The following is a 72,089-nucleotide window of genomic DNA, read 5'->3' as shown; positions in this document are numbered from 1 at the left end:
TCAGGATCCTGGGTGGGGAAGGCAGTCTCTCCGGCACCCTCCGTGCTGCCCGGGGCACCTCTGACCAGCACCCAGGTCTTATTCTGTAGATACCATTGAAAAAAACAGGAACACAAGTAACTTTAAATCCACCCATGAAAATAATCACGAGCACCCAGTACTCACCCCCTGCCCCCAGAGCAGCCCGCCTCTGTGCAGAAGTCCCTAAGAATCCAGGATGCACCAGGACAGCACTTCAGTCACAGACGAGAGGCCAGAAGGCCGCCGAGCCCCAAAGCTCACGCCCGCAACGCAGCTGGGGTGCAAGAGGGAGAGCTGCCTGCCCGCTGGACGGTGTCCTGTGACTGAAGAGTCTGAGGAGGCACGTGCACGTGAGCCCGGCTGGCAGGGACACGTGGGGGACTTGAGGGGGGAGGATTGTCCTAAGGCTGCTGTCCCAGAGGAAGTTAGACCAGCCCTTTAACTACAACGCCTTAAAGGGGAGGGGTCCCTGTGAAAATGCCGCGAATGAAAACACCAAAGAGAAAATGAGTGAGAAGAAGGCGGGGCTGCCATGGAGATCAGCTCAGGGGCTGGTGGGGACGCGGGGCTGGCTCTGAGGGCCACGTCGGCAAGGTGCTTCCTCCTGCTCCACTTCTCCTTCTTCTGTCCCTCCCTGTCTCCTTCTCTCTCCCCTCTATACTTCTTTTGCCTTCTGTCCTCCTTTCTTTGAAACAGGATCTCACTAAGTTGCTGGGGCTGGCCTTGAACTTGTGATCCTCCTGCCTCAGCCTCCCTCGCGGCTGGGATGACAGGCGTGCACCACCATGCCTGGTCCTCCTTTCTTTCTGTCTTTGCTCCCTCTCCCTCTTCCTCCCCTTGCTGGGGTCTTCCATGTGCTGCTTCCTGGGAGGCAGAGATAACCAGGACCTTGCCCCCTCCCTGGGAGCCCTCACCTCCCGCTGCTCTCTGACCGGCTCCCAGCCTCACTCCTTGACACCAGCTGGACTGTCCTGGGTGACGGCTTTCCTGATCCGCTGACTCCCCAGCAGCACTTTGCTTCATGTTTTCTGACATTGATGGAATTCCTCGCCTCCTCTGCCGACAGTGGGGATGCCGCCCAGCCCCTGGGACCGCTCTTCCCTGGGGATCCTGGCCCCAGACCCTCACCAGGTCCCTCCCACTGACCTGCTCTGGAACCCAGCTTCCTCTCCACCTTGGGCCACAACGATGCACCCTGGTAATCCCCACACCCCACTCTCCCTGTCTCAGCCCCACAAGACACTCTCCAGTCCCCCGAGATAGGGGACGTTGCTTTCTATGATGCAAAACCACCCAGACAGCAGGGATGGTGTCTTGTTGTGTATATACCCTTGACGCTTATGGCTGACACGACAGTTCACTTACTATTACTCTAAAACACGGCACGACTTTAAATTTAGCTTCTCTGGCCTCTTCTGCAGCATGTCGTGAGAGCAGCCTCTGCACGTTCATCACCTAGGAGTGACTAATGGTGTGGGCACACGTCCCTCGGTGCCCATCCGGGTCCGGCCCACGGATCGGCCTCTGTGGGGTGGCAGCACTTCCCCCGCAAGCAGGCGGGCCGCTGGATGACCCTCGCCTGCCTGTGGGGCCAGGGGCGCGCTGGGCGTTGCCGGGAGCCTCAGTGTTCCCGCCCCCCGGGGTCACTGCGTCCTTTCTAGTAGCCCGTCCTGCAGACCCGCCGCAGGCACGGGGTCCACGCCCATTTCCCGCCTCCGTGATGGCGCGCCCACCTCGCGCCCTGCGGGCGCAGCCCTTAGAGAGGCTGCCTGAGGTCGGCACGGTTTTCCTGCAAACGGGACACCCTGCCCCGTGCTACCTGTGTGCTTGCACCGTGGCAGGGACAGGGCAGGACGCTGATCTTCCCGCAGCGTGGACCCGAGCGCTTGGGCGAGCGGGCAGGATTTCCTGGCTCTCTGCGTCACGAGACGCAGGCTGGGCCTGCCCGGTGCCCGGCCCTGGTTTTGTTCCGCCGGCGCCCACTGACCTGTGGGTGATGTCCCACGCAGGCCAGGGCTCCCAGCACTGCCCAGGTGGGGCCCTGCTGGAGGAGCGGGGCTCCTGGGGTCCCCGGATCACCCTGGCTTGGAGATGGGGCCCAGCGCCCCGGGGCGCTCAGGCTGGCAGCTCGGCTGCCGTTTCCCATCTGTGTTTCTATTTCCCAGCGAGAGTCACTTTATTGATCTCATTAATTCCCTTCCCGTCTTTGGCTGGAGAAGGTGATATGATCCACGCTTTAATGCGTCCTGTGCTTTGCGAGGTACAGGATTTTAATGGAGGGATGTTTTCTGTTTCCTCCAATTCACCGCAGAAGCCGCGAAATGGAGGGATGTTTTCTGTTTCCTCCAACTCACCGCAGAAGCCGCGAACTGTCCTTTATTTAAATGGCCGGGGGTTATCTGTCCTGGGGGGTCCGTTCACCAGGGCCTGAGGTCCACAAACGGTCGGAGAATTTCCTCTCTGCTGAGAGAATTTCAGGTGAAACGGAGCCAGGCGTCCTCCACCTGGACGCTGATTTTTGAGTTCCTGAAGGCAGTTATGGGTTTCCTAATGAGGGGATTTTTATTTGACGCAATTATATTTGACGATTTTTTCTCCTCTTGTTTGAAAACAAGTTTGAGGAGGTCTTAAAGGGAACCATCTGAGGGATTCTGCAGTTCAGACAGGGTGTTGTAAAAACGAAATCTCTCGCTCCGTTGTCAAGACGAAGGAAAGTCTCCGATGCAGGTTCTTTTAGTTCGATAACTAATTAAAATCACAGCTACCACTAACAGGGAAGTTTCTCCTGATCTTATCTGCCACTTTGAACTTAGAGAGAGAGAGAGAGAGAGAGAGAATTAGCAGGTTTTCCACAGACGGCCACTCCTGGAGCACGGTCTCCCTGTCATTACAGGTCACCCCAGACCCTAATACAGCGTGTCTGGAGCAGGCGCCCAGTGAATGTTGACTGTGCAGCAAAATGAGCAAGCTTTTATTTTTTCCCTTAAGATTTGTTATCAAAGTATAAAAGTGTACAAAGGCGCACACGTTTTAAGTTCAGACAGATGATTTTCGAAACTCTGGAATCACTTGCAAAAGCAGAGGCCCCGCTGAGACACAGAGCCATGTGGTGACCCCAGAAACCCTCCTCGCGCCCTTTCTGGTGGGTCCTCATCCCCAGCGTCACCTCCATGCCTGGACCAGGTCTGCTCTGGGGCTCTGGAGCGTGTCTGTCTTTGTGTCTCTCCTTCGGTTCAGCCTGAGGAGGCCAGAATCCACGCTGGGGGTGCACGCAGTTCCAGTCCGTTGGTTCTGCCTGCTGTGCTGGTTCTATGGGGGTGTTTCCCCCGAGTGCGTGTGTTGGAGCCCGAATCCCCGATGGGCTGGTGTCTGGAGGTGGGACCTTGGGGAAGAGCTTAGGGTCTGAGGCAGTCCCGAGGGTAGCTTCTGATGGCATGGTGGCCCAATACCTCCCTGAAAAGAGGGCCCTCTCTCCCTCCTCCTTCTACTGTAAGCACCAAGGAAAATCCATTTGGATTTAATGGGAAGATGGCCATCTGCAAACCAGGAAGTGAGCCCTCACCAGATCCAGATCTGCTGGCACCTTGATTTTGGACCTCTGGAACCGTGAGCAAGAGTTGTCACTGAGCCACTGGCCTGTGGTATTTTGTGACAGCAGCCCAGGCTCCCAAGACGAGGGGTGTGGCAAGGCACCATGACTGATTTATTCTCCCGCCAGTGGGCAGTTGGCAGTTTCGGGTTTGGAGTTCATATAAGATGCAGTGCTAGAGGTGACCTCATGCACGGCTTGTGGTGGTGTGTGTTCTTCTGTTGGATTAAAACCCTGGGAGTGGAAACGCTGGATCATTAGGTGTGTGTATGTTCAGCCTCGGCAGAAACTATAACTACCGAACATCTTTCCAAAGTGTTTGTACCCATGAACATGCCAGCAATGCTGGAGAGTCCTGCTAGCTCCATGTCCTTGTCGACACTTGATGTTGTCAGACTTTTAAATTTTAGCCCTTCTGGTAGGTGTGCAGTGAGATCTTGTGTGTGAGGGCATGTGTGTTATTTCCACCTTGTATGCACACCACAACCACTCTTTGTCCTGCTTCCTAATGCCTGCTAACCTCTAAACTATCCCCTGTTAGTACAAAAAGACCGGGCAGGATGCAAACCTCACGCATCCTTGCTCTTTATGCAGGGGAACGAAATGGTGGAAAATGAGCCACTGGACGAAGAAAGGGACTGTGTTCACATAGGTCATTTTGAGGGTGGTCTAGTGAACATCTGTCAGTTTTGCTTAGACAGTCAGGAATGTGGGCCCTCTTGGTGAAGGTCAGTGGACAGTGCCGGAAACGAATTTTGCATCTGGAGAACATTTGTCTTGGGAGATGGAAGCCGTCGATGCACGATGCTCATTCTTACTCCCTTTTCTTGTCCCCAGTCTCACTATTTTGGGAATTTTTATTCTCCGTATCCATTATCCCTTATCTCTGTCATTTTGCTGTTTCAAGAATGTGCTGTAATGGAATGGTCCAGTATTCCACCTTTTGAGATTGTCTTGTTTTTCCACTGAGCATGATTCTCTTGAGACCTACCCACCTCGTTGCTTGGATCTGAATTGCTCCTCTTAATGGCTGAGATGCATTCCGTGGGTGAACTTTAAAAAAAACCTAAGAGGGGCATGCCTGTCATCCCAGCAGCTCGGGAGGCTGAGGCAGGAGGATCGAGAGTTCAAAGCCAGCCTCAGCAACTTGGTGAGGCCCTAAGCAACTCAGTGAGACCCTGTCTCTAAATAAAATATAAAAAGGGCTGGGGATGTGGCCAAGGGGTTAAGTGCCCCTGAGTTCAATCCCAGGTTAAAAAAATAAAGACTAAAAAGAGCATAGGCACTATTTCTATCCAGTCGTCGGCAGGGGTTTCTTTCTTTCTTACTAAAGGGATGAAACATTTTTTCACATGCTTTTCCATTTGTTCACTAATTCAACAAACATTTGCTGAGTACCAACTGCATGCCAAGCACCGTGCCAGATGTTTGGGAATCCAAGGGACTCGCGGGGCTCGGTTTTATGGGGAGTTTCTCAGACTTGATTTGGGTAACAGATTTATACACGTAAGAAGACACGAACGGTGTGAATCTACATCGTGCACAACCACAGGAACGAAAAGATGGACCCCGTTTGTGTACAATGAATCAGAATGTGGTCTGTAAAAATTAAAAAAAATAATAATTACACTAAAAAAAAAGAAGACAATACAGCATTGCAGACGGCAGGGTGAGGATGGGGTGGCCGGCGCCCAGGAGGGGCCTGGCGGGGGCTGGACGCACACGCTGCGTCTCGGGAGAGGAACGTCTGCCCGGCGGCGGTGCCTGAGGGAGGCAGGGGGAGGGAAGGACTTTCAGAGCGCAAAGGCAGGTGGGGCCCGGACGCTGGGGTGGGAGACCGTCTCCTGGATGCAGAACTCGGCCATGGCCACCTCCACCTGGAAAGCAGACAGGCTGCGGGAGAGCCGGGGAGCCAGGGAGCAGCCACCCAGGGCCACACACTCTCACAGCAGAGACCCCCAGGCTGCAGCCCCCATGCCGTCAGCACGTCCTAGGAGGACACTCTCGTCCTCTGGCCTCCAGTCACGCTGACCTTGAAGTTCCCCGGAGACCCGTGTGTTCCCGCCGGCCAAGGGCGTGGGAGCCCGCCAAGCGCGATCACCCAGTGTTGGGGGCTGTGCCATGTTGGTGGCGCCAGGATGGCGCCTGATCACATCGGCAGCGAGGAGGTTAATTGACATAAGCACACTCAGGTGATTTTCTCGTCCATGCACCCAACGTATGCGCATGTGTTCTCGAGCACTAATTGCCTGCTGGAGCCTCTAGCCTAATCTTTGCGTAAGAGGCGTGGCCCTGCTCTCTGCCTCCTGGAGGTGATATAAGCGCAGGCGGAGCGAGACAGAGAGATAGCAGCCATTAGAAGCAGCCAGAGGAAAGAACACGGACAGCAGCCATGACCAGAAAAGCAGTAGCAGAAGACACGCGGTGCGGCAGTAGCCGAGAAGACATGCCACAGCAGCCATTAGCAAAAAAGCAGGAGAAGAAAGAACACAGCAGCAAGCAAAGTTTTCTCTCTTGAGCAAAGTTTCTTTCTCTCTGATAAGCCGGGTCTCTCTCTCTCTCCTCTCAAAGCAAGCAAACCTCATTTCCTCTATCCTCTATGAACAAGCAAGAAAGCAGTGCACCAAAGAGAAAGATAGAAGTGCCTCAGTTTCCACTCCACCACCCATAAGACCCATGCAAGTTGTTGCTGCAGGCGGTGACAAATATCCATGGATTTTGGAACCGCAAAGAGCCAGCGACGACCCAGTCTGAGCCTTTCACACGTCCACGTTTCTTCCACTCTTCTACACTTTGAGCGTGTACCCCAAAGATTCACCTGCTGGAGGCTGGCTCCTAGGTGTGGTGGTGTCGAGCTGCTGGTCTTTGAAGAAGTGGGGCCTCGTTCCACCCTCGGGGATCATGAGGCCACTGTCCTCGAATAAATTCGAGTGAATGCAGCTCTCTCAAGAGTGGGTTGTCACAGAGAGGCCACCTCCTGTCCTTGGCCCTTCTGCACCCGGTCAGCTCCCTTCTGTTCTCTGCCATGTTGTGATATAGTGGGGGACCTCGCTAGGATGCTGGCACCATGTGATTTGGACCCTCCAGCCTCCACAGCCATAAGTAAAATAAACCTCTCTACTTTATAAAGTACCCAGCCTCAGGTATTTTGTTTAAGCAACACAAAACAGATGAGTGCAATTTCTGCCTCAGTTGTGCCTGATAACACGGAACACGCACACACCTACGCATGCACTTGGATGCCAGCCTTCCTTTCTCGTCCCTCAGCCTGAAATGGGAACGAGAGGGGTTCCCTACATGGTTGTGAGCGTTTGTGTCACTCCTGCTGTGGGACGGACCTTCACCCCTCCCCTGACGGTGGTAGCCCTGCACCCTAAGGTAGGCACCGCAGCCGCAGCCCCCGTAGACAGGAGACTGGCGTGCAGGGAGGTTCAGTGGCCCGTGCCAGGTCCCACCAGCGGCAGGCCAAGTCTCAAGCGTCCACGCCCTGGGGGTTGGAACTCTCGTGGCACAGAAAGGCACGGGGACTCTTCCTGGGAACGGAGAGGTCTTAAGGACACTGGGTTCAGCCGCGGTGAGGGCAGCCCCCAAGTCAGGAGGCGTTTGTGGACAGTAAATCCAGGGATCCCGTCCCTACAGCAGCCAGGGGCTCACTGCAAGCTCAGTCCCCTTCAGAGGCTAGTGGGCCCAGGCGCGGCCCCTCTGGCCTCACACCAGGTGCTCCCACCTGGCCCTCGGCTCTCACTTCTGTTCTGGGTCCACGGGGTTTCCTTTCTGAGTCCTGTAAAGGGTTCCCGGCCACCGGTCGGCAGGAGGGGCCGACACCAACCCCAGGCCCTGCTCTCTGACTGCAGCGTTTTCTCCCACTTCTGGACGCCGGCAGGTGCTGATTCCCTGCTGTGGGTCCTTCTGCCTTTCCCTCGTCTCCTGCCCTCGTCTGTCCGTGCCCGACCCCTCCCACACCTGCCTCCATTCCCCTGGTGGGTTCAAGGCTCCTTGCCACACGCCTCGGGGACACTGCCCATCTTCCCGAGTTCTCAATGCAAGTTGCAGTTGTGTGTCTGTGTGTGTGTGTGTGTGTGTGTGTCCATCTTCTTGATGAGCATCTCCTCTACTACAACTGAAGAGAGAGAGAACGGAGACGGTGTCTGTTTTCACGTAGCCTTTTCGTACCTCTGGTTACAGTCCCTGAACAGAGTAGGTGCTCAATAAATGCTCACAGAGTGGACGAGCCTATGGGTAAAAGATTTAATGCATTCATGAGTCCCCCAAGTGTCACCAGACCCTTCCATAAGTGCATCCGCTGAGATCTCGGCCACCTCTGGTGTCACCAATTTCTGGAACACCAGGGCACAATCCTGCAGACGGACTCATGGGGTTCCCTGGCCTTCCCGAGGCCAGGCCAGCTGCCTGCAAGTCCGTGTGTAAGTTTCTCTCTTTGACGTCCTTCATCATCCCTGCAAGCCGGGGCTGATGACTCTCTTTAACCAAGCCTGACGGACGGCTTCCTGAGTGTTTGTCCCCCGAGCTCAGCATTTCATCTGCACGGCCCACATGTCACTCAGAAATGGGGAGGTTCATTCAGAGCATGGCCAGTGGCTTCCTCTTTGGTGGCTGCTTTGCATCTGTTTAATGAATGCATAAAAAACGTGCCTATTCATCACCAACTTTTGAGTGGGAATAGTCGCTGGGTCTGCGTCTTTGCTTGGAATAAGGTGCTCAGCATGCGGAGTGCCTTCTGCCTGGGTCACCGTGACGTCTCCCCGCCACCGGGCCAGGGCCGTCATCTCGGCCTGAACTTTGAGGGTGGCAATGGCTCTCCTGGTCCTCCAGGGCCTTGTTCCATGCACTGAGAATGCTCATTTGTGGAAGGAGGTCCTGGGGATCCTTGGAAGTAAATGAGGCTGTCCATTACTCCTCGGGTGCACCCTGGGGGCGCCTGGGCATCACAGCGTGATTACTACCCAGAGAGCCCAAATTCCTATATGCATAGCCAGAGAGCATCGCACGGGCAAGAGATGGTCCAGTTTCACCCTGTGACCACGTGCCTACCTTAGGCCCGGGAAGCCTACGGGGCTGTCATGGCAGCTCTCCTCGGTCAAGGAGGCAACCGACCCTGGAGGTGCCACCTGTCACCTCGAAGTCCTTAGCCAACATTGACTCTGGACGGGAATTAAAGATTGCCGGGACCCTCTCTGCCCCAGACCTGGACAACCTGCCAGCTGTGGGTCAGCAGAGCGCCCCGGGGACAGTCCTCCTGTTTCTGGCCGCAAAGCAAACGGACATGGGTCTCTCTCTTTCTGTTCGTAGTTATAAATAACACCACTTCTGAAAGACTGGGGGATACTGCCGTGTTTTTTTTTTTTTTTTTTTTATTTAATGGTCAGGAGAATAATTTTTGTTTTTTAAAGCCGGCTTTCAACACCGGCCGTGAGAGAAATTGGCATCCCCCTGTGAAAAGCTATTTGAGACAGAACACTCTGTCCTGCTACCTAAAAACACCCCTCACCTGTCAGGCTGAGCTCCCATGGACAGCACCTGGAATGGCTTGAGTGGCCCGCGCGTCCCGGGGACGTCCCTCCTGGAAGCCCGGTGAGATGGGCTCCTGGCTCCTCAACGTTCTCTTCCCGCTTTCGCTGCCGACTTCTTTGGGATTTTCCGTCTGTAAAGGGAGATCTGGGCCGGGCCCTGCCTGGGCTCTATCACATCAGTCGGTATGAAGAGAAGTTCGGCCACTGGGCCAGTTCAGAACCTCGGGCGTCAGAGAGAGGTACTCGGATGAGCCGGGCCAGGTGAGCAACGGCATGGGGGAGGTCAGGCCCCACCAGGAGGACAGCTGCTGTCCAGCTGCAGCTGGGCCACCTGGAAAAGCCAGCCTGGAGTTACCTGACCAGCTGACTTGTACAGAGAGGCCAGCAACCCATGATTTTATGTAAAATATCCTAATGGCTTAAATGTTGGCCTCTCAGTCACTTAAGCCAACAAAGCCAGAGTCGGCAGGACAGAGCGCCTGCATCCTGTGGGTTTGGCCGCCCCTGAAGCTGCCCTGGAGGGCGGGAATGAAGGCTGATGGGCTACCCCGCCTCCCTCGTCCACCTCCCTCCCTGCGTCACGCGTGATGGCTCCTGAGGTCAAACTTGGGGAAAGATGAAGCAAAAGCTCCGGATGCTACAGCAAGCCGCAGACCGGAATGGCCCTGTCGCCCGGATGCCCCGCTGTTTGCCCCTGGAGCCCCTCGATGCCTGTTTAGAAACTGCTGGAGTTGGACGAGAGCCCATTGGTCCTCTGCGAGCAGATCTCCCCCTCCTCACAGAGGGTCTCCGCAGCTCCTTCTCAGGGACCAGCTTCTGTTGACTCTCCTCTCTCCCAAGCACACGTCTTCCACTCCAGCAGCCTCTCCACGTCAGCAAGAGCCGCGGGCGGCCCCAGCGCTCCCTGATCAACTCTATTTACATAATTACCTGGGTTGCCTGCTTCCCGGGGGGAGATGGACGCAGATTTACGTGAGAAGTGAGAGTGTTTGTGGCCACTTCAGGTGTTGATCAAACACGGGGGGACCCGGATGCTCCGCCTCTGAGGAGAGCCCTCTGTGGGATCCTCTTGGTCTCCACTTCCCCAAAGAGATGGGCAGGGACAGAGTGAAGAAGAGAGATGAAGGAGAGAAGGAAGGAGGGGGAAGCAGGGAGGGGAAGGGGGGAGGAGAAGAGAAAGGGAAGAAGACAAAGGAAAGTGGCCCAGCCAGCTATCCAGTGTGGTCGGCGAACAGCCCAGGTCTCGGGCCCTCGGCTAAGCTCTCCGGCAGGCGTCTGCAGGCTGAGATGCGACCAGAAGCAAGACTTCCCGGTTTTTGCCTGTATTGTTCCTGGGTAAGGTCAGGAGGCACCGGGAGCTCATTTGTGCCTGAGCTTTGAGCTGTCAATGCACATTCTGAATGGCAGGCAGGAACTGAGTGTGTGGCCAGCCTCCTCGGGGACACCGTGTCCTTCCCCTGGGCTGGCCGGTGTGTGGTGCACGCAGGATGTGATTGTGGGACTCTCCGAGCCGAGGCTGGCTGGAGGGCAGGGTCTCCCAGGGCTGGACCACCTCGTGTGTATGCGGGAGGGTGGGCGGAGGACCCCGTGTCTGGCCTCACAGCCTCCTTTCCTGAGTTCTCTCTGGGCTCCACCTGTTTTCTTGAGGAAGAGGGTGGTTGATGTGGCAAGCACTGCTCCAGTCAGGCGTGGTGGCTCATGCCCACGATCCCAGCTGCTCAGGAGGCAAGGTGGGCAGACCAGGAGTTTGGGGCCAACCTGGGAAACATCTCACACAACCACCGAGACCTCATGAAGAAAGCGTTGCTCCAAGGAGACACAGGGCAGGGTCATGCCACACCTGTGACCAAGGACGGGCGAGGGTGGGGATCAGGAGGCCCGTCCTTCTGAACTCAGAGCCCACTGGGTCCTCTCCACCCACGGGAAGGCTGGGCGTTACTTCATCAGCAGAACTGGACTACTGGCTTCCCCCAGAGGATAAGAGATTCCTACACCTCTCGGGTGCAGAGATCAGCTCCCCGTGGATCCGACAGGTGCATGTCCAGAGGAAGCAGGGAGAATCTGAGAGGAGGTAGAGACCTTGCTAAGCCAGCCCGAAGGCCCGGAGCTCTCAACAAAGGAGGGACAAGCCAGTCACTCACACAGTCTGTTCAACCAAGGACCATGTGAAGGCAAAAGCCACCAAGAGCCTGGCTTAGAACGTTCGCGAGCCGGTTGCTCAGCCCAGGGCTAATGTTCCCGCGCTCTGTTAGGGAAGAAGATTAGCGACCTGGTTTAAAAATGGGCAAAATACATGACAATTGAGGAACAAGAAGACATTAAACATCACAAACGTTTGCTCGGCCCCACTGATAAGGGAAAATGTAAACGAGGACACATTTGTGCGGCTGTTTGTTCCCAACGAGTGTATCATTGGTCAATCCATAACCCCGGCGCTGTCGCGCTCACAGAGAAACGGCCATCCCGGGCGCGGCTGGTCGGAACTGCGTGTGCCTTTCATGATATGAGTTTTGTGACATGTATTAGCCTCCAAAATAGTCTTACCATTACGACTAGCAACCCCCCTTGTTGAAATGCATGCTGCAGAACATAATTCTGGCTTTACAGAGGATGACTTGGCCAAGGACCTGTAAGTCTATCCCTAGCCTTGTCCCCGCGTCCCTCTGGGAAGGAAAGGAGAAGCCAGAGGGAGCCAGAGGCAGATATACCAAGGCAGGGAGCAGAAAGCGGGGAGGTGGGAAGAGGGAGGCTGGGAGCTGCCCGATGATGTTCAGAAAGAGACAAGGAGCCCGCGGAGGAGGAGGGCCAGCCCGCAGGTCGCCCCAGGTGCCGCAGGACCCTGTGCTCAGGCAGAGGGGGAGCAATGACCGGGCAGTAGGTGGGACGGAGGGAGCAGCGCTGCACAGCCCCAAGGCGACACGGAGAGAGGGGGTAGGAGACTCGACCCTGCGGGGGACCAGGCTCCGAGCTGGCTGCCTCCAGCTGTCCCCTGAGCAGACCGTGAGGAGGCTGGCCGAGTGGATCATGGGAAGTGCCCGGAGCTGAGCCTCGGCACGTGAGCCTCGTGGTTCACCACCATGGTCGCCCTGGCTCGTGACAGAACCCGAAGGAAAGAAAAGAACAAACCAGCAGACGAGAACCCCGACACGGAAGACCCATGGGCGCGGGGACCCCTCGTGCTTGCCTGAGAAAATAAGGGGACTTTGCTGGACCCAGAGGTGGGATGCGGTGGAGGAGGGGCCGAGTGGCCTCCCTGTTCCGTTGTCCTTCCGAAGCAGGACAACCAGGATGGCAGGAATTCAGCAGCCGGGAGAACCTTGGCTCTGGCAGGCGCCGGAACAGTGATGTGTCTTCCTACCGACGGGTGGAGAGGGCACCCCGCTGTCCCCACCACCCGGGGCCCTTCCCTGGGGTCACCTCCCTCCAGGCTTCTCCGGCCCCAGCAGGGGAAGGGCCCACGCCTTGGCCACCAGGGCTGTGCAGGAAGACCCCAGCCCCAGCCGGCACCCCTGCCCCGCGGCCGAGCATGCTGCCCCTCCCCACAGCAGCCGCACGAGACCCTCAGTGACTTAGAATCAACAGGCCGCCACCCGGGCCCCAGGCGAGCCTGCTTTCTGCCTCGTGGTGCTGGTGGCCAGAGTCGAGGTGGCTCCTGTGAGCTGCAAGCTGCCGTCTCCCCTCCACCTTCCCTTCTGAACCGGGAGTCTAGCTCCTCTCCGCGCGAAGCTGGCATGGTAGATAACTGACCCTCTGAAAGAATATTAAAGACTTAAAAAAAAGGCCTTGAACATCAGCTTCACGGGCTCTTCCTGCAACGCACAGGTCTCCTCCTCAAGCTCGCTGCTGGCGACCCCGGGCCCTGGAAGTCTCGGAATAATACCAGCCACGAACACCCACCTGGCAAGGCGTTGTGATCTCTGGGCCTGGCCGTCGACGGAAGCCAAGCCCTGATTTGAGAAGGCGAACCCGGCTCTTCTGAGCTGGAACGCCACGGAACTCGGGTAGGAAAGCAGAGACAGGGCGTGGAGGCACCGCTTCAGGCCCGGAAGTGGGTTTTCAGGCCCGAGGCTCGGAGGGACCCACTTCACCCCGGAGGATGCCGAGTGGCAGGCGAGTCGGTTTTCTGTCCAGCGACCTCAGAAGCATTCAGGTTGGCAAGCAGGGGGCAGGAGCAGGCCCCACGTGTCCGTGACGGCAGACGTTTCTGTCCCCGGCAGACACCTGGATGCAGAAGTGACGTGCAGGCTTGGGTCTCTGACCTGTCTTAGAACTGGATTCCTCTCCGGTCCTCCCGAGGTACAGGAGGGCCCGTTTCCAGCTCATGTCACGACTTGGTGAGTCCCGGACAGGCTGACTGGCTGGTGGATTGGCAAGGCTTGGTCTCTCTCCCTGAATACCCCTGCCTTCCTCTCATGCCTTGGCCTGGCTTGGCCACTGTCCGTGCGCGAGAGTTAGAGGTGGCTCTGCTGAGAGGGCCTGGTGCTTCGCCCCTGTGCGACTGACGGCCGAGGAGCCGGAGGTGCAGGACGGGGAGGGAGGACCCTGGGACGGCCGTGCTGTGGGGGAGGGGGCCAGGGTGATCTGCATGCGGGGCAGTGGGTCCCCACCTCCTGCCAGGCCAGATGATGGCTCACGTCACTTTCTGCTTTGATTTTCTGGGAGGGGCTTTTCTGGGACAGCTTCCCTCAAACTCTCGAAGGATCTGCCATCCAGATGACAATCCACTGTGCTGGGGTCTCTGAATCAAACCCGTCACCACATCCATCTCTGTTCTGCCCTTCCACCCGACCCACGTGCACTGAGAGTCCCCTGTGGGTGGTGGTGGCTGGGGACTGTGACGAGGACCAGACCCAGGTTCCTTCCTTCCCGGAGCTGGATTTCAGTTGGAGGCACAGACGCTGAGTAAGTCAGGAGATCCATTGATACGTGGCGTGCAGAGCTTCGAAGCCGGGACACGTTTCCTGGTCCAGGTTAGGGGACGGCTCTGGGGCTGGTCTTGAAGCCGAGCCGGGCAGCGTGAGCCGTTAGCTGGGAGGAGAGGGGAGGGCAGAGGAAGGGGCCTTCCCGTCCTGGCCTGCAGGATTCAGCCAGGATTCCCGTGGCCTACATGGCCTACAGACCCCTCGGCAGGCCCGGGCAGCAGCGCCCCACAGCTGGGAGCTTGCTGGTCCCCCTCCCTGGTAAGGAAGAGACTCTGAAGTCTCAACAAGACCCTCGTGGGGGATTTGCATTTGAAGAGAGACTGGGGAGGGTCACTGGGGAGGGAGGAATCAGCACTTGAGGAGCCAGGTGGTGGGGAGGGAGGAGATGAGGCTGGGAGAGAGGCAGGGAGGCCTGTCAGGTTCTGTGGCCCTGTTAAGAATAAAAGGAGTGTCAGGGCTAATAAATGATTGCGCTCTGGGCCGGAACTTTTAAACTCCTAACTTGCCAGTCTGAGCTTCAGGGAGACATGCATACAGCAAGTGCAGAAAAGTGGTTTGGGATACCCGCTCCCTGCTCCAGCCCAGATCACCCATCACCATCTGCCCATCTGTGAAGCGGGGACCCACATCCTCCGCAGGATCCCGGATCATCGTCTGCAGTGCTCGTGTGTCGAGGTTGGAAACGTGGGGGGCAGAGCTGCCCGCTTCTCGTCGTGTCCACCGCGTCTTCTTTTCATCTTTCATTCTCACCCCTCAGACGGGAGAGTTGGCGACGTCACACTGAACAGGATGAGACCTGCAGCCAGGTTCGCTCTGGGGACACTGGGACTCGGGTGAGCTTGAAAGATTGATAAGCAGGATAACAGGGAAGCGCAGGGGCCGGAGGGGCGTGCTCAGGGGGACGGCCCCAGGGAGCTGAGCGACCTTCCCGGACCCAGGGGTGTCCAGGGCGACAGTGAGGAATAAGCTGGTGTCAGCCCACAAAGGAGAGGGGGGCTGGCAGCCTCTGACGGCCTGGGAGAGGCCTACCACCCCCGAATCGACAGCGGCGAGTGTCCAGAGAAGGCAGAGGTGGGGCTCAAGGAGCACAACAGCGCGTTCAGAGGACGGCACCAAACCCTGCGGACAGGCGACTTGGGTACGGAGAAGCCTGAATGGCCCATGATGTCGAGGAGATGCTCCGGAGAGAAATGCTGATTAACAAGGATGTGGGGGAAAAGGACACCTTCACTCACGGCTGGCGGGGCTGTGAATTGATGCATCCGCTCTGGAAAGCAGTATGGAGATTCCTCAGGAAACTTGGAATGGAACCACCATTTGACCCAGTCATCCCATTTTAAGTACCCATAGGACTTAAAATCAGCACACTATAGTGACGCAGCCACATCAATGTTTATAGCAGCTCAATTCACAATAGCTAAACTATGGAACCAACCTAGGTGCCCTTCAACAGATGAATGGATAAAGAAAATGTGGTATCAACAACAATGAAATATTACTCAGACAGGAACAAGAACGACTATGATTTTTGCCACTAGATGTATGGATCTGGAGACTACCATGCTAAGTGAAATACGCCCATTCCACAAAAATAAAGGTCAAATGTTCCCTCTGATATGTGGATGCTGACACACAAAAAGGGTGGGGAGGAGAATAGGAAAGACAGTGGAATGAACTGGACAGAACTTTCCTGTGTTCGTATATGAATACATGACCAGTGAAACTCCACACCATGTACAACCCCAAGATGGAATCCTAATAAGTTATACTCCATGTATGAATATATGTCAAAATATGCTCTACCATCATTTGTATCTAAAAGGAACAAATAAAAAAATAAAAATGCTGATCAAGACAGTAGGACACTTTCTGATACTCAGCAGGACAAAACACAAGAAAGAGGGTAAAGCTGGAAACCTTCCTTCTCGCCAGAGCACAAGTTGGCCACACCATCCAGAAAAGCTTCCTGGCGGACTCTGTTCAATTCAGGTAATCCTGTGCCCTAGGACCTGTTCATCTCCCTCCTCAGTTTACATTCCAGGGAATTTTTCACATGTTCGAAAAGGGATGAATTTGTAGCATCAAGTTCGTTTGGAGTATTAAGAAGGTGGTAGTAACTCAGGTGTCCATCATGAGGGGATCGGATAAACCAAAACTCAGAGGTGCACGTTATAGGAAATCATGAGGCACTTGTGAGCTGAATTTGCAGAGAGCGCCTTGGAGAGATCATGAAACAATGTTAGATATGAAATAATTGAGACTTATCCCAAGGGCAACAGGGAGCCATCAGAGGAGTGCCAGTTACCTAATTGTGTTTTTAGTCTCCCTCTAAACTCCAGTGAGAAAGTCAGCCATCAGCTGGCTCAGGGGCTCGGGACACTCATCCGTAGTCCTGCGTATTATGCATATGTATAGAGTGTTAAGTAAACAGGCTTTGGACATCCTAGCTTCCAAATCATGGACCCCATTTTTCCCCCTCTTGTAAAGCAGCTTTGAGGCAAACATTGACAGTTTTACCAGCAGCAACACCTGAGGGCATGTTCGGGACCACACTTCCTCTTCGACTTCAAGCAAAGTCACTTAAGCCCCAACCACGAGTCCCCTTGGTTTCTTAATCAGTAACAGCACGAGTACTTCCTGCACCCAGTCGCTGATGGGATCCAGTAAGAATGAGTTCCAAGGCTGCGCCATGACCTTATGAGATCAATGCTGCTTGTACTTTATACGAAGATAAAAGCAAAATGGAGACAGAGCGGTTTCATAACGTGCCCGGGATGGTCAGTGGTCAGTGGTCAGTAGGGGCGTGAGCCGAGGCGGAAGCAGGCGGTTCTGCCCGCAGTGTGTTGGGCTGTCTCTCTATGAACCACCTCACCGGGCTGCCCCATATCGCTCCCTGCCCTGGGTAGCCTTGGACGAGATGCGTCTAGCGCACTGGAACCCCCTGAAGCCTCAGATGAATGGCTTCTGGGCTCTCCTGGAATCGTACACAGGTTTTATTTGACCTGAATATATTTTTTAAGATTTTGTATGAATAGCTTCTCTTTTGAAAAAATTCTGCACATTTTACAGAAAAGTTCCGAATGTTGGCTTCTTAGGAGAAGCTAGAAAATTTAGCAAGAACTGTCTCTCATTTCCTTCTGGATAAAGGAGTGGCAGTTGGGTAGCAGCGACCCATTTGAACAGGGCACACACTCCCATTTTCCAGTCTCCACCAGTCCTTGATACACCACGCTCACTTCTCTCATTCCCGTTCATTGCCTGGCCCTGACGGATCTGAATGTCACGACCCTGCTCTTGGCAATGAGTGATCCAATCACTGGGACCAGCCAAGGTTCAAATCCAGAGCTTGGTCTATCTCAAAATGTGAATCAAAATTAAAATCTTTCTGGAGATTTATCTTCCTGGTCTCCAATCTCATCAGCCATTTCCCCTTTGCCCTTAATTTCCTCTTTTATGATACTGCCAAGTGACACAGCAGCAAATATCATCCACCCAGGAGAAGCAGGGTTGTTCCTTCGGCAGCTGAACACAAGGCCGGGCTCTTCCAATAACTCTATTCGTTTAAATCTAATTACCAAATGATTTTTAATCATTGTAAAATAAATTCACTCTTCATGTTTGGAAATGTTAAAGCCCTAATTTAACAGCAGCAACCAAAAAAAAAAGGCTTCTAATGGATTTGCACTAAGAAATAGAACATGGCCTCTGTTGTCAGATGTTCAATAATTTAACTGCAAATGAAGTGTGCAAAATATGACATTTGTGTCAGAAACCACCAGGTTTGTCACATAATGGAGTTTTGAAGAGTCACGTTTCTCGACTTGGAGCCACGTTGTGTTGGAATCGAGCAGTGGCCACACTGAAGCTCGCAGGCTCCGTTTGCTGATGGAAAAATGGAGTCTCACTTCACCCCATGACGAGGACTGAGGAAGGGAGCCATTGCTCTGGGTCCCTTCCACCTTTGGGAGCAGAGGCTGGAGTCCATCCACCCAGCGTGATGGCTCACCTCGCTCCCATTCTCCACGGCGTGAGATGTGGCCTGGGTCACCTTGACAAGTCTGGAGGCCTTGGTGGTTCCTTTACTGTCACTGACCGGGATGGCAAGAACGATGACCTCCCATCAAAGAGGTTCACCTTGCATGACCAGGGCCTGAGCAGAGGTGAGGGGTGAAGGTCGGAGATGAGTGAGCAGCTGACCGGAGACCTTAGAGGGATGGACGTGGATTATCTGGATGGACCAGAGTGATGATAAGAATCCTGAAATGGGAGGAGGGAGAGGGATGCGTCCTGGTGGAGGAGATGCCACAGTGGAGGAGATGCCACGGGAGAGGAGATGACATGGTGGAGGAGATGCCACGGTGGAGGAGATGCCAAGGGGGAGGAGATGCCATGGTGGAGGAGTTGTCATGGTGGAGGAGACGTCATGGTGGAGGAGACGCCATGGTGGAGGAGACGCCATGGTGGAGGAGACGTCATGGTGGAGGAGACGTCATGGTGGAGGAGATGTCATGGTGGAGGAGATGCCATGGTGGAGGAGATGTCACGGTGGTGGAGATGCCATGGTGGATGAGATGCATCCTGGTGAGGAGATGCCACGGTAGAGGTGATGTCATGGTGATGGAGATGTCATGGTGAGGAGATGCATCCTGGAGGAGGAGATGAAGCCTGGGAGAAGACTGGGGTGAAGCAGTGTGAGCCCTTGACCTTCCATGGTTGGAGGGAGCATCAAGGGAGGGAGGGGTGTGAGCAGAGGACCTCTTGGGGCCTCCAGAAATGGAAAAGACCAACGGGGCTTCTCCCCCAGAACTTCAGTGGGAACACAGCCTGGTCAAGAACTGGGTTTCAGCCTCCTAAGGTTTCTGATCTGTGTACTGTGCAGATAGTGAACCTGAGTGTCTGAAACCACTTTGCTGAGAGATGATCCACTGCAGCAGCATCTGAAAGCCCGTATGCTGTCACTAAAACTGTCTCACGAGGAATAACAGGAACTGGCACAGTGGCTTCTCTTATCCAAAATTAGCGGATCAGTAGACCAATGAAGGATGCAGCCCCCTTCCCTTGATTTTGCAATGCATGTGTGTTCGCTTAAATTTTAATGTCTTTTAAATAAGGAAGTAGCTTCTAACATAATTGAAGAACCCCCTTCCACCCCAATCCCTGTTGCCAAAATTGAAAGCAGTTCTTAAGTAGATTGTACATTTTATAATCATGAGCACTTTTTAAATTTTTTTTGGTACCAGGGTTTGAACCCAGGGTTGCTTTACCACTGAGCCACATCTCCAGCCTTTTTATATTTTATTTTGAGTCATGGTCTCACTTAGTTGCTTAGGTCCTTGCTCAGTTGCTGAGGCTGGCTTTGAACTTGTGATCCTCCTGCCTCAGCCTCCCAAGCTGCAGGAATTACCGGCATGCATCACTGTGCCTGGCTGTAAGCACCTTAATATCACGCGAGAAGTTGTTTCAAGAAGTGAGAGGGTGGAATCCAATCAGTAAGCATGGATTGAGTGTCTTGTCAGTGCTAAATATGCTTCCCATATTGCAGTTTTTCCAGAGAAATGGAACAATGACCCATGATAAATTATGCAAAAAGTCAGGCCGATGCTTCTTTAGGACTCCTATCTAGCACGGTGGCATGCCTTTGAATGGACATATAAGTGTTGCACTTTCTTCATCTAATTTTTCTGCAAAATGGATCATATCACATCTTTATTCAAGGACTGGGGAAACCAAGGCTTAGAGAGAATAATTCATTTTCCTGGAGTCATGGAGATACCAACAATTTAGGTGGGGCCTCTTGGCCTCTGCTGTTTTGTCAGTTTGGGCTGGATAATTCTTTGTGGCAGACGTCTGTCCTCTGTGTTGTGGTTTGTCGAGCAGCATCTTGATCTGGAGCTGTCCGAGGCCAGCAGCACACACTGTTCTACTTGTGTCCATCCAAACACTGCCGAGTGTCCCCTGGGAGGGGGGGAGCCAAAGGACCCCCAGTGGAGACCCAGTGGCTTAGATGGACAGACATCCTATCAAATTATTCTTAAAATACCATCACAAAATCTCTGATGCTCTTCTTTTGGAGCTGGAACCTAATCCGAGAATCTTAAGTAAGAGGAGGACTTACTGACTTCTTTCTAACAAATGGAATATGGCGGACATCAGAGGGCCATCAGAGAGTAGGTCATAGAAGGCATGTCGGCCTCCTTTTTGTTCTCTCTCTTGAAGTGCTTGCTCGAGGGGGCAGATAACTGCCATCCCATGAGAACACACAGAATCCCTAAGGTTAGTTCTGCATGGTGAGGAACCGAGGCCTCCTGCCTACAGCCAGTGAGAAGCCGAGTGGCCTCACTGCTACGGAGAGAAAGAGCCTCCAGCCCCGGTTAAACCTCTAACAACTGGTGTCCTCAGCTGACAATTAACTCTGATTTCCTAAGAGACCCTGAGCCAGAACTACCCAGCTAATCTGCTCCCGGACTCCTGGATCCTGGGCACTGAGAGGGTAGCTGGTGTTCCAATCTTCCAAGCTTTAGGGTGTTTGTTACGCAGCCATAGGTGGCTGATACAAAGTAAGCAACATGCTGAGGGCAGAAGTGAATGGTTTAGAATGGCTGGGGCTTGAGGTGCCTGGCAGAGCGAAGAAGGAAAACCGGGAAAGCAGTGAAGGGTCAGCCTGCCACGGACCTTGAAATACAAGCTTACGGGTTTGAATTTCATTCTGAAGAGGACCAGGAGTCACGGTGGGGCCTCAGGGTGCGTGAGACTCTCATCCCCACTGAACGCAGATGGATCACATCCTTATGCTGCCTGCCTTTCCCTCTGGCTTTCCTTGCTGTGTGCATAAGGACAGACACCATGGAAGGCAGAGAGGGCTTCATTTCCTTTCTGCTGCCTAACTGGTCAGTCTGATCTTTGGTCACTTGGTCCAGGTAATGTCTGCAGCCCAAGATGCATGCATGTGTACACACAGAGAGAGACACACATGCACGCTCCCTAACACTCCTGAGACCCACTGCCGAGTTCTCTACCTACTGGGTTCTCTCGTGATTTTCCACTCTGGCTGCACCCTGGCTACTTCTCCCCGTCCCTGCCTTGGGACTCCCTGGGCTAATGGACCCCTCGTGGAAGCCTTCTCTACCCTTCATGCTCCCCTGAATGCAATGACCCCCAGCACTCCTGAGTCCCAGCACCGTGACCCCCAGCAGCCCCAGAGATTCCAGGTGTCCAGCAAACATTCGCTGGAAGATGAATGCAATGCCCGCTGTTGAGCCGTTGCTGAGGGCAACAAGAAATCCAGAATGCTCCGTAGTTGGGCAGCTGGGGGATTCGTCTTGGAGGGTTTCTGAACAAAAATAAGCCTGGCACGAAGATGCCTTCTCTTTCCCCCTGGACGTGCTCACCTGCTCTTGCAGCTGGACATAAGCATGGATCTGTAGCAGATCCTGTTCTCGTCCCCCAATCACCAGCCGGTTCCCCATGGAGCAGAGAGAGGCCCTGCCCCCTGGAAGCATGGCCTCATCTCACAACCCCTGGGCAGAAACCCTGAGTTTCCACCTGCGGCCCCAGTCTTTCCTTCTGGGATGGGAATAAAAATGTCAGGAGGCCTCCCTTCCTGGTCACTTCAAACACGTTTGTTCCCGGCGGTGGTTTGGAGCCCCTTCACTGTGGTGGCACGCGCTTTTGTGACCTGGGTTGGTCTGAAGGATACCAGCTGGGGTCCCCTGAAGGACCTGGGTGCTCTGGATATACGGGGGCAAAATGGGGAGCCAGGCATTAAAGAAGCACACGGGACTGAGTTCAGCAGGCCGTCGGCGCTGGACGCATCCAGATCCAGCCTTTTTTAAAGCCTTATTTACTTTCTGCTGGGGCCCTTGAGCCAACACTGTCTTTTCATTCTTAAACATCATAGCGTTTCAGATGGTTGTGTGAGTCCCACAGATATCTCCGATCGTGCAGGAGGAGAAGGGGTCCTCAGAGATGTCCTCGGGGAGTGGACATGTGGGCCATGGGCTTCCAAGCTGCTCACAAGGGGCCGTGCCATGGAAAGTGCCCCCTGCCTTCCTCCTGGAACCTGCCTTGTCTGCATGGGCCACAAAGGCCATGGGCATCTGAAAGCAGATTGGGCGCCTGTGGAAGCAGAGCCTCATAAACATGGGCATGGCCACCGCTGGTCCCTCATGACCCCTGAACTGTCCTGAGTGTCCGGCCGGGGCTCTCCGCCTCCTGCTGGCTCCAGCTCCCACTGCCTGGGTCCCGCCGGAGAGTTCTGGAGGGGGGTCCCGCCTTCCCAGAACCACCCCTCGCTCCCTGCCGCCCGCCAGCCGGAGTGCGCGGCCACGTCTGGCCGAGCGCCCTCTTCCCAGTCAGGGAAGATAGTGGCCGCAGTCATTGGACTTTTCCAGACTTACTGCTGGCTCTCTCCTCAGGTCCCGGCTGCCCCGAGGGGAGCCCGAGGATGCTATTTTAAGACCCTTCAGTACCAAATCACCCTGTGAGCTCCTCCCGTCCTTCCTTCCAATAACCCCTTCGTCCAAGTGTGGACAGCGTCTCAGGAGGGGTCTGACGTGGCTTCCCTGGGATTCTTCTAGAACCTCTGCTCTTCCGGGCACCAGGGCCTTCCCAATCGCAGTGCTGGATGGTATGTGGATCTTCCTCAGTCTCCGCCCTCGCCATCCCCAACTGAGGGAGGGATGGCAGGGGCCCCTGGCTTCACGTGGACGGAGCCCCAGAGTGAGACAGCCAGGCTGAGAAACAGGAAGCGGGCAGTCAACCTGGCCTGGGCAAAAAGCAGGAGAACATGAGTGAGAGGAAAGGAAAGGCAAAGGAAATCGTTGTCCCCATAACGGTAATCAATCAATCAAAACCAAAACAATAAAATAAAAAGAGCATCTGTTTCTGAAACTGGCATTAAGGTAGGTATCTAGTGACATCACACAAACTAACAGACACGTGGCGAATGAAGATGAGCACAGTCCTCATAATCTGCCCTTCTAATGATAAATAATATGAATTGATTAGTTATGGGCAGGTCCAGTGTTAGCCCACTTACAAGGTTCTGTTCACTTACTATGACAATCTTGCAGTGTAGGATCTACCTCTGCCCTGTATTTACAGAAGAGGAAACCAAAGCTCAGAGAGGGTAAGCCACTTGCCCACCACCACACAGCTCATGAGTGGTAGAACTGGATGCAAACCAAGTCCTGACCCCGGAACCGGAGCTCACAAGCTCCCCAGTGGTTCAGCTCTCCCTGGGAATCTGCCTCCTGCATCCTGTCTCCCAAGCCAGCCAAAGCTCAGCATATGCTCTGAAGAAACAACTCCCACAGACAGCTGTCGAGATGGTGTTGATATTATAAATGGTATTGTGAAAAAATAAGGATATGGCTTATAAATCAGGCAAAGGGAAGTTATGATTCTTCTGGACACTCCAATCTATCTCCCTGTAATTGCCTGTATCTGAAATGCCTGCATGAGGTTCTCCGAGTGTCCCCGCGTCGCCTGCGCAGGTGAGATTGCAATTTTGGCGACCCTTGTTACACGAACCAGAGCAATCTGTTCTGCTCTGACACTCTGACACCGCTGGCTCGCAGGAGGGACGGAAACGGGGACCGAAAGGCCTCCGTCCCCCTTCCTGTTCCAGACGGAAGTGTGAAGGGTGACCTGGGAAGCATCCTGGGTGCAGACGACAGTCCTGACCACATGGAGGGGCGGCCGGCACTCTGGGGGATGCTGGAGGAGAAAAGCCACAGCTTCATTCCTTTCCGCCGTCTCTAACCTTTAGTTCTAGAAGCCCTAATTAAAAATCAATCCTGTGTTTTGTAGTAAATCTGACAGTAATTCTATCTCTAGTGGCAGTGGCGAGATAGATAGTACTTCAGGTAAGCCCAGCAGGAAAATGACATTTTCATTAGCAATTTGCCGGGTGTGAAATTTCCACCATGATGAAGCATTCCTGAACGATTCGGGAAACCGTCCCCCTGGGGCGACCCGTTCTGCTAATTAACGGGGGACACTAGTGGGATTAGATGTCTGCTACCCGAATTATTGTAGTGTTCGCGGCGGTTAATTTGTATGCACCTTGCACAGAGAAAATAAGTCGGGACTCAAAACAATAAACAAGCTAACATAACAAGATGATTGCAGCCTATTGCAGTCCAGAAAAATCTAATCTGGTCTCCTAACAGCCCCGCAATCTTTATTGTGACGGTAAGGGTCCCAATTCATCAGCCCGCTTCGGCAAGCTCCCTGCCAGCCATCAGTCACTTTCAGGGTGGACTCGGAACAGGTATTGACCGCAGAGGCCTGCCATCCATCCTGGACTCTGGGTCCCTCCGTCACGAGTCTTGGGCAGTCTTGGCAGCAGACTGGGAAAGGAGAACTTGGCATGTTCCTATTGGACTCCCAGAGAGACTCTGTGGGGACGAAAAAAAGGGGCCAAATTCCCAGTGCCAAGGGAATGGAACCCTGGCATGCATCTGTCCCCGCCAAGCTCCCACAGATGTCCCCAGTGAGCTCTGCAATCAGGCCGCCGTCCTGAAGCAACAGGACCGGAAGGGATACGGAGGAAGGGGGCTGGTGATTACTGAGGGTGGCTCTGTGCCTGGGGCTTCAGAGCCATTTTCTCAGTTAAACCTTACCTCAAGTCCATGATTGGACCCCTTCCCGGTGACAAGACTGAGGTTGGCAGAGGTAAAGGGAGTCACCTAAGTTAGCAAATGACTTTGGATGCAGACTATTGGAAATCACTGCTTCCAATTTTTAATGTAGGTAAAATTCACCTAACACAAATTCACCTTTTAAATGTGCAGTTCAGTGGCATTTACCCCAGTCACAGTGTTGTACCACCATCCCTATGGAGCTCCAAGACATTTCATCACCCCGTAAGGAGACCCTGAGCCCGTTAAGTTGTCACGCCCTCTTCCCCCTTCAGGTCCGCCAGTTTGCTTTGTGTCTCTATGGATCTTTTTGTTAAAACAGTGGAACCCTGTATTGGTCTCTTTTTTGTTACTATAACAAAATATTCAATGATGGGTACTGGACAAAGAAAAGAGGTTTATTTATCTAATAGTTTAAGAGGCTGAAAGTTCACGATCAGGTGGTCCCATCTCCTTGGCCTCTGATGAAGGCTCCCGCAGCTGCAGCACACATGGTGGAGGGCATCGTGGGAGCACGTGTGGGAGGCAGACGCCCCACGGAGAGAGGGGAGGTCAGGGAGGATTCAGAGGCCAGCCCTGCTCTTTAATCACAACTCGCTCTCCTGAGAACTAACTCTTCGAGGTCAGCATTACTCCCCTCCCAGGGCGATGTCTCTGACAACCCTGTCCTCTCCTACTTGCCCCCAACTTTTAAGGTCCCATCCCCATCCTGCCACCTGGGGACCAAGTGAACCTTTGGGGAACACACGTCGGAAGCGGAGCCAACCCTCCAAAACCAGAGGAAGCAGGGCTGCTGGTTGCAGGTGGGAGCGGCTTCCATCTTCCTGATCCAGCGGGGTCTGGACACACTGCTCGGGAGTCTCTGCGCCTCGAGGACCGCAGTGGGGACCCCAGGGGAGACCCGCGGGGCTCTGTCAGGGGCTGTGATCTTTTCTTCTGTTTCAGGGGAAGAGATGAGACTGAGGACCGGGGGATGCTAGGGAGCAGGTCTCAAGCAGAATACAGTGGGGTGTCTGGTCCCTGACCACTGCCCCTGTGCATGGCCTCCGGGGATGGAGGGATGCTCGGGCGTGGACCCCGTCAGAGCTCCCCGGTCGGGAACCCTGCTGGGCTGCTGGGCTTGCTACGCTCAGCTCCACAGACAGGCGGGCAGGGACGTGCGACTCGGATCACGCCAGCTGAAGACAGAGCTGGATTTCACGCTGGGCCCCCGGCAGCCCACGGAGAACAATGGGAGCCTCAGAACACAGCGCTGGCTTTTTCTGGAACGCTCACCCCATATTCCACCGAGGGGCTGGGCTGGGGCTCCGGAGCTGGGGCTGCTGAGAGTCTGTGTTATTCCGTCTACGCTTTTGAATGGCCAGGAGGAGGCGTCACGCAACGGGCGGGTCACCGGACGCAGGCGCTTCCTCAGCCATCTCTCGGGGGGCTTCCACGGAGTCCGCTGAGCACAAGACAGGCCTTCAGTTCTGTCCCTTAACTGCAGCCCAGGCCAGGGTAGCCCTGGAATCTGAATCTGGATCGGCATCAGGCAGTCACTTAGGGACGGACAGTGTGGTTCTGGCGGTCCACACAGATGCTGGGGCGCTTGGCCAGGGGAGACGCGGGCTGGTATGCGGGGAGAACAAGATGACCAGCACTCAGAAGGATGAGGAGAGACGGTGGAGTCCCCCGCCCAGCCACGGCTAAGATGGTGACGTGTACCTGGATGCCTGACTTCGCAGTGCCACCCCCGGGCGATGCGGCCAACGCCACGTTCCCGCTCTTGGACTCAGGAGATGCCTGTTGCATGAGCGGGCATTCGCCGGGCAGCAGACGCCCACGGGGCCACATGACTCCAGTGCGTTCTAGTTCACCTGCTAAGGGAGGTGACGGGCCTTCAGGGATGCAGGCTGCAGGCACAAGCAGCTGCCAGGAGGCTGGTTCACCTTCTCCCTCTCTCCTGCCCACTTTCCCCTGGCCTGATTCTGTTCTCAGGTGGGCTCCACAAAATGTGTCCAGGGACTCTGGCTTACCACATGCACTGGACAAAGTGACCAGAGTGACTGATGATTTGAGTCCCACATTCACCCGTGAGTAGAGGTGCAATGGCCTTCGGGGTGGACCCTGCTGACCAGTCAGTCCACCTGCAGAACTCACTGTGCGGATGACTCAGACCCCAGGGAGGACCAAAGGAAAGCAAGCCGACAGGCCCCCAAGGAGCAGGAAGCCGCCGTTCCCAGAAGACAGCTGCGGGGCTGGCGGTAAGACCCCACCCATCATACCCCAGCCCCCTTCAAGGGAACCCTGTTGTATGTGGGTTGGAGCAGGTTTCTGGTTTTTTCTCTTTTTTTCCCACTAAAGAGTCCTTGCCTAAATATCCAGAGAGATTTGTCCAAAGTGCGGTGGGGAAAATAACGATGAGTGAGACAGATTTCTGCTGTCAAGCCTCTTTCCATTTCGTAAGGAAGATAAACCCGATGTGTACAGATCGCACCTCATGAGTCAGCTCGCTCCAAAGGTGCGGAGAGGCCCCGGGTTTCAGAGGTGTTCATGCTGCCTGAGCCAGTCTGGAAGTTTCTGGTGGTCTTTATCTGGCTTGGGGATTAGAGAATGATCTGGGCTTCTCAAGCAGACATCTTAACCCGGAGTCTTTCAAATACAGTCTCAAGTAGACAGGGAGAGATGCAGAGAAGGAACGGTCCCCCAGACATCTGGCGGAGGGGACTCACGGAAGCCCTGAGTGTCTCCTGAACGGAGGAGGAGGAGGCAGAGACTGAGAGTGGGAGGACAGGAAGAGAGGAAGGAAGGCAGGAGTGGGGGAAGGATGGAAGAAACGGGAAAGAAGAAGGGAAGAAAAATAGACCCCTGCTCGACCGGGACCCACAGAAGGAATCAAGTTTGTAAAGCTGAACCCCAAGCTGGGAGTTTGTGTAAACAGCTCTGAACGTGAGCTTGCTGAGGCTAGAGAGGTGATGTGAAGCTCACGAGTGTTCAGAGCAAGGATGCCTCCAGTTCTGAGCCTCCAGTTCTGAGCCTCCAGTTCAGAGCCTCCAGTTCTGAGCCTCCAGTTCAGAGCCTCCAGTTCTGAGCCTCCAGTTCTGAGCCTCCAGTTCAGAGCCTCCAGTTCTGAGCCTCCAGTTCCGAGCCTCCAGTTCCAAGCCTCCAGTTCAGAGGCTCCAGTTGGGAGTGTGCAGGAGTCCAGTGTGCCGTCCAGCACGCCATCCAGCACAGAAGCACTGGACTGGAGAGACCGCGGGGGCTGGTGAGAGTGGACACCAAAGAGCAAATGCTGAAGGTTCTCCACGGGGAGAATGAGAGGTGGCCTTGGTGACAAGTGCGGGGTTGGGGACGCATCAGCCACGGCCTCATGTCCTGCAGCTCAGGAAGGAAGACAGACACTGGCCAACAGTTGTGTGTCACAGAAGGTGATGGGGGACCCGAGGGACACAGAGCAGCTGTTCAATTTGGCATGGGGTTCAGAGGACACCTTGAAACTGGAACCTCCAGGGGAAGAGGGTGGGCGGAAGTGACAGGGCAAGATGGGCACCAGGAAAACGTCACTGGATTGGGAGACACGGGACGGCAAAGCAGAGCAGAGTGAGGACGAGGCGGGAGAAGCCCTGGTGCTGGTGGAGGCCGTGTGGCCCTGCTGGGGGTCAGACAGGAGCGAGAGGCTGGTCCCTTCGCTCCAGGCGGGCCCGGCAGACAGACCCCGAGGTCTCACGCCACATCCGACGTGCATGCTTCAAAACAAGGATCCTGCTCTCATTGTTCCTAGGGGTGCGAAACAGAAAAGTGCACAAAGAGAACGAGAGAAACGCTTCTCAGGCTTCGAAGTCGTGGAGAGGAGGAGTGAGACATAAGCCACCGTGGGGACGAGGAGCCAGAGACTGGAGTCCGGGGACACCAGCCATTTGAACATCTTAACCGACTTTATAAATGCATTTAGGACCCGGGCACTGAGCCCCGTGTTGGAGAGAGGGTGAAGGGCCTCGCCCGCTTTGTTCAGGGTCCCGCACCCTGTGCCGGGGACCCCGCCTGGTGCCCTTGCTGCAAGACCAGAGCCAGGGGAGTCGGCTGAGCCCCCCTCTGACTCTGGGGAGTCCAGAAATCCTCCTAGTAGCCTCTCTGTGCCCTGCAGAGTCTCGCCAGGGAAGGAGAGACGAGTTGCAGGGTCGGATCCTGCTCTGGATGATTTTTACTCTGAGCCCTGGTGCTTGTTTTCGGGACAGTGTCTAGAGAAGCACTTGGCAGTGGGTGGAGGCTGACTTTCTCTCCTCGTTTAAATGCAAGCCTCAAAACTCTGCAGACGAGTGGACAGTCTAAGCTGTTGTGGCCACAAACTGCTTTGCCATCACTAGCCACTTCACCAGGTAGCATTGATTCAAAATGGCACAGGCAGGTGAGGCTTAATGGAAAGCTCCCCCGTTTGCCTAAGAGCCCCAGGTGAACGTCCAATGGGCTGGAGAAAAAAAATTCAGAACTCCAGGCAACAGAGATATTTTAATAGCAGCACAGCCAGAACATTAGCATCTGGACAGTAGACCCATCTTCTCTCCCAGTTAACTGAGCTTCTAAAACGTGGGCATCTTTGTTACGAAGCAGCTTCGGGCCTATTGCTCTACGGAGGCATAGTGAGTGCGTTTGCAGGAGAATGCCACCTTTTTACAGACCAAGGGCCCCGTATTTATGATCTAGAACACGGAGGTGTGTGTCCGCCTGGTATTGTCCTGGGAAGTGATGAGCAAATGCAAAGGAATTGTCTTGCTGCTTGACCCATGTGCTTAGCCAGGACTCTTGAGACGGTAAGGGACAGGGATGCGACTTGAAAGAGCTTAAGGACAGAATGGAATTACAGAACACTGAAAAATCTCGTGAAAGGGCAGGACCGGGCAGGAGCCAGCGAGGCTTGGGAAACATGGAACCCTGAATGGGGGTCCCCGTCCACCTCCTGTGGCAATTTCCTGTCTGTTTCCTTCCTCTACCTTCACTACAAGTGGATTTTTGCTACACAGAGAAAATGTGCCACCCCCACCCCTGCAGGAGCTCCTGAGTGTCCTGCTTATGGGGTTGGACCTCAGAGGGACATCCTTAACGCCAAGTCCAAAAATCCTACCAAAGGACACGTGGCTTAGCTTGGTCAGGTGCCCATCCTTGGGCCAGTCAGAGACTTCCAGGGCAGACCAGGGCACCCTGAAGCAAGCTGGGTCAGGTGCCAACCTACGGACCAGTCAGCAGTGGCAGAGATGTCGGGTCATCTGAGAAAGTGACCCTTCAAAAGAAAACCAACAATAAATGCTGGTGAGGATGTGGGGAAAAGGTCACTCATACATTGCTGGTGGGAATGCAAATGGCGCAACCATTACAGAAAGCAGTGTGACGATTCCTCAGAAAACTTGGAGTAGAACCGCCATTTGACCCAGCTATCCCACTCCTTGGTTTATACCCAAAGGACTTAAAATCAACACGCTACAGTGACGCAGCCACATCAATGTTTACAGCAGCTCACCTCACAATAGCTGAATTATGGAACCAACCTACAAGCCTTTCCATGGATGATGGATAAAGAAACTGTGGAATGAAATATGAAGGAATATTACTCAGCTTTAAAGAAGAATGAAATTATGACCTTTGCTGGTAAATGGATGGAGTTAGAGAATATCATGCTAAGTGAGATAAGTCAATCCTTAAAAAAACCAAAGGCCGAATGTTTTCTCTGATATGTGGATGGTAATTCACAATAAGGGCCGGGGGGATAGGGAAGAACAGTTACTTTATATTAGGTAGAGGGGAGTGAAGGGAGGGGAAGGGGTGTGGGGGAAACACATTAGAGAAACACATTATCACCTCACGTACGTGTATGACTGCATGACCCATGTGATCCTGCAATATATACAATCAGAAAACTGAGAGATCACACTCTATTTATGTATGATCTATCAAAATGCATAGATGCATTCTACTGTCAAGTATGACTAATTAGAACAAATAAATTTAAAAAACTTAAAAGAAAACCAAACCGAGGCGTGGGTGGAATAGCCACTTCAGAGAAAGATCCAGGCTGGACAGACAAAAAAAAAAAAACCGGGTGAACACCACACACTCTCTTATCTCAAGTTTCCCGCATTTCCTACTAATTCATTCAAACACCAAACACTAGTTAAAGAATATCTGTCTTGTTCTGGGTTTGGGGTGGGGCACAGTTGCTCCTTCCTGCGGCTGAGACGCACCTAAGACAGCGACATTCGCTTGCCCTGTTCCATGAATGACTGCTTCTGCTGGGAGTCATGCTCTCCTTGGAACGTCGAACAACGGACAGACACCAGTCAGACCGACCTGTCCAACCTCCCAGTGGCCACAGAAACCCATGTGCCCCCAGGCACAGGGCAGGATGCCCTGCCAGACCCTGACCAACCACTTGATTTTCCTCTGGGAATAAAGCATTTGGCTGGCCACGTATGTTCTCCCTGGACGGCCGAGGAAGACGGAGTGTGAAGACACCTACCTGCGTCCTGTACAGACTCACTGGTCCCCTCTCTTTGTGCTTGAGCTTTCCTAGCTGAACAGTGAAGAGCTCAAAGAGGAGATAAAGCCTTAGGGTCAGGCTGCGGTTTAGATATGCAGCGTCTCCCAAAATCTCACGCGTGAGACCGCGCAATCGTGTTCGGAGGTGAAACCTCGTCAGTGAATTGAATCCGTGGATAGGATTAACTAGGTAGTCACCATAGGCAGGTGGGTTGTGGCTGGAGGGAGAAGGTCACTGGCACGTCCTTTGGGGTTGATATTTTGGCGTTGGTGAGCAGAGCTCTCTTGGCTTCCTGGGGGTGATGTCCTGAGCTGCTTTCCTCCTCCATGACATTCTGCCTCATCTCAGGCCCAGAGTTCTGGAGTTGGCCAACTATGGAACGGACCTCTGAAGCTGTGAGTCAAAATAAAACTCTCCCTCTTTAATTTGTCCTTGTCAGGTATCACAGTTTGGAAAGGCAACTCCAGCGCCTAAATTCTCAAAACTGAGGTCACATCGAGGACTCTGTTCCTGACCTTCCTGGTTGTGTTAGGTGTCCAAATTCTTTGCTGACAGTTTGGTGTTATAACTGTCTTTTATTCAATGTCCCTGCCACTCTGCAACTTCTAGAAAGCAAATGCCAGTGCTTATTCATTATATGCCTATTGTGAAGAACAGAACGCGAGATTTACCAGACACTCAGTGAATGTTCTGAGACACGGGGATGAGCTGATGAGAGACACCTGCCTTGGCCAGCCTCACCTGTCCATGGAGAAGTCCTATCCCACTCCCAGAATGTTGGTGGTCACGTGACCTTTGCATTGTGACTCCAAGGAACAGAAAGCTCAGGCTTTCAGATCCCGCAAAAGCCACCAGAACCCACCCCTCCACAGACATTCTCCAGAGCTGGATCATAAACGAAGCGCAGCAGAGGCTCAAGGCCCCACTCGCCCTGGTGTCAGTGAGCGTGGCCCAAGCTGCTGGCTTTCAATTTTGAACTTTAATCTTATAAGCACCAGTTACTGAGCCCTTCCTGAGTGTCAGGCGCCATCTAAAAGCAGTGAAAATGTTACCGAAAACAGTGGTTCTTGATCAGAGCCGATTTTGTCCACCAGGGGATATTTGGCAATGTTTGGACACGATTTTGATTGTCTCTCTGGAGGACTTTGCTGCCGGTGGATGGTGGATGGTGGATGGTGACCAGGGAGTCTGTTGAATATTCTATAATACACAGGACAGCTGACGCAAAACAAAGAATGAGCTGGCTTCAATTTCACATGTGCTGAGGTTGAAAAATCCTGATCTAAGGTAATCCCTCTATAGCTGTATCATCACCACCACCACCACCATGACCACCACCACCACCATCACCACCATCACCACCACCATCACCATCACAATTACCACCACCACCATCACCACCACCATCACAATTACCACCACCACCATCACCACCACCATCACCACCACCACCACCACCACCACCACCACCACCATCACCACCACCACCACCATCACCACCACCATCACCATCACCACCATCACCACCACCACCACCACCACCACCATCACCACCATCACCACCACCATCACCACCACCACCACCACCACCACCACCACCATCACTACCACCACCACCACCATCACCACCACCATCACCATCACCACCATCACCACCACCACCACCACCACCACCATCACCACCATCACCACCACCACCACCACCACCACCACCACCACCACCATCACCACCACCATCACCATCACCACCATCACCACCACCACCACCACCATCACCACCATCACCACCACCACCACCACCACCATCACCATCACCACCATCACCATCACCACCATCACCACCACCACCACCACCACCACCATCACCACCATCACCACCACCACCACCACCACCATCACCATCACCACCATCACCATCACCACCACCACCACCACCACCACCACCACCATCACCACCACCACCATCACCACCACCATCACCATCACCATCACCACCACCACCGCCATCACCACCACCATCACCATCACCATCGCCATCACCATCACCATCACCACCACCACCATCACCACCATCACCATCACCACCACCACCACCACCACCATCACCACCACCACCACCACCGCCACCACCACCACCATCACCATCACCACCGCCATCACCACCACCATCACCATCACCACCGCCATCACCACCACCATCACCATCACCACCGCCATCACCACCACCATCACCATCACCACCGCCATCACCACCACCACCACCACCATCACCGCCATCACCATCACCACCACCACCATCACCGCCATCACCATCACCACCACCACCACCACCACCATCACCACCACCACCACCGCCACCACCACCACCATCACCATCACCACCGCCATCACCATCACCACCACCACCACCACCGCCATCACCATCACCACCACCACCATCACCGCCATCACCATCACCATCACCACCACCACCGCCATCACCACCACCATCACCATCACCACCGCCACCACCATCACCATCACCACCACCACCACCACCACCACCACCATCACCACCACCACCACCACCATCACCACCACCACCACCATCACCACCACCACCACCATCACCACCACCATCACCATCACCACCACCATCACCACCACCACCACCACCACCACCATCACCACCACCACCACCATCACCACCACCACCACCACCACCACCACCACCACCATCACCATCACCACCACCACCATCACCACCATCACCACCACCACCACCATCACCACCACCATCACCATCACCACCACCACCACCACCACCATCACCACCACCACCACCATCACCACCATCATCACCATCACCACCACCACCATCATCACCACCATCACCACCACCATCACCACCACCATCACCACCACCACCACCATCACCACCATCATCACCATCACCATCACCATCAACATCACCACCACCACCATCACCACCATCATCACCATCACCACCACCACCACCACTATCACCATCATCATCACCATCATCACCACCATCACCATCACCACCACCACTACCATCACCATCACCACACCATCACCACCACCACCACCACCATCACTACCATCATCATCACCATCACCACCACCATCACCACCACCACCACCACCATCATCATCACCATCACCACCATCATAATTGTCTTGATTTCACAGGAGAAGAAACAGGAACATGCGACTTGCCCAGGAGCCAGGCTAAGACCCTCAGTGTCCTGGGCGCACAGCCTGCCTTTTCACCCCCTATTCAATGACACTTGGTGGGTCGTGTCCACAGGCCGAACAGACAGAGGATGCGAGGATGACAACCCTGGCCCTATTCGCAATGCTGGGACTTGGAAATCTCCACCCTGCTTCGGCATCAGGCTCACCTAGCTTCACGTGAGAAACTAGAGATGCTGTTCGGCCAGAGCTGGGCCGTCTTTAAATTGAATCCCGCTCTCCCCGCTGAAACAGAATAACTTCAAAAGTAATCTCGTCTCTTTATTACCGGTGCTGCATCCAGTCGTTGAAATCTCTTTTGAGTTGGTGGTTAAAGGGCCAGCCACACGTTCGTTCCGTTCTCGTTGCTGGCTAAAATGCTCAGCGACGACACAAACATCACTCAGAATTGAATCATCAGATGTACCGACAAGATGCTTCTCGGTTTAATAGTGTGGTGAATGATGGCTGGGAGAGGTGGAGGCAAACGTGGAAGCTAATTCAATTCTCAGATGAATAAAAGTGAGAAACTGTACTTATAAACCTGATGCCACCAGAGACAGGGCCGTGCCTCCTGCTGCCTCCTCATCATCCTCTCAGGAGAGAGGAGCGGGAGGTCATTTTATTTCGGGGACAAGGGGCTGGGCTCCGTGACCACACACATTTGACCTTAGGTCCTGGGTTGGGGACTTCAGTAGGACCAAGGGCTCGTTTCCATCCGGGCCCACGGGCACGGTTATTCATCCTTAGCGGTTGCTGGTGATGGTAAGGAGCCCCTGAAGAGGCATTCGGAGCCTCAGGGAAATCCGGCCTGTGTTTATTAGCCTTTGAGAAAGAATAGGAGAATTTAGAGGGGACAGGGCATCCTGGTTCCCTGGACCGGTGGCTTTCCCGGTCACTGAGTTGAGCTCAAGGTTCTCACAAAGGCTTCTCAGACACCAGGGGAAGGAAGGTTGAGGGGGACTCGGAATTTTCTTTGACTTTTTATGTATGTTGGGAAAAGGCTTTTTCCACCATGAGCTGCAGGAATCCACTCACCTGCCCAGGGAAGCCGGGCCGCAGGGAGGGGCTGTGACCTCCCCGGGCCACGAGGCCAGCCAGGGTCACAGGCGCCACCGTCCCCGACACCTGCCGCGTCCACCTGCGCGGTTGCATCCTGACTGTAACGACCTGGACTGGGTGTCAGACATCGTGCACCCAGGGCCTGGGCACCACGGGCTGCCCTCTCCTGGGCAGTGCCACCTGCCCTTCTGCTTGGCCCACCCGTTGACCATCCTCAAGTTCAGTGATTTGCTGGTCTGACTCTCAGAACTCAGGAAAAGGCTCCACGGAGCTCCCTTGTTGTTTTGTTTTTTTGACGAACTGGTTCCAAGACCCCCCAGCAGATACAAAACCAAGGACACTCACGTCCCCTGTATAACATGCCGTGGAATTTGCATCTCGCCCGTGCACGGGCTGAAGACCCTCTCCGATTACTTGTCATCCCTGATGCAAGGTGCGTGCTCTGTAAATAGTGTCGCGATGTATGGAGGAAATCATGTGGAGATGAAGAAATAAAACACAGCTATGTTGACTACAGATTCCTTTTTTCCCCAATATTCTCGACCCGCAGTTGGTTGACTTCACAGGTGCGGAGCTCACGGACACACAGGGCCCGTGGTACCTACAGTTCCTGCTGCATCATGAGGGACGCAGTGAACAACCACAGGAAGAGACCAGCCAGGCCAGGTTCGCAAGGGCCCCAGGGCAGGAGCTGCTTGGGGGACACCAGGTGCCCACCAGCCCGGAAGCTCTCCAAGCCCTGTTCCCAGGGTTTTCGTTGCGATGTCATCGATCGGGGTGATCGGGGTGATCGGGTGATCACTGGCTCTCTGCCTGCTTCCCTCTGCAGAGGTAGAGGCGCCGAGCTGAAAGTTGCAGCCCTCTGGTCTCCGTGCCTGCCAGCCTCCCCTCAAGACTCCCTGGGCCCAGCACAGCGCCTCGCTAGCATGAACCCGGGCGTGGTCCCAGGAGGCTTGTTCTGCGTAAGTCAGGCCCGTCACTCCGGGAATCCCAGAGGCCTCTGAAGCTCTGTGCTGGGAGCTGGGGTCAAAGGCCAAAGGCAGTCCCCCCTCCCTGGTACCAGGAGGGCAGAGGCACACCGCAGCCCCTGGGAGCTGGCTGGGGGCTCCCAGAGAGGTTAAAGGGCACAGCGAGGGTCTCAGAGCTGAGGGTCCTGCTGGTGGGCTGATCTAAGAGAGGAGCAAACGGAGGCTCTGAGATGCTGAGGACCCTGCTGCCTGGCGCAGAGGCTGGTTGGAAGGCTGGGTCTCCGACCTGGACCTCGGAGGCCTCTGGAGGAGGCTCCCTGCCTGTTTCCTAAGGCTGTGGGACAACTGGTGGCTTGAGACAGCACCGACCTGTTATTTCGCAGGTCTGGCATCGGAGGCCTGGGAGGGCCGCCCTCCTCTGGAGGCTGGGGGAGGACGTCTCCTGCCCTTTCCCGCTTCCAGGTCGCTTGGCCTTCCTTTCCCGACGCCCTCCCCAACGACGCAGCCAGCAGCTGGGCAGTCTCTCCCGCCGCTGCTCCCATTGTGGCACTACTTCCTGGCTGATGTCTCCTGCGTCCCTGTCGCAGGAACCCTGGGATTCCATCAGCCCCAGGATGATCGGGGACCATCTCCCATCTGGAGACCCGAGGGGACCCCCTCCGCACAGCCTCATCTGCATCCTGTCCGCAGACTCCCGGGATGAGGACCTGCCATCTTGGGAGGGTCCTTGCTGTCCCTTCCCGTGGCGGGCATGGATTTGCTGGGCCTCAGCCGCAGCTTTTGCTCCACACAGATCCAGGGTGGCAGCTGTCCAGGAGGAGGGACTGTCCCCTTTCTCCCAGCTGGTTTCTCTGGCTGCCCCTTCCTAGATCTGCCAGCAAGGGAGGAGGTGTCCTCCTGGCCCTCAGGGTCATTGTCACTGGGAGAGCGGGTCATCCCGAGTGCACTCTCTGCTGTTCTCCCCTGGATCGGATCATCCGCGGGTGGCTTAGAGGCCATTCGGGAATCCTGCGTCCGTCCAACACAGCGCTCGCCAGAGACCTGAGAACGAAGACCTTCCTGCCTTCCGGTGAAATTCACTGGTGCTGTTTTCGGCTTGAACGATGTCTGATGCCCAGAGGAGGCAGTTGTCTGCCCAGGCAGCACCTGGGGACCCATTTCTCTGTCTCACCGTCCACTGATTTGCTGTGTGGAATTATGAATTTATGTCCCTCCTTATCGTACCAGGAAGAGACCCAGTGGCCCTGAGAGAAGGGCCCTCCTCGGGGTTCTGTGTGGGCCAGTGTCTTCCCACTCCCAAGCGTGGCCTCCCCAGGGGACACGGGGCAGTGCACGGAGGCATCCTGGCTGCAATGACTTGGTGGGCTGCTGCTGGGCGCTTGTGGGCGGAGGCCAGGGTGGGGCTCAGCTCCCTGCAGCGCACAGGAGAGGCCCCTCACCAAAGTTTCTGACCCAAAATGTCGATCATGCTGCCGTGGGGAAAACCCCGGTTTGGGTCCAAAGAGGAGGGGGGACATATGGTGAGACGTTTAGCCTCTTTCTTTGCCCATTTATTCGGCCCTCTGTGTTGGGGACAATTCCTGAAGCCTGTCGATGAGCAGGCCATCGGTCCCTCCGGGCTCACCCGCCTTCATCCACAAATCCTCCTCCTGTTCCATGCTGTCGCCTCCCTGTGTGGTAAAGATGATAATCAGGACGCCCCTGTTGAGGACCAGAGGCACAGCGGTGACCGCCTCTCACAGACTCCTGGACCCTGGGCGTTCAGGGCCACCGCTCTCTGCGATATGCCTTGCTCTTGGGTGTCCTGGTTTTCTTGAGCATGAGGGGGACATGAAGCAGTAGCACCCACCGCCATGTCTTGTCTTTTATCCCTGGAGCTGGTCATGGAAAGCTCTCCCCCAGACAGGCTTGTCCCGAGGAGGGACCTCCAGCCACAGGGCTTCGGAAGCCACGCGCCTCCAGCGAGCGAGGCTTCTTGGGACTCAGCTTAGACCGACCTTCTGCTGTATGGGGAAGTCAGATTCCCAGCTGGCGGGAAAACAGATGGCCAAAGGGATTTTTATGCTAGACTGAAGCAGAAAAATCTCTCTTCTTCCCATGACTGAAAACAAAACAAACAAATGAAAAAAAAAGAAAAAAGAAAGAAAGAAGAAGAAAACCAGTAACTGTTTCCTGTTTAAGAGATAAGTTACATAGCCGTCATAGAGGATTTTAATTCTCCCTTTAAATGCAAAGAAAAATCATAATTTTTAAATTGCTTCATTGATCGAAAAATAACCACTGGCTGCAAACATTTATTCATCCCACAAAAGGCAGAAGGCTCCTTTATCTTAATAAGAATATTATCTCGTTATAGTTAATAGCTATCGAACGGCCTGCTGTGTCCCAGGTGCTGCTTAAGGGCACAGTTCATGTATCATCTCACTTAATCTTCACTCAAAACCCCAACTTTCACAAGCAGCTACTACTGCCCTGATTTTATAGATGGAATCAGAAAGGTGAAGTTACTTCCCCCAGGTCACACAGCTGGTGAAGTGGCAGAGAAGGAATTTGGAACCCAGGTTGGCTGAATAAATGAGGCCTCACAACCACCGTCCTGCAGGATTTTCATTTAGCTCGCTCCTCGCTTTCACAGAACCCTGCTCTGTCTTGGGGTGGGCCCGGATCCGGTTCTGGGGTTCCCTTCTCCTGTGATGTCTTTCCTCCATTTGAGCCTCGCAGCGGTGCCGGACTCCCCCTGAGATCAGACACGGGTTCCCTCCTCTTCCATTCTCTGGAAGGATTCGTGCTGGATTGGTATTATTTCTAGGATGTGTTGGACAATTCACCGGCAGGGACGTCTGAGCTGAGCGGTTCCTTGGCAGGAAGTTTCTAATCTGTGATTTCCTTTTCTTTAACCGGCGCTCTTCAGGTGACCCCCCACCTGGAGATCTCCTCCCTGTAGCCCTGGAGGGATTTGTGGATCTCAACTGCTACCAGATTAACAGTCGCACCGCTGTTCACGGTACGCACCCCACGGTCCTTGCCAACCTCTGTAGAATCTGCAGTGACGTCACCCTCTCTCTCCTGGAACCCAAGTTCTGGTCTTTGTGATCCGTCTGCCTCAATGTTCATCAATTGTATTGATCCTCTCATAGGACCGTTGACTTATTGATTTTTCTCTGTTTTTTATTTCATTTGCTCTTCTCTGGTATTTACCACCACCTGCTTTTGCTTACTGTGAGTTTCCCTGACTCCTCAGTTTCTTTTTTCCCGAGGTGGAAACTCAGGGCGTTGATGTGAGACTCCAGTTTTCCAGCGTCGGCATTTAGTCCTGCAGATTTCAGATATTTGGGGTTTTGTTAGTCATTCCTAATTTAATGCCACCATAGCAAACATAGCCGTAAGGACTTGAATCCTTTTAATTATATCGGTGCCGATATCCAGGATGTGGTCTACACTGGCGAGTGCTTTTGGTGGGAATTTAAAATTCCTGGAAGAGGGTGTGCATTTTGCTGGGTGGGGTGAAGGGTCCTCCGCCGTCGATGCAGTCCGTCGTGGGTCCGGTGACAGGATTGCCCCAGTCTTCCCCCCGCTTGCTGGGTCTCCACTTACTATTCCACCAGGGCCTGAGAGAGGAGTTTGAAATTTCTGACTGTAATTGGGAAGTTCTTTCCTTCTCTCTGCGTGTCTGTCAGTGCCTCATGCATTTTCCCGCCGTGTTACTGAGCGTGTAAACGTGCCTGCCCTCCTGAGTAGCTGACCTGACTCTTGTGCTCTTAGGAAGCAACCTTCTCTCTCCTTTGCTCTGAAATCTGCTTTCTCTGATATTTGTATATCCACTCCAGTGTTTTGCACAAGTACCGTCAGCATAATGTGTCCTTTTCTATCCTTTTATGTTTTGCTTATTTATAGTGGAGGTGCATTTCCTGGGCTGGGGGTGGTGGGGTGCTTACCTAGGACGGGTGTGGCCCGAGTCCAAAGCAGAAACACAGCTGCATTTCCTATAGGCAGCATAGAATTAGGTCCTGCTGTTGTGGTTGAATGACCTTGTTGCCTTTTACTAGGGATGTTTAGCACATTTGAATGTAGTATGATTATTAATGGTTTTAGATTAATATCTATCATCTTGCTCTTTATTTTCATTATACCCACTTGCTGTTTTCTTTTTCTTCTCTTTCTTCCTTTTGTTAGATTATTTTTTTAAGGATTTTTGTTTTGAAAAAAGTCAAAGATTCGTTGAGATATAATTCACCTGTCATGAACTCAGCCTCTCAGAGCGTACCGTTCGGTGGGCTTTGACGAATTCAGTGTCGTCGGACCATCTTCACGGTTTGGTGCCAGAGCCCTGTCATTGTGGCCCCAAGGACCCGCAGAGCGGCCTTCTTTATTTCTCCGTGCAGGTCTGAGTTAGTATCTACTGTGGTTTCATTTCAGCCCCGAGGACTCCCTTCGGGACAAGTCTCAGTGACAGGTTCTCCCGGGTTTTGCTGCTCCCAGCAAGCCTTCGTTTCTCCTTTGCGTCGGAGGGACAATTTGCTGGATGCAGAATTCTTGGTTGACAGTCTGTGTCTTTCAACTGTTTGAGTATGTGGTCCCCTTGCTCTGGGTCCCTTGGTTCTGCTGAGAAACGAACTGCTCACCTTATTGAGGATCCCTCGTATGTGATGCATTGATCCTGTCCTCTTGACGTCGAGATTGTCTTTGTCATTGGCTTTCAACAGTCTGATGAAGTCTGTCCCTGCCCCTCCTTGTGGGGACTATCATGTGTATATAGGTCCACTTGATGGTGTCCCATCAGGAATCCATTGGTCTCCTCTTTTCTTATTCCTTTTCCTTTCAATTCCTCAGGCTGAATAATCTCATCTAACCTGTATTCAAGATAGGTTCTTTGTTCTGCTTGTTTTGTTAGTCACTTTTTTACTTATTTCTTATTTGACTTATTTCTCTGTATGCTTTTAAGATTGTCTATCACTGATTTTTATTCTGTTTAGTTTTCTTCATGTTTCTTGTGATAGGATTTTAAGAACATATTTGGATGTGTGGGTTTATAATTTTCATCTAAACTGGAAATGCTTTAGGAATCATTCTTAAAATATTTTTCTGATTCTTTCATTGGGGACCCCACATATATGTACATGAGGCTATGGAACATATCTCTCAGTTCACTTTGGACCACTCCTATTTCTTTGTCTTCCAGTTTACTTATCTTTTCTTCTACAGTGTCGGATCTGTCATTAATTCTGCCTAGCACTTTGGAGTTTTTAATCTCTAAAAATTTTATTTTATTTCATTTTTCATGTCTCTTTTTGAACATAGGATGCAACACAATTAGAAATTTATTTTAATGTCCTCATTTGCAAATTCTAATATCTCTGTCATTTCTGGGATAGTTTCAGTTGATTTCTTTTTCTCCTTAGCATAGATATATTTTACACCTTCTTTCACATGTCTGGTAATTTTTTATTGGATGTCAGACATTGTGTATTTCAACTTGTTTGGTACTGGATATATTTCTATTCTACAAATATTCTTGAGTTTTGTTGTAGGACATAGTTATGGTAGTTGGGAACAGTTTGAAACTCTTGGGTCTTGCATTTAAGTTTTGTTAGGTGGGACCAGGGTATTATTTATCTAAGGCTAATTTTGTGCACCTTTGTGGCAAGAACTGTCAGAGTACTCTACCAGATGCTCTGTGAATTTTGAGATCATGGGTGTAAGCTCATCTTAGCTTTCTGTATGCACTAGAATTACTCCTGATGACCTTCCAGGCAATCCTCTTCATGATCTCAAGTCATTTTCTCACACAGTTCAGTACTTTGCTCGTATATAAAAGAAATCCTCTGCAGAGTGCAGAGTTCTCTCTTCATGGATTTGTCTCCTCTTCGGTTCTCTGTTCTGGGGATTCATGGGCCCCTTTGCTCTCTATGAACTCTCAGAAGTTCAAGAATTTAGGAGGCCTTTCATCTCCAGGAATTGACGGGTCCCACTCAGGTTCTTCTGAGCTGGGCTACCATCTGGAGAATCTTGGAGGCAGCAACGAGGGGTCCCTGAAGAACTTTCCCATTGGTTCCTTGTCTCCTCATGGATCACCGTTCTTTGTTGCTCAGTGCCAAGTGTCTTGAAGACCAGTTGCATATGTTGTACCTGGTTTTGTGGTTGTTAATTTGGACTGTTTTGATATTAAAACCAGTTGCTCTTAGTCCATTTTGTTTGAATGGAGAATCAGTGGTTGACCTTCAAAATATGTTTTGAAGACACTTCCTAAGACCCAGTGGACTCTGAGCTCTTTGTTCTACCTCTGTATGTTGCTTCCAAATGAAAGATTGGTAAGCAGTGCTGAACTCGAAGGTCTCGGATATCGGTTCTTCCCCAATTCTGCAGCAGTCTTGATTGCGGCTGTGTGGGAACTGAATAGTCTTTAACAGAAAGAAAGTTGGCCTCCTCCAGGAGCAAGGGGTTGAGGATACAAATCATGGAAACCAGAAGTCAATTCAGGAACTCTCATCCTCCTCTTTCTCCCTTTGTGTAAGCCCCTCATCTGACATGATTATTGATCTGAGGCAGTGGGAGGCCATACGATGTCTGTAAAGAATCCATTCTGGGGCACTTTTCAAGAAAAAAGATGAAGACTAAAAGGTTAGCCTCAATCTCTTCCTTTGGGAATTCCAAAATGGCCCTGTTATAGTTGGATCTGGAATGTTACCTGAAGAGTTTATGTCTTGAATGCACGGTCCCCAACGTAGCAAGGGTCAGAGGTGGGGCTTCTGGACAATGCTCAGATTATGGGGGCTGTGACCTCATCAGTGGGTTCATCCATTCACTGGTGGTGTGCCCTGGGTTTGCGTCTTGTGCTGGGCTCCTCCCTCTCCCTCCCCTTTCTTCTTCCTCTCCCCTCACCCTCCCCTGCTCTCTCTCCTTCCTGGCTGCCAGGGGCTGAGCAGCTTTCCTCCACCATGATGTTCTGCCTCCTCTGGGTCCCAGAGCAATGGAGTCATCCGACCATGGACGGAGACTCTCAAACTGTGAGCCAAAATAATCTTTTCCTCCTCTTCCTTGTTCTTGTCAGATATCTTGGTCAGAGAGATGTGACATTGATTAGCACGGGCCACTGTTTTGCTTTGCACACTTGATCTGAGCTGGGTGAAGTGTCTGGGAAAGTCTCATGGAGAGCCAGGAAGACAGAAGGGACAAGGTGGACAGGGCCTCCAGGGAGCAGGTGGGAGCAAGCAGAAAGCACGAGGCAGGGAGTGACCTCAGCTCCTCAAACTCGGTGTCACTGCCCCTCCGGCCCTTTCTTTCCTGTTCTCTTTCCCCGTATTCTCCTCGTTTGTTAGCTCATTTAACTGAACCGTGCTAGAAATGGAGGGGTCAAGGTGAGCAAAATCAACCACCCACAGCCCACTCCTGACCCTGGGGGGCTGGCAGAACTTCATTAGATCAACGTGCCCGTTTAGAAAATGGTACTGGGGATGAGAGCTCATAGCGTGTGGCCTGGACCTAATGGAGCAGGGAGCTGGCCTCAGAGGTAGTTGCCCAGAAAACCCAAAAATGAAAGGAGGAGGAGCAGTGGGTCCTGAGAAGCAGGGGGGGTGAGGACCCAGGCAGGGGAAGCACCCAGCGCCTTCCCAGGAAGCAGGGTCCACCCCCGGTCCTCTCGGAGCACGCTGGGCTGGAGGAAGAGCGGCCGGCCTTGGTCTCACTGTCACCTTGCACGCCAGGGCGTGATGCCGGAGCCGCGGTGGGGGCTGCTTGCTTGCTTTGAGACGTCCCTTTCCCTGTCCTCTTGGGAGCCAGGGTGACTTTCTGCCACACGGTGGGTCCCAACAGCGCCAGGCTTCTAACACGCGGGTCCCTCGACCCGAGCATGTGAGCCCTCAGACTCTCTGGAGCACAGTATTTCCCCTTTAATTAGCCGGTACACCTGTATTGCCAGTGGCTTCTCCTGAGCCCGTGGAGCCACCAGAGGTCACATTAACTGGCTCGGTATAATAAGTCGTTGCCCTGCAAGCAGAAGGTGATTAACTCTAACATGGGGCACTGCTCAGAATGAATTCCACTCAACTGTTTCGTGAAACTAGGGGCAAGAAAATAAGGCAGACCATAGCCTATAGGTTACTCCCTGCACCCGCACACTGTGTCACGTGGCTTCATTTCCTCCCTGTGACAGGGTTTTGCAGATTCCCTTGTGGTTCTCATCTCACAGAGGCAGAGCCTAAGGCCCAGAGAGGTCTGCCAAGTCACACAGCGTCAGCCCTAGGGCTGGGATTCCATCCCGACACTGAGTTGGAAGGTGCTCACGGCACTTGACTGAGCCATGCTTCAAATGATTCAGACCCCATTTTACAGGTGAGATTTAAGCGACCTTTGCTATCACCAGAGAACTGATGTTGCAAGATTCTACAGCTGTGATGTGTTTGCTTTTCATTTTATTTTATTTTTTTAATATTTATTTATGTAGGTACGTAGGTAGGTACTGGGGATTGAACCAGAGGTGTTTTGCCACTGAGCCACATCCCCAGCCCTTTTTAAAATTTTCTTTTAAATTTTGAGACAGGGTCTTGCTAGATTGCTTAGGGCCTCACTAAGCTGCTGAGGCTGTCTGAACTTGATCCTCCTGCCTCGGCCTCCTGAGATGCTGGGATTGCAGGTGTGCACCCCATGCCTGAGTCTTTTTTTTTTTTTTTTTAGCCCTGTGGTCTCTATCTAAACACCTCCCTCCAGCCACTTCTCTAATCCACAGGGAACAGGGGACTCCCTGTCCAGAGCTGTCTGCTTCCCAGGAGCCACAGCGAGGAGAAAGTAAGGAAGGCGGCTTGCTGAGCCTGATTACTCTGCCCGCTGTACATGTCGCAGATCAAACACCACTTTGCCCTCTTCTTCCCCTTTAGGGGAGAATTAATTAAGCTCTAATTACACCGACAGAAAAAATAGAAGCGACAATAAAGTTTTTTTTTTTTTTTTAAGAAAAGCTATTAACAAGGTCTGAGCGCAGAACTCGTTATAACCCAGGGAATGAGCCTCATTTGAATTTTATGGCTTTCCATTTTCATTTTTTTATTAAACCTTTTCCTACAATTCTCAATATGTTGCCTTTCCATGGTATAATCATCCTTGGGAATTTTCAGGTGTTAAATTAGATACTTGGGGTTCCCTTACTCTCTCCACCTCTGGCCAAGGCGTGGTACATCCCACGAGGCAGGTTAATAATTCTTTTAACTGATCTAAGAGTTCGCACTGGGATTTTTCCTGCATGTGGAATGAAGGCCGGCTTGCAGAGCCCCTTGGTCCCGGCAACTTAGAAGGGAGCCAGAGTTTTTCTTGTTCCAAAGAGACTCGGAGTTCATTCCAGTCAGGACGGCTCACTGCTTGAAGGGAATGGGGTGTTTCTTTCTCTCTGTGTGGAATGGAATCCAGCTACGCAGACAGGGCCGAGCGGATGGGAAGGCAGGAAGGATCTTCCCAGCAGGACAGCGAGAGGTCCTCTTCCCCACGGTGACACCCGCCACTGCCCCAGAGGCCAGAGGCTAGAGCCAGGCTGTCCCAGGAGGAGACGTGACCTGCCTCTGGGGCACTCAGTGCAGAGCAGAGCTGGGCGCCCACTCCTGACCCCAGACCTGTCCAGCCGGCACCCCCCACATAGCTCTGCCCCTGCCACCGGGATCGGCTCTCCAGCATCCACGCCCAGATCTACTGAATCGGAACCTCCGTGACTGGCGTCCTGGAATCTGTGTGTCTCAATTTCCTCCAGGGCGATTCTGACACTTAGCAAGACATATCTGATTAAAACATTAAGACGAAAAGCAAAAGATCAGAGAAGAGGATTGGCCAAGCGTTCCGAACAGCAGACCCCAGCGGTGCCCCCAAGATGCTGGCCATCCCAGCAGCTGCCATAGCGCTTCCCCGGCCCAGAAGTACACAGGATCAACGTCAGCCCTGCCAGGAGTCCCTCAAGGATGGAGCCTCTGCGTGACTGTCCCCACACCTGCAGGGTGGTGTGTTCTGGCAGGTATGGGGACACAGGAGCAGAGCTTCATGGGTAAGAACTGGGTCTGTTCTGGTCACCTCCAGCTTCCTAGCTGCCTATATATTAAATAGGTGCTCAATAATATTTATTGAACAAAAAGTAAGAGCATGAGCCACAGGGGCAGACTAGCGTCTGAGCCGTGGTCTGTGTGACCCACAGCTGCACAATCCCACCTGCTCTGTCATTACAGCATGACAGGGTTGGGGTCCCGGGCGGCTGCCCCTCTGCATGCTGGCTAGCCAAGCCGCCTGTGGCTTCCCACAGGGAGTTTATTTGAATTCTTTTTTTTTTTTTTTTCCTAAAATGGACCAGTGTGGGATCCTATTTTAACCCTAACACATAGCTGCGTCCCTATGCATGCTCACATTTTTACAGAGACATAAAGTTTGTGTGTATGTGTGTGTGTCTCCCTGGTTTAGCCGGCCACCTACCACCAGGGCCCTTGACAGTCTTTCCTCAGGTCTCCTCAGGTCTCAGAGCCCTGCTGGGGCGGGGGTGGGGACACTGAGGGGCTCAGGCTCATCTCTGGGCCTTGATTTAAACTCCATCTTCTGCTAATTTTGTTCAGTTTCTGGACCTTCCCTGAAGGAGGTCGTGCTTACTTTTCCATGCAGATAAATCGAGACCATGCTTCTAAGAAAACCATTCTCCCGAGGTGTTTGTCTCTCCCCGGACCTCAGATGAGGATTATTTGGGGAGAAATCCATGTGGGTGGGCAGGCTGTGCTCACACGGGCATCTGAGAGCCCGCTGTTAAACGTTCAGGAATTTTGCAACCAGGTTGTTAAATGTAGTCGTTATTAAATATTAGATGAACCTAATGAAAAAATTATATGATTAATAAATAATAAAGGTAGTAAATATTAGACACTCATCGCTTCCTGATTATCTCTCTCCATTTTGTTTCTACCTAACCTCTTGAAGTTACCTGTGTCTGCTGTATTTTGTGGCAGGAATTCTGTAAAACGGCTGGTGTTGTAGGTTTTGGCCTGATTCTGTGTTTAGGGATCGTACATTGGAAATTCAAGATTGGTCGCTGTGGGAACATTTACACCACAGAAATTGGCAGATCAGAGCTTGATGGCTGTCTTGCTGATTCTCTAGGCCTAAACATTAACGGAGACCACGTTAGAGACGCCAATTAGACTCCTGCGAGTCACAGCTACCGCCATTGTACTGTGAATAACATGAAGTCGAATTTTGCCAGCATTCGAAAAGTTTTACTGGTTCAGCAAAGAAATCACTCACTACGCTGATAAAGGAGCTAAGTTTGAACATCTGCTGCTATGGTTTGGAGGTGAGGTGACCCCCAAAAGCTCACCTGTGAGACAATGCAGGAAGGTTCAGAGGAGAAATGACTGGGTTGTGAGAGTCTGAACCCAATCAGTGAATTCATCCCCGATGGGAATAACTGAAGTGGTGGGTGTGGCTGGAGGAGGTGGGATCTGGGGCGTGGCTTTGGGTATATATTTTGTATCTGGAGAGTGGAGTCTCTCTTTCTCTCTCTCTCTCTCTGCTTCCTGAGGATGCCAGCGGCTTCCCTCTGCCACTCTCTTCTGCCATGATGTTCTGCCTGACCTCAGGCCCCACGGAATGGAACCAGCCTTCTATGGACTGAGACTTCTGAAACCGTGAGCCCTCAAATAAACCGTTCCTCCTCTACAGTTGTGCTGGTCAGATCATTTAGTCACAGCAGCGAAAAAGCTAAGACATCTGCCATCTTGTTTCACTTTTGTCTCCTTCATGAACCTAAGTGGAGAGATCTACCAACAGGTGAGTTGGAACGGCTTGGCATCAAGTATTTATGTGTAATCTGGTTTTGTCAAATCGTGGTTGAAATGTAGCCAAAGGCCAGCTGTTGATTCAAGGAGTCTACAAAAATCAAGACGGCATTCTAAAAAGAATCAATCGGTTATAGGGGCAAAGAATGCCGTATAATTTATCATTATTGTAAAATCTGTGACACATATCCTTTGTACCAGCAAAAGTTTATGAGAAATGTTACATATGTTTCCCCAGATGCCTACTTGTTATTACCAGCCCGCCACAAGGAAGGGTTTTCTATCACAAAGGTATAAGCCCAGCAAACAGCAGACAGACTTCAATAAATATAAATAATAAATATACACATACGCACACACACACATGCTTTCTCATCTCGTTGCAGGTGATTTTTCTTCTATCAGGTAACAAAACTAATTCCTTCCTTTGTCTGTTGCAAAGCTATTTGGCCATCTCTTTCACTGGAGTATTGGGAACTTGGGGGTTTCCACCCAACATCTGAGTCCCCTTCTCCACTCGCGGCGTCCTGATCTCTCACTGGGGAACACAGCCCTCCTCTACTCCCAGTTGTGACGGGGTGGGCAGGCTGAGTCTCCCTCCCCAGCCACAAGAATTGGTTCCAATAGGCTTAATCCAATTGGATCCCTCACCAAAGGGATCCATTCAAAGTTGAACACAAGACGCAGTTTGGGCCAATGAGAGAGAGGGAATCCTAAGACTGAAGGAGGACATAGTGGCAGAGATGGGTTCCTATTCCCAGGGCCATGGGGACTATTTTAGCCATTTATCATCTAACAAGTGAGCACAGATTTGGGGAGAACCCAAAGATGAAGTCAACCCCAAAGGGAGCAAAGAGGACAGGCAACCACCTGGCTCTCAGGTAAAATCTTATGCGCTATTAGGTAAAGTCTTGCCTCATCTAATAAAAACCATATCCTTCTGGTTTGTAGGTGCAAAAATGAGTAAATTCTGCTTTTAAGGCCAAATTGAGTTGGATTTTCTGTCTCCTGAGACCAAAAATATCCATAACTTTTCCCTTTGTCTTGGCTCCTTACCTTTGGGGCTTTACTTCCACCTTCAAGATTTATCAAATCTTTAAATTAACATGGGTGAATTTTTCCCTAAGAAAAATTCTCCTTAAGTGAAGAAGTTTAAAAAAATTTTATCTCTGCTCAGTAAAAGTAGTATTTTTAATATCTTAGCGTCAAGCAAAATGAACATTCTAGAAAGTTGTGCCGTGCTTATTCCAGGGCTTCTTAGAACTTGCCGGCACAGAACCGTGCACTTCAGGAATGTGCATACATTACCCTGGGACGCCTGGCACTCAAGGATTAAGCCAACGCCTACGTCACAGGGAGAATTTTTCTTTCAATGAACTTTCCTAAATGAGAGTGCTTGGTTGAATATTCATGTGTTGGCCAGAGAACAGGGTGTTGAGCCAGTTAGATGCAGAGTGCAGGGTTCTGAGGGAGGTGAAGGATCATCATGATAGCAAAATCTTGCCCGGTGCTTGCTAGGAGCCAGGCTCTGTGACAAGTGACTTTCAGGAGTTAATCCTCATGACTCTCTGGGAGATATGCGTCGGCTCCCCCAGTTTACAGGGAAAGAACTGGAATGCTTGTCCAAGGTCGCACATCTAGGCTCCTGAATCTGTGCTTTAACTGTGAGGTTTGCGTGGCTTCCCCGCTGTGCCCTTGGGAGAAAGTTGGAGAAACGGCAATATATCCGATCCCATTCCCAGGGACGGGCGAGTCCAAGACAAGATCTGCCTCCACAGCTCTGAGAGTGGTTTTGGAATCCTGGCTTCCACAAAAGAAGCTTGAGCAACACGGTGGAGAAGAGAGCCAATGTGGTTCATGCTTGGCAGGGGCTGGGGGACAGAGGTAGGATCAGAGAGGCAGCTCAGAGCAGAGCAAGGCCCTCAGTAGCCAAGGACCTGAGGTGAGGAAGACGAGGACATGTCAGCCGTTGGAGAGGGTGGTTGAAGATGTCCTTCAGAACGCAGGACACTGAGAGGCACCACAGGAAGATTTTTGTGTCTCAAATTCAGACAGGTTTAATAGCTAAATTCTATGCGCTATTAATGGTTTAGATCTAAAAATGGCCACCAAAGAGCTCAATATAGCAACATTCAGAGGTGAAGAGATTAAATCATGGGAGCTGTGACCTCATCAGCGGATTATCCGTTTGTCGGATCGATACTTTCAATGGACTCCTGAGTGGTAACTGACAGGCAGGTGGGGCGTGTCTTTGGAAACTATCTTACCCCTGGTTCCTCACTCCCTTCTCTTCTTCCTGGATGCCACTAGCTGAGCAGTTCTCCTCTGCCATGCCCTTCCGCCATGATGCTCTGCCCCACTTAAGGACCACAGAATGGAGACAACTGACCTTGAACCGAACCTCTGACACTGTGTACCCCCAAATCTCCCCTGCTCTAAATTGTTCTTATCAGGTATTTTTGTCACAGGGATGAAAAGCTGACTAACACATGCACTTAGATGAAGGGGCCCTTCGCCAGATGGTCACCGTCCCATGCTCCCCAACAAGGCTTGTCAGAACTCAGTGGCACGTAATTGGCACGAACTTCTTCCTAAGCCTAACGGCGAGTACGGGCGCCTCCAGCAGAGGGGAGAGGATGAAGTCCCAGAATCGAATCTACTACCTGTCCTACAGGTGAGAGAACTGTTTGCGTTACAGTGATACCAGGGCCAGGTCTGGAGAGGACAGCGAGGTGAGTGGTATTCACGGTGTTGAAGGAAAACAGAGAATTGACCACAGAGGCCACCAGGCCTGTGAGGGAAGCGTGGAGGTGACTGTGGGGGAGGGCCTGTGCTTTTCCCAGGCCTCGCTGGACCTTGGCTGTGGGCTGGGTGGTCCTGAGATCACTTAGCAGAGACACTTGAGATGGATCTGTCCACGCAGTCCTCAGGCCAGTTGCAACCTGGTGCAGGTGTGACGTCAGAGGTCACCAGCAAGTTCCTGGGCTTCTTTCATTTCTAGAAGGATTCTCAGGTCACCCTGTTAAGGACCCAACGTCGCCAGCCCAACAGAGGGTCCAGCTTGTCCTCGGAAGGCTTCTCTGCGCTGGCTGGCTACGTGAGGGCCTCTGATGGATTGATTTGCGCAGGAGCATGCAGTGATTCACAGAGGCTGTGCTCCCTTGGCGATCTCACCTCTAGCCTCCCCAAGCCCCCCGAATCTTCCCTTTTCACCAGAGTGCAGCCATGGCCCACGTGGCCTCCCTGTTGGACATTAGCTCCAAGAATCTGAAAATCTACATTTGCAGCTTCCTGAGCTAAATAAACTTTCCCACCCGCTTCGGGCTGTCTGGATTTGCGGCCACGACCAGTGCTCCCTGGGGGTCAGGGCTCCCTAGTGAGTCACTGGACATCAGTTGGAAAGGGCTACGTGAATATCAGCATCTGGCAACTTTGAAACGCTGTGAAGAAACGATTTCAGAGCAGCAGGCTTCAAAACCGGGAGAGCAGTTTCCTGGGACTCTTCCCAGGAAATTAATCAGGGTCCCAAGGTGGATTGGGCGCCTGGACACTGTTTTTCACGCTGCCCAGGGGCTTCTTGTGTGCAGCCAGGTATGAGGGTCTCACCACTTAGACTCTCCCTTCATCAGCCTGCTGCCGTTTTAGTCTGAGGATTCCTCTTACAAAATTCACTGTGAGAATGTGAACTACGTTCCTGTTCACTTTAGGTTCAGTTTTGAAGAGGAGACATCTTCTGTGGACCTGCGCGTCACATTTCTTGAGTCCGTTCCAGGCTCCAGCCGAGGGCCAGGCGGAGGCGTATTCCAGTCGGGAAGTTTGAGTGTCCCCCCGAAAGTTCAGTCAGTTCAGTCTAGGAAATACACTGACCACACACAGATTAGCGGCAGGGAAGCACATGCAGGTGTTAATAGCGCCCAGGAACCTGGGATCCACACACGAAGCTTGGGACGCAAAGAGGGACCCCGGGGTTGGGGCTGGAAGAGCATTCAGAGCTACAGGAGGAACCAGGCTGTGTCCCCAGAGGAAGGGCCATGCCAGCCACGGAGGGGAGGAAAATACACTTCGAGCAAAGGTCGTCCTGTCACGCAAAGTCACACGGGCCAGAGGCTTCGGAAAAATACGCGACATCCCGACAGCCTTGGGGTGTGTCTGGGTTGAGGGGGGTTTCAGAGAAAGCCTCTTCGCCTCTGTGGTTTACTTCTACACAGATGCAACCCCCCATGTCCCCAAAAGGACAGCTTTGCCGAGCTGCCCCTGCCCCTGCAGTCCCCTGAGCAGCTGCTTGAATGGTGCCAAGGGCATGTGCTTCAGGTGGCCTGCTGTGATCTCACAGCCAGGACATCGTCAATAGGTATGACGGTGACGGGAGGGAGACCAGGTGTCGGGACATCCTGGCCCGCCCTGCTCAGACGCAGATTCTGTGAGTTCTTCTTTGTTTTTTCAGGAGTTGGTGTTTTGTGAGTTTTTTTTTTTAACATACATGGGGTTTGTTGTTGTTGTTGTTTATTTTTTATTTTGTTTAGAATCAGGGAGAAACAGGGGCAGGCGTGTCCCAGGATCGAGTGCCGGTGGAGGGGAAAGACTTCAGCTCTGGATGGCTGCTCTGTGTCCTCCTTCTCCTGGCTGCTTGACCGGCTCGCTCCAGGCTGGGCTGAGTCTATGAGTTTCCTGTCTTCGGGGATTTTGTGGGTTCTGGGTATTTTCAGTAATCTTGGGGGCAGGTGACAAAAGGTAAAAACTGAGACCTGTTGTCTGAGGACTCTCGAGTCTCCATGGTCACAAACGGTCACGTCCATCTCACGGGTGAGACCACCGAGATTCAAGGGAAGAAGGGATTTTCCAAGCAGCGCTCTGTGAGGACAGATGGAGGGGGATTTGAACCTTGATCTTCCAAACCCAAAATGCTTTGCTGATTCCAAGATAGAAAACCAGGGTAGTTTTGGGAACCGGCAATAGAACAATAGCAGGGTCGTCACTTTCTATATATTTTTTATTTTTAGGTGATACCTCTCTGGACACTTAACCCCGCTCCTTCTTCCTGCAGGAAGAATCCACTGCCACGGGAGGAAAAGGGGAAAGCAGAGCTCGTTTCTCCGACAAGGAATGGAAAGGCTTCTTGCTGAAAAGGCTCGTGGCCTTGCTTTTTCCACTGAGGAGTGGAAATCAGAACAGAGGCATCAGACCTGTAGGGCATGGAGCCTGTCTCCCCAGAGCTGCCGTTCCCTGGGGCCTGGGGACTCCCCACCCCAAGCTGCCTTGGGAACCACCCGACCTGAAGATTGAAGACGCTGTACTCATTTCATTTCCTGCCGGGAAGCTCCCGATGGCCAGGAGTTCCCCTGGATGTCCAGGTTGGAGGATTTATTTCCAAAGTTGACCTGGACTTGGAAATCCTCTCGCGAGCGGCAGGGAGCCATCTGTCCATCTGTTTGCTTTCTACCCTGATTTCTTTTCCATGCTCCGGGTTGGCTCAGTTAGGGTTTTACTTTTAAGTTTCCCTCTATGTCTTCCAAATGCAGCCTCGGTGCACGTGCCTGTTATGATCCTTCTCTCGCCCTAATCAGGGGTTAATTAGTCAGACGTCCTCAGATTCCGCTGTGATGCCCCATCGGTGAACTTGACCTGGTGTCTGGGAAGCCGCTAGCTGTGTGGAAAGTCGGCTCTCGGCCACCAGCACGTTTTCAGTCTGTTATCCTAAATTTCTTGTTACTCTTCTGAAGCACAGAGAGCTGGGCGGGGGTGATACAGACATTCCGGAACGGGAAAGCCTGCCTTTCTGCCATGAAGCCAATTGTTCCGCTACTGATTTACCTGCAAGATGATTCTGCATCATCTATTATTGGAATGGAGTGTCAAAATATTTCTCTTTCTCAAACACGTTAGAGGCTGTGAAACTCATTCTGTTGAAAACGCCTGGCTCTGTTTTCTCGACTAGGGAAATAACTGCCTCTGAAGTATCTGTGATGTCGGAGCGCTAATGATGTCTGGCTGCGGTGACGTTTATTTGGCCTAATGGGCTCCTTCCTGAGAAGTTAATGTCTTTTCTACGTGACAGGGCCACAGCGAAATGGAATCTGACGTGCCACCGCCCGCGGGGCCCCTTCTTCTCCTTAGATCATGTGGAAAATGAGCCCAAATACGACGCTCATGTTGTGACCACTCATCTGACATCAAGCCAGGGTCTCTGTGGGGCTGCTGTCTGCCCAGCACCCTGTCCCTGCTCAGTCACAGGGCTGCTTCTGATGCCCATGGACCTCGGCACCCCTATTCTGTTGCAGACTTCTCAAGTTCACGCCCATGTGCAGCCTCTGGGAATCAGCTCTGGGTCCTTCCCCTGCCGTAGCCCCTTTCAATAAGCTCCCCCAGTACAACCTACATGAGAACAAAAATCATTCAGTCATGATTCAAAATCCAAATCCAGTGAACCTGTACCTGTGTCTGGGGCCCTGTTGGCGATGTGAAGACATAGGAGTCATCTCTTCCTTCTTCCAGGGTAGGCGATCTAAAGAGGGAGGTACATTCACAGTCAGGGCGATACTGGAAATCCGTGGCAAAAGGTGCGACATGAACACCCACAAATCAGAACAGACCGTGGCTTCGGAACTAGAGGAGACCCTCTTTAGTCAGCTCTTTCATTGCTGTGATCCAAAGACCTAACAAAGACAACTTAGCGGAGGAAAAGTTTATTTTGGCTCAAGGTTGCAGAGGTTCAGTCCCTGGTGGGCTGACTCCATAACTCTGGGCCCCAGCTGAGGCAGAACATGGTGGCAGAAGGTCATGGTTGAGGAAAGCAGCTCAGGACATGATAGCCAGAGAGCAGAGAGGACTCTGTGCACCAAGGATGAAACATAAACCTGGAAGTCACACTCGCAGCAATCCGTTTCCTCTGTCCATGCCCCACCTGTCAATGGTCACCACTTAGTTAATCTATAACAGTCGGTTAACCTGCTGCTTAGGTTCAACATCTCATAACCTAATCATTTACTCCTAAAAATGCTCATATTGTATCACACATAATTTTGGGGGGGATACCTCACATCTAAACCATTACAAACCCTACAAATTCAGTGAGTTGGGCAATAGCTCTCTACTTGCTCCATCATGGGAAATCTTGAGTGAGTAGCCAGGGCAGTGCACTAGTAGATAAGAGGAGGCACTATGTATCAATCAGAATGGAAGTATTTTGATATTTAACCAATTTAGATGACCCTGAGAGTTCTTACCAGCCAAACGACAGCCTTACAGTGACCAAACTAAATGGTTAAAACCCACCTGATATCAGAAACCACCTGCAGCACTTGATGAAAAAATCAGATTCTGGGTCCAACATTCAGGTTCTGCTTCTGTGTCCAAGGTGTGTCCGGGAATATGTATTTTGACAAAAGTCCCAAGTGAGCATGACATGATGGATTTGTAGACCCAGCTTTGCAGATAACTATGAACATGGTGGTCAAGAGGGCAGGTCTTGGGATAAGGGAGCTCTGGGTCAGAATAATGGTGCTAATGATGGTGACTATAAAAATGATCTGAGAAGATGTTTCTGAAATGCTTGGTTCAGATGTGGCCCAGAGAAAGTGCCCAGTCTCTTCCTGCTTACTCCTTCATCCACTCCCCTTTCCAACCAGAATGGGTGAAACCACAACTGGACCTTCTAAAGAGTTTTATGGGAATGAAGACCCCTGAGACTCACCCCATGTCTAAAAAGTCAATATGTCGTAGTATGAGAATCTACATTTTCAACAGGCTCCCTACATCTATTTTATATTGACTAAATCTAAACAAGCAATTATATTGCCCTAGTTGGAGAAGGTATAAGGATCATCTTTGAATCAAGAGAGTGTGTTGCTACCTGCTCTGTTGATGTACGCAGGCATGACTGAAGATGAGGCCAATGTGAATGACATCGACCCAGGAGGACGGGCTCGGGCATCAAGTCTGCCTGTCCGTATGCTCCCTGAATCTGATCTTTCTGGAATGTTCAATTTCATTCTGATATGCAGATAAGCCCCTTCCCTCTCAATGCCCTGTGAAGAAGAAATGAACTAATGGTTATGCAGTGCATGTGCCTCAGAAAGCGTTTTAATTAATGACACAAATCGATAGTGCCATTTGTTAGGTGGGAGGCTTCAACTTATTTCTGCCTTTGAATTTCACTAACATCTTATTTTGTCACTCTTTTCTAAATTATACAAGTTCTGTAACAGCTATGGAAAGGAGAGAAAACCATAAAATGTTTAAAAACAATGAGTGTACCTACAAAAGGACTTTTCTGTTAAATGAAAGAAGGTGTGTATGTCCTTACACAGTGCAGAGCAGCCCCTGAAGGAGAGGAGCAGATGGCAAAGTGGTCACAGGTGTGAGCTCTGCTTTAGGTTCCAAGGCCGGCGATGTGACTTTGACTGACCTATTTAACTTCTCTTTGCCTGCGTTTCCTGATGGGTAACCCCAGGCTACTGCAATCCCCTGCTAGCTGAGGTTCTCTGAAGGATTCAATAAAACAAAAGCTCTTAGCTTGCTCAAAGAAACAATGGGGTGCTACTTAAATAATAGTATGTTTTGATGAAGTAGGGAAAGACAGACCAGAAAACACTATGTTGTTGGGCTATAAGTTCTGTCCACTCTGCAGGGTCATTGTATGAACATTCTGGCTGTTACCCTGGGAATAATGACAGTTGCAGCTCACATTATTGAGCTTGTATGGTGGCCAGGATCATTCTAAGTGCTGCCTCTGTGGATATAAAGGAGATTTCCATTCCATTCCATTCCTTTTCCCTTTCCCACCTGAGCAGTCACCTGTCAAAGACACTGAACCCAGCTCATGTCACACCATTGCAACCCAGATGTGCACACCTAGCGGTATGTTTGGTCCCTGCTGTTACCTTGAGGGAGTGGTGTTTGTGACGCCAGCTCCTGATTGTTTGCTGCATGGCTAATTTTAAATATTTGTTTAATATGCAAATGACACCTCCCAGGGACAGCTCAGGGAGGACCGCAGATGTCTCTCCCTCAAAACGACACAGCCCGCTGCTGTTGCAGTCATTTGCTGACACAGTATTACTTCAACCCAGAGCTCAGATATACCTGATTTGATTGCAGATGCTTTAAGCCAAGACCACTGCTAACACAGAGGACGTGTTTGATAATTAGAAAATGGCACTCCCTCTGGACTGATAAATTAGAAGAAAGTACCACACCACCCCCTTTCCATCGCCTAGCAGAAAATTAGGGAAAACTGTTCTCACCTCATTTAGGGTAAAGTATGCTTTTGAGTATTCCCAGTACGAAGCTCGGATGGTGAAGAACTAACTACATTTTGTTTCCTACTTAACTTCTTGGCCAGTGCACAACCTATAAAACCTTAAATGGTAGCCCTGATCTAGACCTTCTGAGTTTTTACACGTTGTGGAATTAAGCAGCTCCTTTCAAGAGTTTGGCACCAGAGATCTTCTTAGTTTAAGAACCCTGTTTGATTAGGAAAAAACTGTGAGCCATTTTCTGTGTGGAGAGAACCTCTGTGGAGGGATATGGCTCCATTGGTAGAGGGTCTATCTGGTTAACAGGAATTGGTGGGAAGAAGGAAGAGCATGGTTAAACTGAGATAAGAGAAGGGAGATAAGAAAGGACAGAAGATGGTGCCTGTGGAGAAATGTAAGCAGGGTTAAGTTCCCAATGGTAAGGTGGCCAGAGGGCTTTGTTTTTAGGAGCAACTATGTTTAATACTTCAGTTTTTGTTTGGAGGGATGGTCACAAAAACCTCCTCTGCTGCCTGTAGGTCATACTAACAATTCGACAAACATAACATTATCTCAGGGGAAATTGGGGAAGGGAAAAGATTGATACTCTACCCTTTGCGAATGGTGGTTATGGGTCAGTCAAGTAAGTCCCCCCATGGATCCAATTCCATGAAACACGACGTGACCAGAGAAGCATAAGAGGCGATCGCCACCACACGTCTGAGAGCCCTGGATGGATGGGAGGGGACTCTCTGAGCACATGGGGTGGAGGCAAAGCCACTCTCATTTAAATTTCAAAGGACCAGGTAACCTCAGTGGACATCAAGGTCGTACTGGCTACTGGTAATCACGGAGCTCTTGCTGATGTCTATTTCCTGATGAATCATGAGTGACAATGATAGTTTGTAGCTACAGAGTGTGTAACAGTACAGTAACAGGGATCGAATACACGTGGTCTCAAACTTTAAAACAAACTGAGCCCAGCCAGTGTGGACGCCCACATTCTAGAGTTGATGGTCTTGAGGTTCAGACAGGTGGGCATCATGAGCAGACTCACAGAGGCGGTGACCCAGTTAACATGGGAGCCCACCTCTCTCCTTTCAGGGTCTTTGGGAGTTTAAACTCTTCAATCACTTGAGAAGAAGAGTGAGGTTCTGGCAGAATGTGGGGTATTCTTGGAGTTGAAACCCACACAGGGAGCGATTTTCCAGCAGCAGAATTAAATGCGGCTAATGTTGGAGCCAGGCCAGGTTAAACTGAGGAAGAATCTGAAGTTCAGGGTGGTTCTTAAAAGGAAGGTGTGAATGTAGGATGGCTGAGACAGTTGACAGCTGAGGCCCCACTGGAGTTAGTTTTCATGTGAGTTTAAGGGACAGGGGATTCAGAGAGAGGTGGAAATTTGGAAGGGAAAGGGCTTCCTGCTGCAGGGGTGGATCTCTACCCGACCTGCACCCCCTTAACTTCTGACATGCATGATCTGGCGTCTGAAGAGAGGAGCCGCTGTCATGTATGTGAAGAGTGTGCAGTGTATGCAGTGTGTGCCTAATTACCCCGCGGCACGTGAGGACGATGGTGCTCATCGCTGGCAGGTGTCCCATCAGCCCTGTTAGCAGTCCCGCCCAGCGTCAACCCTGCCTTCTGCTCACGTGAGCCGGACCTCACGGCTTCTCAATCATGCTGCAATGTGGTTACAACCCAGATAAAAGCCAGGGGGAGCATCCTGTGCAGTCAGGCTATACAAGGTATGGAGAAAGACGCTCTTTTCTGTGTGACAGGCACACCAGGGTAGAGGTGATGGCTTTAATTTTGACAAACAAAATTCTGGCAATGCTTTCAAATGTCCCCATCCCCAGGGGATGGCCTCACCCCTCACTGAGAATCACTTGCTCCAAGGCAAACATCATGAGGACATGAGGCCAAAGGGGAATCCTAATGTATCCCAATGGCATTCCAAGGGAGCACCAAGGAGGATTCTGGGGACAGGGCAACATATGACATTCCACAGAGAAAGTAGAGAGAGGTTCTGGGAACACGGTATCCCAGTGACATTCCTGAGAAAGGAAGTTGTGGGGGATTCTGGGAACACAGCTACCTGAAGAAGATCTAATTCTTGTTTTAGTCAGATTTTTCATTGCTGTGACCACAAGACCCGACAAGAACGACTTAAAGAGAAAAAATGTATTTTGGTTCCGTTTTAGAGGTCTCAGTCCATACATGGCCGACTTCATTGCTCTGGGTCCAAGTGAGGTAGAACATCATGGCAGAAGGGCGTAACACAGGAGAGCAGCTCAGGACGTGGCAACCTTGAAGCAGAGAGCTCTGCTCACCAGGGGCAAAATAAGCCCGAAGGCAGGTCCCCATGACCCACCCCTCCGGCCACACCCCTCCTGCCTTCAGTGTGTACCGATTCCATGAAGGCGCTCATCACCCAGTCACTTCACCTCTGGACTTGCTTCCTTGGCCACACACGTGCTGTTGAAGACACTTCATCTCTAAGCAACAGGATTCTCCATCCTCAAACCTGAGCTATCTATGTTATTTGTATTCCACGAAGGCCAAAATCCTTCCAGAGAAAACGAATGAGATTTCTTTTCCAGAGGCTGCACGAGCCCTTCAGCTTCAGTACCCAAACAACGGGTCCGGGGGAGCACAGGAGCCTTGGAGGTCTGTGCTGGTCTGGGAAAGCCAGTGGGCCTGGTCCCGCGGAGGCCAAGAAGGAGCTGCATGGCAGGCTGAGCTCTCTCGACCCTGAGACAGGGACGTTCAGGAAGAGTAGCGAGGCTTCTTCCGAGTTCCTCCACAGGGCCCGGCCTGCCTGGCCCTCACCTTCAGCCCAGAGGTGTAGATATTCCACTTCATATCATCCAATGGGGCTGGAACCAAATGGGACTGGCAAATTGATCCATGGTCACTACTAACAATACATGCTTATACAGCTGTGGCCTTGTTCCAATCACTGTTCCGAGTGGTTGATGTACATTAGCATTTCAATTTAGCTTCCTAGTTTTAGATAATTATAGATTTATATGAAGTTGTAAGAGATAATAGAAATCCCCTAAGCCCTTGATCCAGTTCTCCCAATGGTACTATATCACAACACTCTAACACAGTATCACAGCCAGGAAACAGGTCAATACCATTAAGACCCAAGACATGTCCATCAGCACAAGGATCCCTCAGCGTTCCCTGTATAGTTATGCCTGCTTCTCTCAACCCACCAGCTCCTCACTGCCACTAACCTACCCCCACGTCTAGAATCTGTCCATTTCAAGAATGTTATTTAAGTGGAGTTGCACAGCATGCAACCTTTTGGGACTGGTATTTTTTTTACCCAGCATAGATCTCTAGAGACTCATCTAAGTTGGAGTGTGCACCAAAATAGTTTGTTCCTTTTCACTGCTGAGTAATATTCCACGGTATGGGTGCACTGCATACTATATAATCATTCAACTGTTGAAGGACATCTGGGTTGTTTCCAGTTTGGATATAAGGATAAAAGTGCTATAAGAATTAATTTGCAGGTTCTTATGTAAACCTAAATTTTCATTTATTGAAACAAATGCCAAGGAATGCAATTGCTGGGTTGTAAGGTAGTTGATATTTAGTGTTTGAGGAGATTGCTAGACTGCATTTTTGGAGTGGCTGTGTCGTTTATAGTCCTATCGTTGACAGATAAGTGATCCAGTTTCTCTGCATCCTCACTAGTGGTAGCTTGGGCCTGCCATATATGGGCAGACTCAGTATGTCTTCCTTGTCTTAAGCAATGAGTTTTCTAGATAACCCTCATGGGAGTGTTTTTAGATGGGGAGGAGATGAATCCACTGGTGCATCTCATTTTAGAATAGACATGCTTGCCAAATGAGTAGGCAGAGAAAATTCAGAAGGAACAGATCCCAGGACAGATGTGTTTTGATGGGGAAGGAAGGTAGGATTCAGACAAGCTTAGCTTGTTTGGGGGGCGATCTTCAGAGTGCTGCCAAGACAGCGCTGGGTCTCCGTGGTGAGGGAAAGAGAACAGTGAGAGGCCAAAAGCAAACTTCAGGAACTCCGAAGATGCACATGCAAACCCAGGGGTCAGTTCCCTGTGGTCTGTGCAATCCTGCTGTTTGCAGACTTCTTACGATCAATAGCACAGTAAATATCAGTAAATATGAAACTTCATTACCCACGTAGGCCGCTGCTCATCAACGGGCGACTCAGCCTCGCGGATGCACGGGGCTCTTCCAGGCCCATCAGCCCGTCCACCCCTCCGTTCGGCTGCCTCTTCCTCCTTCTCTTAAGCACCATCGTTTCCATGGGAAGCAGACCTCGGTCCCTGCAGTGCAGCTTCTTTGTTCCAGCACTTCCCTTCCTCCATTCACTCAGAAAATCCTCTGTCCTTAAGTCATTTCCCCAGCTCGAACCCTAAAACTTTGGTCCAGCATTTATATTATAGCAAAGAGTAATAATGCGAACGAAGAACGCTCCCTCCGGAAGAAGACACGAGGGGTGGCGGCCTTAGGATTCCAGAAGAAAAAGGAAGGCCCTCAATCGCTTCACTTTGAGGATATTAAGATCACAGCTATTTTGTCTGCGGGATTATAAATGTACCTGACAGCGTATTAATCACTTTATCATACACAATCCCTAGAACATCCCAGGAAGGTATGTGCTATTTTTATCTCCTCCGAAAGAGAAAACAATGCGTTCAAGAGGATAAGTTATGTACCCAAGGTCATGATTTCATAGGAAAGAGGAGCCAGGAGTCCAGCCTGGGCAGTCTGATCCCAAGACCCTTGCCCTGTCCATTACATGTCAACTAGGAAAAAATGCATTTACCCCAGCTTAGACATGGAGGTGAGTCTTCTGTAGCCAGTGCCTACTGCAGGAGAGAAAGGCAAGGGGTGCCCTTCCAACATGGCCTGACTTACATGGGGAGCCAACCTGGGTTGAGGCTTCGGATCTGGATTCCTTGAGCCTTGCCAGATGCCCTCCAGTGCCCCCACTAGGTGTGGATACCAACCTGGGTGAGGTTCCAACCTTACCTAGCATGATGCCTGACGCCTACAGAAGGTTCCTGACACAACAAGGGTTTATGACGCTGTAAAAGTGATATTCAGTAGGAAATGTGCTTGAAAGCTCCATCTCTTCCAGTCTGGCAGTATGAGATACCACACCTTCTCCTGGTGCTGGGCAGTAGCGGTGAGCTGTCTTTCCTGGTCAGCCCTGCGGTCACGAGGGAGAGCAGCTGAGGCGATAGCTTGTTCTGTGTGGCTGTGCTGGGCTGCCCAGTAGGTTGTGCATCAGAGGCAGTGTTGACCTGCCGTATTTTCAGTTTGGGGTGGGTTGATGAGTACATAACCCCGTCGTAAGTCAAGAAGCATCTGGAGTTGAAAGACAGGGGAACAGGTTTCACTCTGAGTGCAGAGTGTGACCATGTGCTACAAAGTACTGCGTATAAAAGGTCATTTAGGATTTCCATGTGTGGTCAAATGGAAGACCAGCCTTCCAAGCTGAAGTGCAGAATGGCGAGCAGAATATAGAGCCGTTTTTGTGCTGAAAGTATTTCCCAAAACCTGATGAACTTAGGTTTCAGTTTTCACAGGCTCATGGGCAAAATAGGAAAAAATACCAAGCCTCGGACCTTCCTGGAGTAGGAAGTTAAACATAAGACCCTAAAACATACGAGACCACGAGAGTTACAATGTCAGTGTGAAGATGAGCCAGAGGTAAAACCAGAGCGAAGACGTGGGCTCCAGTTCTCAGTGTCTGTGAGAAAAAGTCTTCACACTCAGCAAAGTGGGAAGGAAACACCTCCTCTGCAAACCCCTGTGATTTCAAAGGGGTTACAGCCCAAACTGACCCACCAACAGGGTCTGGAAGACTCCATGTCATGAGTTAGTGTAGCACATTTGCAGACTGTGCGCCCAGGTGTCCAGAGAAAGCCAATGAAAATGCTCCATGGAAGAAGGTGCCTTTCCCCAGCCTCAGGGATCAGCATGAATGCGTTTCCAAGGAAAATGAGCAACACACGCTTGCAAATGTCTAAACACACACAAAAAGAAGGCACATGTGAGGATTCCTCAGAAAGCTTGGAATGGATCCACCATTTGACCCAGCTATCCCACTCCTCGGCCTATACCCAAAGGACTTAAAATCAGCATACTACAGAGATACAGCCACATCAATGTTCATAGCTGCTCAATTCATAATAGCCAGACTGTGGAACCAACCTAGATGCCCTTCAACAGATGAATGGATAAAGAAACTGTGATATATATATATATATATATATATATATATATATATATATATATATATATACACATACATACACATACATACAATGGAATATTACTCAGCCATAAAGAATGATAAAATTATGACATTTGCAGGCAAATGGATGAAATTGGAGAATGTCATGCTAAGTGAGATAAGGCAATCTCAAAAAACCAAAGGATGAATGATCTTGCTGAGAAGCAGATGATGACACATATGGGGGGATGGGAGGGGGACAAGAATGGAGGAAGGAGGGACTGTATAGAGGGATAAGAGGGGTGGGAGGGGTGGGGGGGAAGGAAAAAATAACAGAATGAATCAAACACCATTGCCCTATGAAAATGTATGACTACACAAATGGTATGCCTCTACTTCATGTACAAACAGAAACAACATGTATCCCATTTGTTTACAATAAAAATAAATTAAAAAAAAGAAGGCACAATGGGCAAAACCTAAGAGAAACAGAGTAGCAATCCTGGGAGGCTCTTGGAAGATGGGAGCAGGGGAAGCTTAGTGCTTCCACCTCTTCATTTCTGGACAATGCAGAACTAGATAGAAAAACTAAAAACATGGATGACATTAAAATAAAGAAATCAACTAAAAATACCCCCCGAGCCCCCAAATAGAACAGGGTAGGAAAAGTCACCCACAGATGGGAGACCCACGTCGTGCTGGTGAGCGGGGGGAAGGAGAAGAGGAAGTGTTGGAGGCAGAGTGTGATGGACTTAAGAAAAAGAGAATCCAAGGGAGCCGGCTGGAAAGGGCGAAAGAAACAGTGCCTGAAGGAAGGTGAGAAGAGGAAAAGTTCCAGGGTCAAAAGGAAACAGAGAGCGCAGTAATTGTGCACCTATGTTTACAGCAGTGCGCTCACAACGGGGAAGCAGCCCAAGCGACCTTCACACGTGAATGGATAAACACGATGCAGCGTGTGTACGCAGTGGACTTTTACTCGGCCTTACGAAGCAAGGACATTCTGACATACACCACGACATGGAGAAGGGGAGGACGCCATGCTAAGTGAGCTCATCCGGTCGCTGAGGGACGGACGTTGTGTTATTCCACCCCCATGAAGAAGTGCCTAGAGGATTTGGTTTCCTAGGGGGAGAAGGCAGAACAGAGGTGCAGGGCCTGGGGGAGCAGGGAGCAAGGACCTCTTGGTGATGCGCAGAGTCTCTGTTTTGCAAGATGGAAGGGTCTAGAGATGAATGATGGCATGAAACCGTGCTCTTCAAAGCCGCCGAAACGGTGGGTCTACCTTAGGTGTGCTTGAACACGATTTCGAAAAATGAACTTTGAGAAAAGAAACGCAGAAAGAAGATTGAGAGAGGGACAGATATTGAAAACAGGCCAAAAAATACTGAACGCAGGGGCGGCAGGGATTTCTGGAGATGGACGTCAGAGCCCGGGAACAGAAAAGAGCAGAACAAAACTAATTGCTGTAGTCAGCTCTTTGGCTGCTGTGACGAAAGGACCTGACGGGACCAGTTTTAGAGGGGGAGACGTTCATTTGGGGCTCACGGTCTCAGAGAGCTCAGTCCGTAGACGGCCAACTCCATTGCTCTGAGGTGGGGTGGGACATCATGGGGAAGGGTGTAGAGGAGGAAGGTGGCTGAGGACATGGCCGTCAGGAAGGAGGTGGGTGAGGGAGGGAGACAGGGGACAGACAGACACACACACTACTCCACTCACCAGGACAACTAAATAAATACACACACACACACACACACCCCAATGGCATTCCCCAGTGACCCACCTCCTCCAGCTGCACCCCACCTGCCTACAGTTACCACCCAGTTAGCCTATTGGGATTCATGCACCGATTGGCTGGAGGCTCTTGTAACACAATTGTTGTACCGCCAAACCTTCTTGCCTTGTCTCACAGGTGAGCTTTTGGGGGACACTTCATGTCTAAACCATAACACTTATGTACTCATGTATCTGTTAAAAAGTAAACTTAAGTAAGTGCATACAATAAAAATACAGCAAAGAAGATACACACAAAGTTTTCTGAAATTAAGAAAGAATTTGAAACCACGCGGTGCCCACAGGAGATGAGCAGCCTCAACACAGGTTTTGGTGTAACGTGGGACTTGAAAAATCCTTCAGCAACCAGCAAAAAACCAGCCTGCGGCATGAAGAGAAGGAACACCGGACTATCAGCAGGCGTCGGAGGCCCTGCTCGGTGCCAGCAGAACAGGGAGTCATATATTAAAGGTGCTCAAGGAGAGAGAGGCAACGCCGAGATTTTATATCTAGCAAAAAAAAAAATTGATTTTTGAGCACAAAGGGCACAGACACACTAATCAAAGCACAGGAATTGGAGAAATATTTTCCCCGTAGCCCTTCCAGAGACCTCTGTTGTGGAGAGAGTTTCAGACGACTGGAATAGCTGAAGTGTCAACGACACAGTGACCATTAATGAGTGTCGGATAAGCAGCTACTCAGACAAACGGAACTAAGACAAAATGAGTACTGGGGGGGGCGGGTGCAAAATATGGGCCCTGCTATGGGTCCTGGCCATGCACAGACGTGGGAGCGTGGGTCTTTGAAAATTGGTCAGATTTCATAGACCTGCATCCTCAAAGGGGTGAGAGTTTTGCTCTCTGTCAATTTATCTTAATTCACTTGAAAAAAAGGAGGAGAGTGGAAAGAGCGTATGCCAAAACTGCTTAAATGTTTTCAGTAGTAACAATGGAAGTAGGTGACACTATTATAATTCAGAGACTACTGTGTGTTCAACATTGGCTCAAACGAGTGAGGAATCATGGTTCCGTCTAATTGTGTCATCCCCTATGCCCTTGAAACCCAGCTTTCTTGGAATGGAAGGAAAGGACATGTTGGCATAATAGAGGCAAGCTTACATAAAACTCAGGAGTCTTGACTTAGAATTAGAGGCATCCACAGGAGCCGGGCACAATGGTGCACGTGCCTATGATCCCACTGGCTCGGGAGGCTGAGGTAGGAGGATCACGAGTTCAAGACCAGCCTCAGCAACTTAGAGAGGCCCTGTCTCTAAATAAAAAAGGCCTGGAGATGTGGCTCCATGTTAAGTGCCCCAGGCTCAATCCCTGGTATCAGAAAATAAAATACAATACAACAAAGAATAAATATCAATCTGAATCCGTGAGACAGTTCATTATATGACATTACAACTTATTTCCTGTTGTATTGAAAACTGGCAAAGGGAATGCAGCCAGCAATTATTTTTCACTTTCTAAAGAAGACTAGAATTTTCTACTCTAAATTTAGAATTCTAGAATTAGAAATTTCTAATGCACATAGGAGGTAAAAGAACATCCCTCTTTATCAAAGCATTCTGACTAATAAATGAAGAACAAATAAACACACCAGGACACCACAGCGTGAAGTCGAATAGCAGCCTGTTAGGTCTTCCATGTCTTAATTCCCAGATCTGGGAATGCCTAGCATGCACCAAGCCCTGGGTTCCATCCCCAGCACTGAAAGAAAAAAGAGGAGGAATAAGAGGAAAGAGAATCTTCAGATGAGGAGTCGATCCTGGATTATCTGATTATCTGGGTGGGGCTGGATATAGTTTATAATTTCAGGAGTCCTTATAGGAAGGAGGCAGGAGATTCGAAAGAGACAGAAGGTGGAATGACAACGGAAGCAGATCTGAAGATGCTGAGTGGCTACCTTTGAAGACAGAGGAAGGGGCTGAGCCAAGGACAGTCACTCCAGAAACTAGAAAAGGCAAAATAACAAATCTTCCACTCGAGACCCCATGGAGAGTCTGGATGTGCCGACTCCTCCGTTTCAGCCCCGCAGAATCATTCTGAGTCTACAGAACTGCATGAGAATAAATTTACCGGGTTGTCTTAAACCACCCAGTTTGCAGCAATTTGTTACCAGCGGCCACTGGAAAAGAATATGACCAATATCTTGCAGCTCTCACTACATAGAAACATCCCTTAAGCATCAGCCGCTGCTGGAACCACAAGAGACTCAGCCACACACTCTGCCCTCCATAGCCGTGCCAGTCCCCACCCACATCTCGTCTCCCTTCCAGGACTTTGAATGGGGTCCCTCTAGTCCTTGGGACCAGCTGCCAATTTATAGGAGAGGCAGAAGACAGCAGAACTCGGACTGCGCCAGAGGCCAACGTCCCGCAGCCTGGATCGTGGGAGATGGCTCAGGCCAGACGGCGTGGGCTCGGCGTCAGGTAAACACGAGGAAGAGGAAGCGGTAGAGGAGGAGACTACGGGCTGAGAGAGACGTCGACGATGCACCAAATTTTTGAATCTGAGCAAAACCTATTCCTAGTGTCTAGAAATCTATATTTGGTGATAAACTAGGAAAAAATAACTCCAGGATGCAATGAATATAAAGAACAAGATGGTAGATATTTGGGGAATGGTGACGGATTATGGGGTATGGGACACATGGAGGGGTTTGTGGGGTGGGGGGGAAAGGTTTTCTGCTTGATGGGAGTGGTGCTCCCCTTATAAAAATTTGGCATATCATACAATTGGTTTATGTGGTTTTCTGTATCTGTGTTTGTTTTTAGGACTATGATTACTATGTCATTAAAATACTCTCACGATGATCCTCATGAAACAGGAAACTAAATAGATCAAAAGCAATCAAAAAGTCTGTTATAAAAATATAATTGGTTTAAAGGCTCTTCACTCCTGTAATCCCAGCAGGTCCGGAGGCTGAGGCAGGAGGATCACGAGTTCAAAGCCAGCCTCAGCAAAAGTGAGGCACTAAGCAACTCAGTGAGACCCTGTCTCTAAATAAAATACAAAATAGGGCTGGGGATGTGGCTTAGGGGTCGAGTGCCCTTGAGTTCAATCCCCGGTGCCAAACAAACAAACAAAGAAACAAACAAACAAACAAACAAAAAAGCTCATTGGACAGGTTCAACTGTAGATTAGACACAAATGAAGGGGAATTCGGGGAATGGAAGACAGGTCAAAAGGAATCACGAGGGAGCAGTTAAGAAATGAGAAGAACAGACAGAGGAGGTATAGCCAAATCAGAAACCAGGAAGGGAAGCAGACAGAAAGAAAAGAGCTAACAAATTAGGACATAATGAGAATTTTCAAAATTACAAAAGACGGCAAACATGGATTCAAGAAGCCAAAACAAACCACACAACCCTCATCTAGACCCAGCAAAGTGAAATGGCAGAACACCAGATACCCAGGGAAGCTCCTCAGGGAGTTTGGAAAATAAAACACACCTCCCAAGTGTAGAGACATGCTTAAGAGACCGCGCACGCCCACCTGCTGGCGCGCCATGCCTCCTCCCCCGCCCTTACGAGCCCACCATTCCCCAGCTGTGCTTGCGCCGTGGCCCCAGCAACCTCACACAGAGGCCTTGGAGGACAGAGCCCTCAGGCAGGATGGGCCGGGCTCCCCCATGCAGCGCCCCAGCGCCCATGGCCTTGAGCAAAGGGCTGTAGCTGCTGGCGCGCCTGGAGGCCACGGGTGAGAGCAGCGTGCTGCTGGAGGAAGCAGCCGGGGCCACTGCCTGCTCTTGGAGGCCGACCCGGTGGCCACGCTGGGCGGAGCTGGTGTTGGCACCAAGGCGTCTACTTGGGGAGAGAGGCAAGCAAGGAAGCAAGCAAGGAAGCACCTCTAAAGAAAATAAAGAAGTTGTTCATTCCCAGTCCGCCTCCGATTCTTTCCCGCGGTCTCGTTGCTGCAGGTGGCAACACCCAGGGATTTAGAGTCAGACCCAGAACTGACTCCATTGGCAAGACCGTAACAAAGACCCCCGGGGAGTAGACCCCGAAGTGTGAAGAGGATCGGAAAGGCTTCTAAGGGTAAGAGCCCTCTGATTTACATTTGATTTCTTCGGACGCCACATGCTCCCTTTCCGGCAGCTGGGTCTCGGGAAGAATGGGCCAGAGGTTGCTGATTCCTCTTGTGCACGCACCCCCATGAAGCCTGGTCTCAAGCTGCTGACGTGACAGCGCGGACTAGGATCAGGAAAGCCATTTGCACGATCAGCTCTCAAATCCGACAGATGGCCCCAGTTGCACACGTCACTGAGGTTAAGGCTTCACGTGCTGTGAATAGGGCACAGTCCCAAATCCCAGCCTGCACCTCTAAAGAGAGCCCCACTCTCCTGCCTATGCTTCTAAACGTGTAATGCCCAGCTTCATGAGAGGAAGGACCAGCTCGCTTCAACGCACCTCAGTGAACTGACCACAGCAGAGGGTGGCTAGCTGCTTGGTAGACGTGGACCTTGCAGATCGGGAAGAGCAACTTGGGAGAATCCTCTGCTCCTACCATGGCCACGGGCCCTGGGCAAATACCTTCCCTTAGAAACATAAATCCTGTGACCGTGGACGGACTAGGAGAACTCCTGATCCAAATACCAGGTCTCCAGGTTAGAAGTCTTCTGATGTCCTGACACCTCAGACAGACCACCCCACCCCGTCCAGCCGGAATGCGTAAGGACCATGCCCTTGCAGGCGGGCGTCGGCCACAGAGCCGCGGCCCTGGCGGCCCCCTCTTCACTGGCTCTTGTGATCACACCAGAAAGATTTCAGACACGTCGCTCAGGTGGTAGGCACGAGTTTATAAGAGGGACCTCAATGGAGAGAGAGGGTCCCCTCAGAGAGGAGGAGGATGGAAACTCCTGCCCCCCAGCTTCACTGGGGGTTCCAGGGAAGTTTCCAGAGCGTCCCGCCCAGGTTCACCTCTGACTCCTGATTGACAGCTGAGGAACCGCGTGGACCATTCAGCAGAAGGTGGTGTGATACTCGCGGGATCAGAGTCGAGGAAATTTAATCCCCCTATTTTTTGCCTCAATTTCCTGTCACTTAATAGGTTCATGACTTTGTGAGGGTCTTGATGTCGTCGTTGCCAGGGTGATTGTGGGTTGTGGTAGTTTCTGTGAGAAGGGAGGGTCCAGGCCACTTGGTAGGGTGTGATCCCATCTCGAAACAATGGGTTTTCTTGAAGGGATACAATTATGACTGGGGGAGGTTTGGGCACACCAAGCCCCCATCGTTCAGATGAGGGGCTGTCAGTATAAGGCTCCCTGTGGCTTTCAATCGCCCTTCGTTATCCTTTCCTGCTCACCCATTCAGGGCTGATGGCTACCTGACTATTCCATTGGCAATTCTGTTCCCATGTTCACAGACACTGCGCATTCCAACAGAAAGGCAATCACCCCTGTCCGACAGACTATCAAAGTTGACCAGACACAGCTATGCTTTGGTAATAGGATGCAGCTTGAAGAGTTAGCATCTTCTGCAATGAGGAAGCACAAATGTGTACAAATACAACTCCCTTCACCTGTTATCTAAGAACCTGGAAAAATACTACCTAAAGTGCTACACAGATTCAATGCAATTACAATTAAAATCCCAATGACGTACCTTACAGAAATAGAGCAAGCAATCATGAAATTCATCTGGAAGAATAAAAAACCCAGAATAGCTAAAGCAATCCTTAGCAGAAAGAATGAAGTAGTGGGTATCACAATACCAGATCTTCAACTCTACTACAAAGCAACAGTAACAAAAACGGCATGGTATTGGTACCAAAATAGACAGGTAGATCAATGGTATAGAATAGAGGACACGGACACAAACCCAAATAAATACAATTTTCTAATACTAGACAAAGGTGCCAAAAATATGCAATGGAGAAAAGATAGCCACTTCAACAAATGGTGCTGGGAAAACTGGAAATCCATACACAACAGAATGAAACTAAACCCATATTTCTCACCGTGCACGAAACTAAACTCAAAATGGATTAAGGACCTCAGAATCAGACCAGTACCCTGCAGATTATAGAAGAAAAAGTAGGTCCAGATTTTCAACATGTTGACTTAGGACCAGACTTCCTCAACAGGACTCCCATAGCACAAGAAATAAAAGCAAGAATCAATAACTGGGATAGATTCAAACTAAAAAGCTTTCTCTCAGCAAAGGAAACTATCAGCAATGTGAAGAAAGAGCCTACAGAGTGGGAGAAAATCTTTGCCAATCATACTTCAGATAGAGCACTAATCTCCAGAATCTATAAAGAACTCAAAAAACTCTACACCAAGAATAAAAATAATCCAATCAACAAATGGGCTAAGGAAATGAATAGACACTTCACCGAAGAAGATCTACAAGCAATCAATAAACATATGGAAAAATGTTGAACATCTGTAGTAATACGAGAAATGCAAATCAAAACCACCCTAAGATTCCATCTCACCCCAATTAGAATTGCGATTATCAAGAATACAAGCAACAACAGGTGTTGGCGAGGATGTGGGGAGAAAGGTACACTCATACATTGCTGGTGGGGCTGCAAATTAGTGTAGCCACTCTGGAAAGCAGTGTGGAGATTCCTTAGA

The sequence above is a fragment of the Sciurus vulgaris genome (assembly GCF_902686455.1).
Source record: "Sciurus vulgaris genome assembly, chromosome: 18".
NCBI lineage: Eukaryota > Metazoa > Chordata > Mammalia > Rodentia > Sciuridae > Sciurus > Sciurus vulgaris.
The sequence above is the reverse complement of the archived record's forward strand: the minus strand, read 5'-3'. Positions refer to the sequence as shown.